Below are 71122 nucleotides of genomic sequence, written 5' to 3' on the forward strand. Positions count from 1 at the left end.
GTCATCACAGGTGGGGGTCATCACAGTTGGGGGTCATCACAGGTGGGGTCATCACAGTTGGGGGTCATCGCAGGTGAGGGTCATCACAGGTGGGGTCATCACAGGTGAGGGTCATCACAGGTGGGGGTCATCACAGTTGGGGGTCATCACAGGTGGGGGTCATCACAGTTGGGGGTCATCACAGGTGGGGTCATCACAGTTGGGGGTCATCGCAGGTGAGGGTCATCACAGGTGGGGTCATCACAGGTGGGGGTCATCACAGTTGGGGGTCATCACAGTTGGGGGTCATCACAGGTGGGGGTCATCACAGGTGGGGTCATCACAGGTGGGGGTCATCACAGGTGGGGTCATCACAGGTGGGGTCATCACAGGTGGGGTCATCACAGATGGGGGTCATCACAGGTGGGGTCATCACAGGTGGGGTCATCACAGGTGGGGTCATCACAGATGGGGGTCATCACAGATGGGGGTCATCACAGGTGGGGTCATCACAGATGGGGGTCATCACAGATGGGGGTCATCACAGATGGGGGTCATCACAGGTGGGGTCATCACAGGTAGGGTCATCACAGGTGGGGTCATCACAGGTGGGGTCATCGCAGGTGGGGGTCATCACAGGTGGGGGTCATCACAGGTGGGGTCATTACAGGTGGGGTCATCACAGATGGGGGTCATCACAGATGGGGGTCATCACAGATGGGGGTCATCACAGGTGGGGTCATCACAGGTGGGGTCATCACAGGTGGGGGTCATCACAGATGGGGGTCATCACAGGTGGGGTCATTACAGGTGGGGTCATCACAGGTGGGGGTCATCACAGATGGGGGTCATCACAGGTGGGGTCATCACAGGTGGGGTCATCACAGGTGGGGTCATCACAGGTGGGGTCATCACAGGTGGGGTCATCACAGGTGGGGTCATCACAGTTGGGGGTCATCACAGGTGGGGTCTTCACAGGTGGGGTCATCACAGGTGGGGGTCATCACAGGTGGGGTCATCACAGGTGGGGTCATCACAGGTGGGGTCATCACAGGTGGGGTCATCGCAGGTGGGGTCATCACAGGTGGGGTCATCACAGGTGGGGTCATCACAGGTGGGGGTCATCACAGGTGGGGTCATCACAGGTGGGGTCATCGCAGGTGGGGTCATCACAGGTGGGGTCATCGCAGGTGGGGTCATCACAGGTGGGGGTCATCACAGGTGGGGTCATTACAGGTGGGGTCATCACAGGTGGGGTCATCGCAGTTGGGGTCATCACAGGTGGGGTCATCACAGGTGGGGTCATCACAGGTGGGGTCATCACAGGTGGGGTCATCACAGGTAGGGGTCTTCACAGGTGGGGTCTTCACAGGTGGGGTCATCACAGGTGGGGTCATCACAGGTGGGGTCATCACAGGTGGGGGTCTTCACAGGTGGGGTCTTCACAGGTGGGGTCATCACAGGTGGGGTCATCACAGGTGGGGTCATTACAGGTGGGGTCATCACAGGTGGGGTCATCACAGGTGGGGTCATCACAGGTGGGGTCATCACAGGTAGGGGTCTTCACAGGTGGGGTCATCACAGGTGGGGGTCAGTTTGGGGTCATCACCATTGGGGGTCATCACAGGTGGGGCCAGCAGCAGCAGGAGGAGGAATCCGATGAGCTATGAAGCTCTTTTTTTCCCCAAACGTGCCCTAGAAGCCAAACCCCGTGGATCATCGCCGCCGAGATGCCCCGCGACACCGCAACGCAAACCCCACGGCAGGCGTCTGCGTGGCCTGTGCTCAAGAATGGTGAAGAGGCCGTGTAGAGGTCGGTCAGGAGGTCACATGGCGAAGAGGCAGGAGGGAGGAGGAGGAGAGGGGGGCTGCTCAAGGCACGGATCCGCCCGGAGCACGCGAGCCGCTCCAATGCCGGGAGCCGGTCAGCCCCTCTGCAGCGGCGCGGACGGCGTCACTCTGAACTTGTTGACGAGGCGTGACGTCACGGTGTTTGTGACGCGCGTGGCACGTGCGGTGCCACGTGACGCCGGTAGCGTTTGTGACGTGCACGCGTGACACTGTACTCGACGCGACTTTGTAGCGAGAAACGGATCCCAGTGGTTTTGCTGCTGCTGGCAGCAATGAACGTCTCCCTGTTTCTCTCCCACCTCTCACCACCCCTCACCACCCCTCACCACCCCTCACCACCCCTCCCCCTGGGGCTGCTTGTTCCCACCTCTCGCCTTGTCGTCTCGATCTCTCGTTTCTCCATCATTCACTCTCCCTCTGCTTTGTCGATCTCCTCTTTCTGCTTTGCTCTCTTTCGCTCTCTTCAACCCATCAGCTTCACGCCCCATTCACTCTCTCCCAGCCCTCTCCTCTCAGTCTCCCTCCCTCCTCTTCGTTCCAGTCCCTCCCTCCCTCCCCTCCATCTCCCTCCCTCCCCTCCCTCCTCACCGTCTCCCTAACCTGCCTCTCTCACTCACCTCCCTCCTCTGCGTCCGAATAATTCAATAGTTTACAGCGCCCAATCATTCCACTGGGATGACGCAGACAGCCTGCCGCACATCACTCCTCACACACACACACCGACACAACCACCACGACCGCTGCTTGTTATTTATTAAGAATAGTCCTCGACATACGAACACAATTAGTTAATGGGGCCCGTTCATAAGTCGAACGGTTGTTCGTAGGTCGGGACGCAGTAATGTACTCTACGTCTAAATGCCTACACGCACATAAACACCCCCCCCCCCCGGCACGAGGCTGACTCGTTTACCATTCCGCGGAGGATCGCTCAGCTGAACAAAATAGTGGCGAGGTTCAATTAAGTCCACGTAAATAAACAATTCATGGAAGCTGGTTCCCAAGTGCGCACGTCAATAACGACCTGTACTCCCAATACCACACTGCTCAATCAAGTCACTTTATTCTCTCTGTAAAGTAGTAACTCGGCAGGAGACGACTTCACGGGTAGCACACTCTTTATTTTCACCAACTTGTAGTTACACGGATGACTAACACCCTACTCCGTTACACGGGTGACCAACACCCACTTAGCTACACGGGTGACGAACACCCACTCAGCTACACGGGTGACTAACACCCACTCAGCTACACGGGTGACTAACACCCACTCAGCTACACGGGTGACCAACACCCACTCAGCTATACGGTGACCAACACCCACTCAGCTACACGGGTGACCAACACCCTCCTTAGCTACTCGGGTGACTAACACCCACTCAGCTATACTGACACGGGCTCTTACGCCCCGTAGCCTTCCGGGACACACCCAGCCGGGGGTGCCCGTCTCGGCTCTGGGTACCACCGTCCCGACCCACACGGGCGTCGGACTACGGGTCCCCCAGTCTCGGCTCCGAGCCACACAGGGCCCCGGTCCTCACAAGGACGGCGGGACTAGGGGTCTCGGGCCACTACCTCCTCCACCCCGTCTTCGGTCTTCAACTGGTTAACACTGACCACGAGTGCTCTCGCGCGTCTCCCTTTATACCCCTCCTGCGGACGTCGCTGAGAGCACCCACTTATCTGACCAATCACTGCGCACTCGCTACGATCCTCTTTTCCCAGCTTGTGTGAGCGCGCCTTACCACCGGCGCGCGCGTCCATGCCACGCCCACATCGCGTGCCCAACCCCGCGCCCCGTGATCCATCACTGTCGGCGCACGTCAATACCACCACTACATCTCCACACTTACCCAATGTATCCCTCTTCCCCCGCATAAGTGTATACGAGTACCATTGCGAACGTCTTTTATTTTTTACTGTTAAATTTCTCACGTAGTATTCTTCTTTTGTGCTTTTATTACTTTGTTTTTTATCGACGTAGTATTTTCTATTGCGCTACTTATTGCCTTCGTCGACTATGTGTGTGTCTTTGTAACTGCTGCACAGTTTTGGGAGGAGATCTTGCGAGCAAGCATCATCACCGGACCGTGTTACACTCCGTTGTGCCCTGTGCAGATGGAAATGTTTTTATTTTATTCGGCAGCAGCGGGCGGCAACCATCGACCCCCTCACTGGGCAGGAGGACTCATGCCCTCCCCCCCCAGAGGTGACTCTTAGCAAATGGACTCATCGTGGACTTCTCACTTGAAACTTTGAACTTGTGAATACTTGAGCATGCGGGGCGTTCAATCTTGACGTTGCCGTGAGAGTGCAAACGTAGGGGGGGGGGGGGCAAGATGCAGGAACGCAACACGCCTGCTTACACAGCCAACATCAAGGGCGCCCATTTGAGGTTGAATCGACATAGGCGAGGCCCAGGACCGGTTCAGATAATCGTCACCGGGGTTGGTGGTCGTGAGCGGGAATCGAACTCGGGTCGCCGGGTTCGTAGTGCGGTGCGCTAACGGTTACGCTACCGCTCCCTATAGCACCGATACACCACCACCTGCGTTTATCCGATAAAAGGGTTAAACTGTGGTGATTGTGTCGATAGACATTTTTACAATGCGGTTACCGGTAATGCAAAACCCAAATTTCAACAGCGCTGTTGGCATATTAACGCTGGGTGCTGCGGTGGCTAGGAGATGTCAACTACCTCGCCTGGTACACAGGAGGTCGTGGGTTCGATCCCGATCCCGACCCTGACGCCTGCTGCTGTATATTTGGAGCTTGCGTCTCTCTTTCTCTCCTCGTGGTCGCGTGGATTTTTCTCAGGTCCTCCGCTTTTTCCCTCCACATTTATAATCGACGTCGCGCGTTTAGAGTACCTTGGCTACTGCTATAACTATCCACGTGGCGATGATGATGATGATGAGCCCGCTTCGTTGAGCTGTCACTTGTGGCCAGGTCGCTTCTGACAAAGAGCTGTATAGCTCAGTGGGGCCTTACCTGGTGGAATAAAAATGAGGGGTTTTTTTTCGTTTAGAATGAAGATTTTTTTGGGTTGGGCCACGTCACATTCTGGCCAATTTGTGTCACAAAACCCTCCACCACCCTACGCAGGGCGACTGCCCGGAAAGTCACCAATTAGAATTGTGTTTCTTTTAAGGCCGCAAAGATAAATACCCCCCCCCCAACCCGCGTATCCTAAACAGATTGTTGGTGCAAGTGCTGATAGCAGCACCTATGTAGCGGGCACCGTGACGACAGAGACGGTTGAAGTAGAGGCAACACGTATTTATTACAGCTTCACACTCGAATTGGTAACGGCCTCTTCACCTGTTACTCTCAAGGGAGGTATTCCCAATCTGACTCGCCTACTCCCCACCTATACCACGACCCTCCTCGCAAGGAGGCTACCTGACCTGGCCCAGCCAAGGCACAGGTCTCGACCACCAGCCACACGAATCCAGCCCTCACAAGGACATCGGCTCCGAGGCTCTGGGTCGCACCACTGGCTTGCTCTGCCCGGTGCTTAGAAGGGCAGCGGGTCAGAGGAGTCCCAGGATCTAGCGAGCTGGACTTCGGTCTTCAGCTGGTTCTTCGTCTTCGGCTTGTTCGAACTCCCCTCTCTCTCTCAGGGTCTCGCCTTTTATACAATTCCCCACCGAGGGGCGGGGTTCTGTGGGATCACACACCCCCCACAGCCCCCTCCCCCGGGAGGGGCCCCGGCTCGGGATATCACAACCGCCCCGCACCGGTAAGTAATGGGAGTTAGCGGAGCTGGTGTGCGCGCGTTTCAATACCACATCTTTAAATGCCGACGCAGCACACGAGGGGGTGGATGGCCAGCACCACGCCGCCTCTCTCTCCCCAGCGGCGATGTTTAGACACCGCACCAGGCACTCGTTTGACGCCGAGTAGACCTCGGCGTGGCCCCGACTGGCTCAGGTAATTATCGTGATTGGTGGCAGTGAGCGGGAAATCGCAACATGCAAACATGTTTTGCGTGCCTGGATATTTTTTTGCAATTTGCACGTCCTGCTGCGTTCGTTTCTGACCCTTATGCAATATCAAGGGACCTTTGATACTGGCAAAAATGTATCCCATGATAGAGCTACTCACCCCGAGCTAGACATGATCTCATACGTTCATTGTCCTTGTGCTGTTCGCCTTTGGGCGATCTCTGGTCTGACACCGGTGAGACGAGGCCACCAAGAAGGCTGCTGTGGTGGAGGGCAATCAGTCAAGGTGGAGGGCAATCGGTCAAGTAAAATATCTAAACGCGCGACGTCGATTCTAAATGTGGAGGGAAAAAGCGGAGGACCCGGAGAAAAATCCACGCGACCACGAGGAGAGAGACATGCAAACTCCAAATATACAGCAGCAGGCGTCAGGGTCGGGATCGAATCCACGACCTCCTGTATACCAGGTGAGGTAGTTGACATCTCCTAGCCACCGCAGCACCCAGCTTTAATATGCCAACAGCGCTGTTGAAATTTTGGTTTTGCATTACCGGTAACCGCATTGTAAAAATGTCTAGCGACACAATCACCACAGTTTAACCCTTTTATCGGATAAACGCAGGTGCTATGGGGAGCGGTAGCGTAACGATTAGCGCACCGCACTATGAACCCGGCGACCCGAGTTCGATTCCCGCTCACGGCCACCAACCCCGGTGACGATTATCTGACCAATGCATATATAATTATGAAAGCATGTTTGTTTGCATGTAGACCACAAGTACTGTGTGGTTATTGCAGACTGGATTCCTTGCAAAAGGTTTCTATTTGGTGTTTGCACACCTTAACACCTCATATTCTTATTTTTCATACATTATGTAATAGTTTGTTGAAATCCCGTGCCAAAGTAATTCTCTGGACAATCGCACGGCATCGTTGTATGGACTGTACATGATTTATTTATCAGTTGGAAAATTAAAATCTCCGTGGGCGAGAAAATTAAACTTTGGGTGGGAGAGAAGCGAGGGTTGTACCATCGGACACTCCACCCCCACAACTCCCAATTGGTGATAGGGCAGTTGTGGAGAAAGTGGAGAGTTTCCCATACCTGGGCAGTGTGCTCATGACAGCAGAGGTCTCACTCCGAATCAGTCGAGTGGCATGATCTTTTCATCGGTTGCATAACGCTGTGTGCAAGCTACCTGGTCTGTCGCTCCGCACGAAGCTTCAGATCTTCTCGGCCACGGTCATTCCCTCCCTTCTCTACGCTTGCGAAACGTGGACCCCCCTCAAGGAACATCTTCGCCGGTTACAAATATTTAGGCTGGCCTGCCTACAATCCATCCTGGATTTAACCAGGCTGGATTGTGTGAGCTCATAAATCCTTGAAAGATCTGGACAAAGTCCCATCGGAGAGCTCCTCTGGCAGGCAAGGCTGCGTTGGCTGGGACATGTAGCCTGCATGCCCAGCCACCGCATGCCTAAACAGCTTTTGTTCGGCCGGATCGAGGGGGCTAAACGGGCGCGGCACGGGCTAGAGAAGAGATGGAGTGATGTGGTGCAGGAGGACGTGGAGCTGAGTGGACTTGCCGATGACTGGTACCAGCGGTGTCAAGATCGGCCTCTGTGGAGGAGGCACGTGAAGGACGCTACTGGGCAGTTGGAGGCAGTCGCCCTCCAACAACAACGGAGGGCGGAGGAGCGACGCTCACAACAACGAGCGGAGCACCGGGTGGCTAAAGCACAGCAAGTTGGTACAGTAGGGGGCACAGGTGGTGCATCAGCCAGTCATCTCAGTCAGTCGACCCGTGGCACCTGGGTCTGCCCCGTGACCTCCTGCCAGCGGGCATTCGACACTTCACGTGGCCTCAACATGCACATAGCCTGGCACAAGTGTCGTGGTGATGTCGCCACCACTTAGTGGCGAATGGCGGTTGTTGTTGTGTGTGGTCTGTGTGAGTGGTCTGTGCGAGTGGTCTGTGTGTGAGTGGTCTGTGTGTGTGTATGGTCTGTGAGTGTGTGGTCTGTGTGTGTGTATGGTCTGTGTGTGTGGTCTGTGTGTGAGTGGTCTGTGTGTGTGTATGGTCTGTGAGTGTGTATGGTCTAGTGAGTGTGTGGTCTGTGTGTGTGTATGGTCTGTGTGTGTGGTCTGTGTGTGAGTGGTCTGTGTGTGTGTATGGTCTGTGTGTATGGTCTGTGAGTGTGTGGTCTGTGTGTGTGTATGGTCTGTGAGTGTGTATGGTCTGTGAGTGTGTGGTCTGTGTGTGTGTATTGGTCTGTGTGTGTGGTCTGTGTGCGAGTGGTCTGTGTGTGTGTATGGTCTGTGTGTGAGTGGTCTGTGTGTGTGTGGTCTGTGTGTGTGTATGGTCTGTGAGTGTGTGGTCTGTGTGTGTGTATGGTCTGTGTGTGTGGTCTGTGTGTGAGTGGTCTGTGTGTGTGTATGGTCTGTGTGAGTGTATGGTCTGTGTGTGTATGGTCTGTGTGAGTGGTCTGTGAGTGTGTGGTCTGTGTGAGTGTGGTCTGTGTGAGTGGTCTGTGTGTGTGTATGGTCTGTGTGTGAGTGGTCTGTGTGTGTGTGTATGGTCTGTGTGTGAGTGGTCTGTGTGTATATGGTCTGTGTGTGAGTGGTCTGTGTGAGTGGTCTGTGTGTAAGTGGTCTGTGTGTAAGTGGTCTGTGTGTGTGTGTATGGTCTGTGTGTGAGTGGTCTGTGTGTGTGTGTATGATCTGTGTGTGTGTATGGTCTGTGTGTGAGTGGTCTGTGTGAGTGATCTGTGTGTAAGTGGTCTGTGTGTAAGTGGTCTGTGTGTGTGTATGGTCTGTGTGTGAGTGGTCTGTGTGTGTGTGTGTATGGTCTGTGTGTGAGTGGTCTGTGTGTGTGTGTATGGTCTGTGTGTGTATGGTCTGTGTGTGTGTATGGTCTGTGTGTGAGTGGTCTGTGTGAGTGGTCTGTGTGTAAGTGGTCTGTGTGTAAGTGGTCTGTGTGTGTATGGTCTGTGTGAGTGGTCTGTGTGTGTGTATGGTCTGTGTGAGTGGTCTGTGTGTGTAAGTGGTCTGTGTGTAAGTGGTCTGTGTGTGTAAGTGGTCTGTGTGTAAGTGGTCTGTGTGTAAGTGCTCCGTGCGAGTGGTCTGTGTGTAAGTGGTCTGTGTGTGAGTGGTGTGTGTGTAAGTGGTGTGTGTGTGTGAGTGATGTGTGTGTGTGTGGTCTGTGTGTGTGTATGGTCTGTGTGTGATTGCTCTGTGTGTGTGTGCTGCGCGTGATGTCACCGCGCAGGTCGAATCAGCCACTGCTGCCCCGCTCTCTCTCTCTCTCTCTGACGTCGATTCGGTCTGCACCCGGCGTGCTGCTCGGCACGACGTCCGACGTTTCGCTCCAGCGCCGGGGGGTTTCTTTCAAGAACCCAATTCTAGTTTGAATCAACGGTTCCTGATGAAGCTCCCGGCACGTGACGCAAAACGTCGGACGTCCTGCCCGACCGTACGAACACGAAGCGGAAAAGTGCATATTTAAAATTATCTTCTCTTTAATTGATTTACGGCTGCCCTTTTGGCGCAGGCTGCCATGGCAAGAGTGGCAGCTGTCTCCGTCTGGCGAGGCCATCGGCGGAGGTGTTGTTCGACGGTTACCACACGATACAACCACGAACGCACACCGATGTCGCGGACGTACTAGCACCCGCCACAGGAATTTGGGATTTCCACCACTTTCTCTGGAGGGTGAGGTCACATGCTAACTTGAAAGGAGAAACCACTTTGATCAAGAGTCACAGAGGTGTCAAGTGTAACACAACTATAAATAATATTTGGTCCTTTAATATATTTGTTGCCGAAGGCCTAGCCGGCACGTCACCAGGTGTGTACGTACGTTGAACTTCTTCATGCTGATCGGAATCAAGCGGTTCTAAAGACATGGCTGTTACAATCTTGATGATTTCAAAGTGCAAAGCTCCCAGTGGTTTCCTAATATCGGATTGAAGAGCGTTCCAGACGGCCGCAGAACCGCATCTGAGAGCGCACGCAATGCGGTGCGCGTTGATGGGTTGGCGGGATACAGGGCGGCGTTGTTTGACCGTACTTCGCCACCCTGGTCAGCAGTACGGGTTGGTGAAGGGCGGGTGAAGGGCGGGTGAAGGGCAGGTGAAGGGCGGGTGAAGGGCGGGTGAAGGGTTGGTGAAGGGTGGGTGAAGGGCGGGTGGAGGGCGGGTGAAGGGCGGGTGAAGGGCAGGTGAAGGGTGGGTGAAGTACGCCAGGACCGAGGTTCACATATCACTCGCCGCCGATGTCAGCCGCGTCCGGAAATCAAATTCGGGTCGCCACGTTCCAAGTGCAGTGTTTCTCACCGCTGCACCCTTTGATTGGAAAGGGACTGGAGGCGGGCGGTGCAGGGCGGGGCAGGGCGGTTGCGTGCAGCAGCAGTGGCCATGCAAATCAACCAGGGAGGGGGGGGGGGCCTTGGGCGACGACGAGAGGCCACCGTGCCACGCGTTTTGTCAGCTCCCGAGTTGCAGCTCCACGTGACTCAAAATCTCCTGCAGCTGAGTGTCCAGGTCGCCGTCCGGTGCGTCGTTCCGGATGTTCCAGTCCCACTGCACTCCGGAATCCAGGCCGCACTCCGACTCCATGTCGTCGATCCCTGCACGGACAAAAGGCAGCTTGTGTCCTTAGCATCGATTGCAATTCAATTGAATCCATCAGATTCAGTCGAAATTGAAAACTCATTTCCAAATTGAAAACTCGTTTCTTCAGAACCGCTTCTTGCGTTGCGTTTGTTTGCCTTCCCCCGCACCACCGATTAGGACGGTTGGCTACGTACGGTGTGAAAGAAGTTCAACAAACATACGTACATCACACCTGTTTAAGAAGTCGGGGGTCAGGTGACACGGTTATTCTGACTTCCTGCATTTTATTCTAACTGCCTGGATTTGCATGTACAGGGCATTGCTTAGAATCCGCAGCAATTCAGAGCGGCTGATATCACATTTCATCTCGATCGTGTCAATGCCCTGCTGCAATCTTGCCAAGGGAACCCCCGGCGGCAGCTGTCCCTTTGTGACTCAAGGTGTTCGCTGGAGCGGACCGCAAATGGGAATTTCAACACGTAGGCTTTCGCTATCCAACACACCGGTGTGCTGTACGAGCAACGAATTGGCACGTTCTGTTTACGTGACAAACCTTACTAGTTGGCTGTGTTGGGTGATGGTGGGTTTAACGACCCACTTATATATTTACGCGATCTAACCCCCAAAAAAAAACCAGTTTTATAAACGGGCATTTGTCTGCAAGTAAGGGGCGATGTGGCTTCGTGTTCATCAATAATATTTTACTTTCATTTCGTAATTCATTCTTGGGCGAGGCCACGCAACGATGTGGCCACATTTGTTCACGTCAAGACCCCTAAACGCGGCAACACAAATTCTACCGCCGCACCGCGTAAAATAAAAACGCGCGCCGGATATTTTGATCGCTTCAGCTCCCTGGCCGGCGCGGCTTGGAGAAGGAGGATCCCCCTCGCAAGCCGCATTCAGCAGCGGCTCGACAAGCGACGATTCACTTCCAACAGCGCCAAGCATCTCTCTGGGGCAAGGCCTCGCAAGTCAAGAGGAACGACCCGGGGAGTCCGATATTCGGCCACATCACTACGCGGCCTTCATGCGCGAATCAATTGCGAACCGTGATATTGCCCGCGAACATCGACTCCTCGCTCAGACTGTTTGACTCGGCTGGTGATCCAGTGTGGGCCGCAGCATTCGTGGGGAGCAGGAGCGCTTGGCACGCTGCGGCTCTGAACCCGGTGGCCCGAGTTCGATTGCCGCTCACGACTACCAACACCAATGACTCCAGGGACTCCCCTAGGTCGATGCAAACTGAAATGAGTACCTGGTGCTGTGTGTAAACATAACCGCCACTGGGGAGACAAAGGCGGGCGGGCCTAGTGCTGGCTACCCACTGCATCGTGTGCCGTGCCGGCGTTCATAGGTGCTACTCGCTAGCGGCTCTTGTTCCAAAAGACTGTTAAAGGCTATACGAGGGATCTTTGTCTTTGTTGTCGCTGCATTAAAAGTAAAGAATTAACTCGAACACGGACGGCGTAGCGCCAACCAATCTTTATGTTCAAGTCGTCGTTTTGTCAATCCTGCTACCCCCCCGCGGCAGTGGTCAGAGGGGATTGTTTGGCCATACTTCACCGGTCACTGCACATTGGTGAAGCGTGGGGAGGAGGTCACACACCTGGGGAGCATACAAGTACTGTACAGTAAAACGATGGCTGTTGCTATACCACCCTCTCGCTGCCCAGAGCTCGATAGCCTCAAGCACCTGTTATGCACGACGGGTCACTCATTCAAGCAATTCTATCCGGCCTCAACCCCCCGCGAGGCTTGCGAGATCTGACGGGACCAGGTCACAGGTGCGCGGAGTCCCGGGTCAGAAATCGCTCGCCGCCGATGTTTAGCCACGGTCAGGAATGGGACTCGGCTCGCCGGATCCATAGCGTGCCGTGTGCCAACCACCACTCCCCGCCCGCGGCTTGATAACGATCGCTTGGTCGTGGATTTTTCCAGGCAGGTGGCCCGGCGACCCGAGTTCGATCCCCGACCGCGGCCGACATCGGCGGCTGCGAGTCCGTGAGATCGATTCCTGGACCAGAGGGAAGACCCAGCCAATCATCCCTCGCAATATTCGCCGCCCCCCCCCCCCAGCCGCAGGAATGTGGAATTTCCACCGCATGCCCAGGGGCTGTGCCTGAGAGGTCACAGTCAAATGCCTTAACTCTCATTCGAGTGGGAAGCGGATATTTTTCTTTTGAGTAATTATTGACTCCACGATGGTGAAAGCGGGGGCGAGTTTAATCGCGCGTGCGTAGGTCGGTGAGCTCCAGCACGAGGTTAATCTACTTTGTTGTTTCCACCGTGGCGCTTGGCAGAAGAAGTTGGCACAGTAGGGGGCACAGCTGGTGGTGCATCTGCCGGTCGTCTCAGTCAACCCATGGCACTTGCTGGGTCTGTCCCGTGACCTCCTCCTGCCAGAGAGCCTTTGACGCTTCACGTTGCGGCCTCAAAGATGCACCTGGCCTGGCACAGGCGCCGTGGCGACGTCACCGTGACTTAGTGGCGAATGGTGGACGTTGGTGGGCAAGCTGCGATGGTGCAGCGGTTAGCGCGCTGCGCATACGAATCCAGAGAAACAAAGTTCGATTCACGTTCATGAGCAACATCAGCTACTCCCGAACAGCACTCGGCCTCCGACAGTCCGTGAAGGTTATACAGGAACCTGTTATCTTTGCTGCTAGGCAACGGTGCTCCGGAGAAGGTTTTAAAGTTAAGCGAGGATCACGCTGACATTTTTTTTTCATCGTCTTGCACGCGCTCTTTATCTTTGACAATAAGAACGCGGATTTGTTGATATTTTTTGCGGTGGCGGCGTTGCTGTTTAGGGTATTTTTATGGGAACCAAGATAGCTTTGCCTGATACCCCCACCCCACCCCACACGTGCCAAACAGACCTTTGTCTTTCCGGTTATAAATACAGTTTGACGTTCCCGTCGCAAATGCCTTCTTTTCTTATTATTTGTTTTCTTTCCTTTTTCTTTATTTCTTATTTTTGTTCTCTTATATTTTTTCTTTTTTTCTTCTATACTCTTTGGGTCTTTCCGTAAAGTCACGTAGGTACAAAATAAATTAAATCACGACGTTTCGGGCGCAACACAAGTGCCCGTCATCAGGTGGAAACAACCACAGCAATAAACAATTGCTGAAGTGGGCAAAAGGAGAACTCAGCCAAAATGAATCCTTTGCCAACATTTTTTTCTTTTATTAATATTCTTTTTCTTTAGTCTTTCCTTATTTTTTCTGTCTTTTTAATCTTTCTTCTTTTAGTTTTCCTTTTTCTTTATTTTTTATTTTTGTTTTCTTCCATTTTCTTTATTTCTTCTTTTAGTTTTCTTTACATTTTTTTCTTTTTCTTTTCCTTTCCCCCCCCCACTCACTCAGCCAAAATGAATCCTTTGCCAACATTTTTTGTTCGAATCGTACGACGATTAGATTTGAGATTGCATCGATTTCAGCAGCAGCAGCAGCGGGGAAGCTTGGCCTGGGGAGCCGCTCGACTCGGTTATTTCGTGGGCGACCGGCGACGGCTCGGATGTTGCACCGTACAGATATTCGTTACGAGATACACTTTAAAAAAATGTATGCGGCTTGTTTTATATGGGAGAGTCTCCAGACACATTTTCAGGAGAGGTCCCTGCCAAACTTGTTTTCGCAGGAGGGGAGAGGTGAGAGGGAGGGGGAAGCGATGCTGCTGCTGCTGTGTGACCCCCTGACAGAGGAATTTTTCAGGGAATTCTTCAGCACTGGGGATGTTTTGGGTGAGATCACTTTCATTGTATGGAGGTGGGTGGGTGGGAGGGGGGTTCAGCCATGAGAGGACACCGGGGGAAATCGGGAGGAAATGCACGCAGAACATGGGCAGAGAGTGGAGAGCGGAGAGCGCGTACAGAACCCACGCAAGACAAAGGCTCCCCCCTCCCCCCCTCTCCCCCTCTCCCCCCCCAGGCCAGGAATCGAACCCTGGACCCTTCTTGTGCCGCGCGGCACAAATTGTTTACCTCCGTGCTGCCACAAACCCCGCTGACCGTTAAAAGTGATTCTTTGCCAATGCCGCGACTTACCGAGCGATTGCCCGCGGTTGGAGCATGCAACCACTTCATTTGTAATGGTTAATATCCAGTAGACATCTGATTGGTGATGACACCTATTTAAGAAGGCGGGTCAGGTGACACGGATAGTTTGACGTCCTGGATTTTCCTCGGGGCTTCCTGCATCTTGTACTAACGATGCCCTGGTGGCGTTGTAAACAAAAGCTCGTGAATATAATTGAGCTGAATATGGTTGTGAGAACTGCCCTTCAAACTTTCCCGTGAGCGAGTGGGTGCGTCAGCGAGTGGGAGTAACTGGGCGAGTGAGTGGGTGAGTGGATTAGTGAGTTTGTGTGTGAGTGTCTGGGTCAGTCAGTAGGTGTGTGAGTGAGTGGGTGCATCAGTGAGTGGGAGTGTGAGTGAGTGGGTGAGTGGATTAGTGAGTTTGTGTGTGAGTGTCTGGGTCAATCAGTAGGTGTGTGAGTGAGTGTGTGGTATTACAGTGGTTAGCACGCTGTTCCACTAACCTGAGTTCAATTCCCACGCACAACCAATAAAGTGGAGAATATCTGAGCCAGTTCTGGACCTCCCCCCTAAACATGGCCACCCACTCCCTCGTTGCTGTGCCAGCACTCCATAGGTGATACTCGCTAACAGCACTTGCCCCAACAGTCTGGTAAGGCTATACGGGGATCTTTGTCTTTGTGTGAGTGTGTGGGTTGGTTGGTGAGTAAGCGAGTGGGTGGGTGAGTTAGCGAGCAGAAACATAAAAAACCTGCCGCGTCGTTCAAGGCCTGTGCCCGTGACGTGGGCGACTTGGGGCCGATTCCCGTGTGGCCCCCAAGCTGTGAACTCACTGCCACCTCGGGTCCCCAAGCCGCGACTCTCGGCTCATTCTAACCCCCCCCACCCGCCTTAACACCGATGTCTTTTCATTTGCTCACTATGGTTTAGCTTCACCTTTGGGGTGTTTATACCATGTGGCAAGGTGTTCCTATCACAAGCCTGCACGCTTAGAGTAGGAGTTTACTGGGTTTCATTTCCTTGTTATAATTGTATTTTTTTTTGCATCAACAGCACTTTGCGATCTCCGGATGAAAGGTGCTTTAGGAGTAAATGACTATTCATCTGTTTGGCTGTGTCGGGTGGTGGAGGGTTTTATGATACAGATTTGGCCAAAGCATTACGTGGCCTAACCTAAGCATTACGGAGTGCCATGGTGGCGAGATGTTAACTACCTCGCCTGGTATACAGGAGGTCGTGGGCTCGATCCCGACCCCGACGCCTGCTGCTGCTGCTGTATATTTGTAATTTGCGTGTCTCTCTCCCTGTGCTCGCGCAGATTTTCTCCGGCTCCTCCAGTTTTCCCTCCACATTTAGAATCAACATCACGCTTTTTAGAGTATTTGGTTGCAATACATTTGCACACGACGAGCCACTTCGCTGAGCTAACATCCGTGGCCAGGTCGCTTCTGAAAAACAGCTACATAGCTCAGTGGGCCTCCTTACTTGGTAAAAAAAAAAAATAGCTTAGTTTATAAAACAATTATGCTTTTAAAACTAAATGTATTTACATATTACGATAGTTAGACGTCAATTATCTCCGGGGGCGGCAGTTGAACCAATCGTGCGAGTCTCTATCGGGGCTCTCCGCGTGGGCGACACGCGTCACGGCAAGCGGCGGCAGCGGCCCGCCGGTGGCGAAGAACAACGGAGCGGCAGCCGAGCAGCGGCGGACCGAGCGTGGGAAACACTCGCAAACCCCGGCCTGCTCCTCCACAGCGGCGCACACACAGGTGGCGGGGGAACAGAAGTGAGCAGCAGGATGCGACGGTGGTGGTGGTGATGTCATTGTAAGTGCTGTTAGCGAGTAGCACCTATGAAGGCCAACAGGGCACATGAGGGGGTGGGTGGCCAGCACCACGCCAGGTCGCCTTTGTCTCCACAGTGGCGATGTTTTTGTTCACATCGCCACTAGGTACTAAATTGAGGCTGAGTCGACTTAGGGGAGACCCATGACCGGTTCAGATAATCGTCACTGGTGTCGGGTGGCCGTGAGCAGGAATCGAACTCGGGTCGCCGGGTTCGCAGCGCAGCGTGGCGCTAACCGCTGCACTGTCGCTATACGGTGGCATCTTTGTCTAAGGTGGGGGGGTAATGGTGATGCAGGCGATGGTGTCACCGCGGACGCGCCTGCCGTGAACACCCATCCTCGCTTCCGCCTCGTGCCGTCGGAGGCCGAGACCCGCACGGTGCGCGTCACCGCGCCGTGGTGGCGAGCGAACCAATCCACGTCCGATCGGCGTCGCGCGTCGCTGATTAACTGCAGGGCCGGGGGGAGGGGGAAGGGTGGAGCAGGGGAAAAGAAGGGTACAATGTGCATGTCAATAAAACACAGGCAAAGATAAAGCCCCGTGCAGCCCTTGTACGTATGCATGTTGAACGTCTGTCGCACCGTACGTAGCCAAACGTGCTAAGCGGAGGTGCGCGGGAAGGACAACCAACGAAACACAACAAGCAGCTCTAAGGAGATGAGTGTTCACGTCGGGGCAAGTGGTGTTAGCAAGCGCCGAGGGCGTGGTGTGGCCAGAGCCAGGCATCCCGGTACAAACACGGCCACGAAGACAAAGATCCCCCCCCCCCATAGCTTTCACGGACTGTTCAGGCAAGTGCTGTTAGCGAGCAGCACCTATGAAGGCCGGCACAACACACGAGGGGGTGGGTGGCCAGCACCACGCCCGGCCGCCTTTGTCCCCACACTGCTGACGTTTGCACACCGCACCGGGTACTCGTTTCAGGCTGAGTTCGACCTCCGGGGGAGGCCCCGGACCGGTTCAGAAAACCGTCACTGCTGCTGTTGGCTGCGAGCGGGAATCGAACTCGGGTCATCGGGTTCGTGACGCAGTGCGCTAACCGTTGCTCCACCTCTTTCCACACACACGCACACACGCACACACACGCACACGCACACACACGCACACACACACGCGCACACACACACACGCACACACACGCACACGCGCACACACACACACGCACACACACGCGCGCACACACAAGCGCATGGCATACACATGTATGGACGCGGACGGAGATGTTCAGTGGAGACTTTTCAGCAAGAGATGTTAGTGAGCACCTATAAAGAGGCATGAGGTGGTGTGGGGTGCGGTGGGGTGCAGTCAGCACCACGTCTGGCTACCCTTTGTGTGCCAACGTTTGTACAACCATATCAGGTACTCATTTAAGGCTGAGTCCACCTTGGGGAGGCCCAGTGGGGGAAGGGGGGGGGTGCAGCGCACTCACCACTCAGCCACCGATGATCTAACCCCTGTGCCGCTCTCTCTGTTCCACTGATGGACAATGAGAACTGACCCCGAGAGCGACTGTGGTTGCTAACCTCAAACCACAGTCCACGCACATAGAGACACACAGACTCACAGACTCACATAGACACCAATAGGCTCACATCGAGACACAGACTCACATAGACACCCATAGGCTCACGTCGAGACCCAGACTCACATAGGCTCACATCCAGACCCAGACTCACATAGACACCCATAGGCTCACGTAGATACACAGACTCACATAGGCTCACGTCCAGACCCAGACTCCCATAGACACCCATAGGCTCACGGAGAGATCCAGACTCACATAGACACCCATAGGCTCCCGAAGAAATACACAGACTCACACAGACACCCACAGTGGAAGAGACAGTGGCCCAGTGGTGAGACCGTCGGTGGCTAAGTGGTGAATGCACCGCACTGTGAACTTCATTCTCAGCGGCGTACATCTACACGCACCTCCGATTAGCACGGCTACGTGCGGTGCTCAAGTTCAACATACACACGCACATGCCAAGCGTGTTCGGCACCAACCCAACTTTCCACCGGAATCATCGGTGGCCGGATCCTGACTCACGGAACGGTGGGGGAATGGGGGGGGGGGGCAACCGATTCTGAAAATGCGCACCGGGGTTTACTGCCGACCCCGTCGTTCGACAACCCCAAGAGGGGGCCCCCCCCATCGCTGGTCGCGGCAGCAGCTACCTCCTCCTGCAGCAGACTTCCCAGCAGCAGCTGAGCGCGCACACGTCATCACGTGACCCAGTTCCCAGTCCGTCCTAACGCTGGCGCAGGAAGGACCTCGCTTCGATAAATCAGCCATCAACTCTCACGCCAACCGCGCTTCCTTTCTGCGTAAATCCCCTCTCCCCCCCCCACCGACCACGTGCATGCACGTGCGTCTGTTAGCGCCACGTGCGTCTGTTAGCGCCGCGTGCGTCTGTTAGCGCCGTCTGCGTCTGTTAGCGCCACGAGCGTCAAAGCTCGACGTTTAAGGCTTATGCCGATGCACAAAGTCAGAGGAGTGGATCAGGGGCAGGTGGTGGTGGAGGAGGGGGGAGACGATGTGAAATGTAACATTCAAACGGTACAGAACAGGTGGAGAGAATGTAGAGACTCCACTCACTCACTGCAGAATAGGAGAAGATCATACAAACTCCACTCACTCTCACTCTGCAGAACAGGGGTGGATCATACAAACTCCACTCACTCTGTAGAACAGGAGGAGATCATACAAACTCCACTCACTCTGTAGAACAGGGGGAGATCATACAAACTCCACTCACTCTGTAGAACAAGGGGAGATCATACAAACTCCACTCACTCTCACTCTGCAGAACAGGGGTGGATCATACAAACTCCACTCACTCTGTAGAACAGGAGGAGATCATACAAACTCCACTCACTCTGTAGAACAGGGGGAGATCATACAAACTCCACTCACTCTGTAGAACAAGGGGAGATCATACAAACTCCACTCACTCTGTAGAACAGGGGGAGATCATACAAACTCCACTCACTCACTCTGTAGAACAGGGGTGGAATATACAAACTCCACTCACTCTCACTCTGTAGACCAGGGGGAGATCATACAAACTCCACTCACTCTGTAGAACAGGGGGAGATCATACAAACTCCACTCACTCTGTAGAACAGGGGGAGATCATACAAACTCCACTCACTCTGTAGAACAAGGGGAGATCATACAAACTCCACTCACTCTGTAGAACAGGGGGGGATCATACAAACTCCACTCACTCTCACTCTGTAGAACAAGAAGAGATCATACAAACTCCACTCACTCTGTAGAACAGGGGGAGATCATACAAACTCCACTCACTCACTCTGTAGAACAGGGATGGAATATACAAACTCCACTCACTCTGTAGAACAGGGGGAGATCATACAAACTCCACTCACTCTCACTCTGCAGAACAGGGATGGAATATACAAACTCCACTCACTCTGTAGAACAGGGGGAGATCATACAAACTCCACTCACTCTGTAGAACAGGGGGAGATCATACAAACTCCACTCGCTCTCACTCTGCAGAACAGGGGGAGATCATACAAACTCCACTCACTCTGTAGAACAGGGGGAGATCATACAAACTCCACTCACTCTCACTCTGCAGAACAGGGGGAGATCATACAAACTCCACTCACTCACTCTGTACAACAGGGGGAGATCATCCAAACTCCACTCACTCACTCTGTAGAACAGGAGGAGATCATACAAACTCCACTCACTCTCACTCTGCAGAACAGGGGGAGATCATACAAACTCCACTCACTCACTCTGTACAACAGGGGGAGATCATCCAAACTCCACTCACTCACTCTGTAGAACAGGAGGAGATCATACAAACTCCACTCACTCACTCTGTAGAACAGGAGGAGATCATACAAACTCCACTCACTCACTGCAGAACAGGGGGAGATCATACAAACTACACTCACTCTCACTCTGCAGAACAGGGGGAGATCATACAAACTCCACTCACTCACTCACTCTGTAGAACAGGCGGAGATCATACAAACTCCACTCACTCTGCAGAACAGGGGGAGATCATACAAACTCCACTCACTCTGCAGAACAGGGGGAGATCATACAAACTCCACTCACTCTCACTCTGCAGAACAGGGGGAGATCATACAAACTCCACTCACTCTACAGAACAGGGGGAGATCATACAAACTCCACTCACTCTGCAGAACAGGGGGAGATCATACAAACTCTACCCACTCTGTAGCACAGGGGGAGATCATACAAACTCCACTCACTCTACAGAACAGGGGGAGATCATACAAACTCCACTCACTCTGCAGAACAGGGGGAGATCATACAAACTCCACTCACTCTCACTCTGTATAATAGGGGGAGATCATACCAACTCCACTCACATTCACTCTGTAAAACAGGGGGAGATCATACAAACTCCACTCACTCTGCAGAACAGGGGGAGATCATACAAAGTCCACTCATAAAGAGTCGGGAATCGGACCCAGGCATTTCTTGGTGCGAGGCACGCCTCTTACTGCCACTTCTGCCAACATCCTGCCGCCCAGAACGTTTTCGAGTCCCGCCTCTGCCAAGGGGGCCAACCGCCACGACATCACAACACCGGAGACGACGAGACGGGAGCCAAAACAATGTTGGGAAATTGGGGACAAAACCAGAAACTCCAAGCACGAGCATCACCGCCACTACCCCCCACGGCCACGACTTTGCATCGTGGCCGTGGTGGGGGGGGGGGGGGGGGAGATATTACGGTAATCGCGTGAGGGGCCAGGAAATCTCGGCGTGTTTTTGTTTTGTTAACATTCTCAACGTGCTGGGCGGGGGTCGTGGTGGTGGAGGAATCTTGTTTCTTGTTGAACGAGAAAGCCCGAAGCTGTCCTGCAACTCGGGGAGTGGCAAAAGCGCCGGAGCCGTTGCAGGGAAAACGATTTCTCTCTAGCGGCGTGAGAACCAAAAGAACGACCCCTCGTTAGTCATCATCGTTGTTGTTGTAGTCGTTGCCAAACGCAATAACGGTTTTTTTGTTGTTGGGTTAGATCGCGTAAATATGAATGTGCCGTTAACCCGCCAGCCATCAACGCCTCCGATAAGCACGTTTGGCTATAACGGTGCGAAAGAAGTTCCACATACATACGTACTTTAGCAAGGTTGGCTAAGTTCCACATACATACGTACTTTAGCAAGGTTGGCTAAGTTCAACATACATACGTACTTTAGCAAGGTTGGCTAAGTTCCACATACATACGTACGCTAGCACGGTTGGCCACGTACGGTGAAAAACAAGTTCAACATACACACATGCCACCCGACAAAGCCAATTAGTAAGGTTTGTCACGTGAACACAACGCGCCAAATTGGTTACTCCTTCAGCACTAACCGGCTGCGTTGGAGAGTAAACCCACAACATTTACCGTATGAGTATTGTGACGTTTAGCTGCCCATGACAACCGGCTTCATCGGGCACAACCTTTAGGATTGATAACATTGGTCGCGGAAGCCTACTACGTGTTCAACTCACTATTATCGTTGCCGTTGTTATTGCTGTTGCTATATTACTGCTTGTCTACGCAGGGTACGCCCAGCCGAGTTTCGTGCATCTTCTAGTGGCAGGGTCTTGCCGAGGTTTTGCGGTGGGAGGCGATGATTGCTCCTGCTGCTTGTGCGTTAACACTTTACAGAGCGCCTCCGATGAAGAGCGCCTCCGATGAAGAGGCGGCGCTTAACATTACGAAAACAAAAACGGGACAAACAGAGAAGTGATTCAGATGGCAGGGGAGCGCAAGGAATGAGGAACAGGTGACCAAGATCGAGGGTGCCTAGGAGGGGGGGGGGGGGGGAGGGAAGGGGAGGACGCGGGAATGGGCAATGGAGATAAGGTGAGCTTTGATTTGCGGCGTAATATTCAACATTTGGCGAAGATTTAGAGCGAGATGCGGGCACACGAGGGCCCACTCTTTGACACCGCAGGATATTTGGCGTCCACATACCGTGTCAACCCATACGGTTTAACCCGTATTCTTGTACAACTTGTACAGGGAAATTGCGTTTTTCAGGTCCGTACGGCGTACAGCCGTTTCAAGACGGGGAAAAAAATGTCTATATGTTTGTGTTTCTCCCTTGTGATGGGACTTTGTAGGATGAACGTTGAGATTTATAAGGGCACGGGGTGACCAATAAGGTCTGAATTTGTCTGTAATAAGGAGACACTGCTAAGGGGTTGACAGGTTTGCGTCCACTGTGAATCGGATGGCGCGCAATAAATTTTCACGGTGAATATTCAGCAAAACCGCGGTGTTAGCCGGAGCGGCTGAACTGGGTGGGACGCGTGTGTGCAGGACAGGGGGCGGGGGGAGGGGCGATTGCCGTGACGGGTGTTGGAGCGGTCTCCAACGAGCCCGGACGCCAAGGGGAAGAGAAGGCCTAAGGCCAGATGGGCGGGATGAGACCGTCAGGGCAGAGCTTGGGAGGTGGCTGCGTGGCGACCGTGCATCAGCTGCGGGAACCGGCGGAAAGATGTGGCTGAAAGCCGTCGGTAGCGAGGAGGTGCCGTGTTGGCAATGGCCATGGCGGTAGTGGTGTTCGCGGTGGTCGTGGCGGCGGTGTTGGTGGCGGTGTTGGCGGTGGTGTTGGTGGCGGTGGTCGTGGCGGCGGTGTTGGCAATGGCCATGGTGTTGATGGCGGTGTTGGTGACGGTGTTGGTGGCGGTGTTGGTGACGGTGTTGGTGGCGGTGTTGGTGGCGGTGTTGTGGTGTTCGCGGTGGTGGCGGTGGTCGTCGCGGCGGTGTTTGCGGCGGCACCGGCGGGCCGGGTTCCTCACCCACACGGGGCACCGCGCCCCGTCGCTTTGCGTCGCCAGTCGACAGAAGAAGCCGGGGTCGGCGGACCGACGAGCCTCGCCCCAGCGGATCATGTCCCCCCGGTAGCGCTCCTTGTAGTCGCTCGCGTCCAGCAGCTTGTCCAGCTCCAGCTGGTGCTCCTGCCGCAAACAGCGCCGCCCGTCCTTCCATCGGCTCCGTCCACCCACGCTCATCGGGGTTTCTCCCGCGCACGGCAGGGTAATGCGGCCCGTTCGGTTAGATTCGTAAAATAAATAAATAACAAAATAACGAATCGTGACACGGGGTGGGATAACGCGGCGTTAGCACAGACTGGGAACTGGGTCGCGTGGTGCAGACAATCGTTGAGGTATAAATCGATGCGGTCATTTGACACCGAGATGAAGCCGGTTGTAATTACTGGCGAAACATCGTACTCAGAATGTAAATGTTGAGAGTGACGAATTGGCCACGTTCTGTTTACGTGACAAACCTTGCTAAATCGGGTGGTGGCGGGTTTAACGACACATTTATAAATTTACGCGATTTAATCCCAAAAACCTCTATTATGAACTCCGAGTAGCTTCTCACAGCCGATGTCATGATTCACAATTGGTTTTTGGGTTAGGCCACGTAACGATCTGGACCAAATGTATGTCGCAAAGACCCCCACTCCCCCCCGCCACTGACCCGCCACAGCCAAATAAAGTTGTCGCTTGGTGCAGAAACGCGCCGAATGTTAACGTTTCAGCTCGCTCAACGGCGACTTGAAGAGCAATGCTCACAACCACATTGAGCAGCAGGTCGACACTCGGGACAAGATAGACGAAGTCGGAACAACCGTGTCAGCTGACGCGGCTTCTTAAGTAGACAACCATCAATGCGGTCAGCGCCGGCTTTACTGGTGGAAGGGCGACCACCAGAGAGAGCTCTCGACAGCCACTCTAGTGGGTATTTGGCCTACTCTTCCACGCTGGCTGGTATGTCTTGGCAGCGGTCAGAGGGGCCCACACTTCACCGCCACCGCAAGCGACCTGCTGATCGACTTTGGTGCTAAACTCAATTCTCCTGCTCGCTAGACAGAGGGGCGGTGGAGTGGGGCGATGTGGAGAAGCAAGAAGATGGCTCCTATTGTTTCAACTGCCACACGGGGAGACGGAATCGAACCGGAGACCTCTGGATCGCAAGCTCAGTACTTGCGAGCACTACAACCGCTGTGGCAGTTAAACTAAAAACTACACTGTTTTTATTTTACTCAGTAAGGTCCAAGGAACTATAGCTCTTTTTCAGAAGCGACCTGGTCACCAGCGGTAGCTCAACGAAGTGACTTAACATGTCGAAATTTAGAGCTGCCAAATGCTCTAAACGCGTGATGTAGATTCGACATGTGGAGGGGAAATGCAGTGCCAGGAGAAACATCCACATGACTACGGGGAGAACACGCAAACTCCAAATTTACAGAAAGTGTCAGGGTGGGGATCGAAACCCACGACCTCCTGTACACCAGGCGAGGTAGTTAACATCTCCTAGCCACCGTTCTACGGTATCCCTTGAAAACAGTAGCGCAAAAATATACTTCACAGGCCTTTTGTCAATCCGCTGCAGGATGAAGGCGTTGGTGCCATGGGAGAGAACTCACTTTGGCTGCGGCTTCTCTCGACATTCGCCCCCCCCCCTCCTTTCCCCCCCCCACTTGATCGAGCAATGAGAGCCAGCGCCCTCGAGTGAACTCACCTTGGCGAACTGGCTCTTCAGCGGTCCAGACAGTCGCAGGATCGCACACACGTCTTCTCCCAGCCTGCAACGAGAACAAGAAACGCAACGCGGCGCTTACGGTTTGGTGAACAGCCGAGACAAAGATTCCCCAGCAGGGCCAGATAACTACAAAACCTTGCTTTATCTTGGCAAGTAAGGCGCCACTGAGCTGTATAGCTCTTTTTCAGACGCGACCTGGCTATCACAAATGATAGCTCAACAAAGTGGCTTATCATTTAGAGCGTCCAAATACTCTAAACGCGGGATGTCGATTCTAAATGTGGAGGGAAAAACTGGAGGACTCGGAAACAAATACATGGAGAGAGAGAGAGAAACCAACTCTAAATATACAGGCAGCAGGCATCAGGGTGAGGATCGAACCCACGACCTCCTGCATACCAGGCGAGGTAGTTAACATCTCCTAGCCACCGTGATGATGATGAGAGAGACGCAAACTCCAAATATACAGCAGGCGACAGGGTTGGGATCGGACCCACGACCTCCTGCATACCAGGCGAGGTAGTCAACATCTAGCCACCGTGATGATGATGATAAGAGAGACGCAAACTACAAATATACAGCAGCAGGCGTCAGGGTGAGGATCGAACCCACGCCCTCCTGCATACCAGGCGAGGGAGTCAACATCTCCTAGCCACCGCGCCACATCAAGGATGGCACAGCGGCGACACTCGCGACTCGTTTCGAATTCTGACTCGGGAGCCTTTCCGTGTGGAGCTCGTGCGTTCTCTCAATTGGACGTCCTCTGGTTTTGATCGTGTGGGCAATGTCGACGGGCCCTCATGCTAACTACAGCCGTGCACCCTCCACCACCCGACATGGCGAGATTAAATCGAGACGTCGCGTCGCGGGCGAACGCGCCCATGGATTTTGTTTTTCAGCAAAAAACCGGTTACGTAGGAAAAGCCCACGCTCAAGTTTGCCAACATGGGACCTTACTTGCCAGTAAAGTATAAGAAAAGGTTTTTACCTTGTATTTGTTTGAATGTGTGGTTAATGCAGACATGATTCCTTGTAAAATGTTTCTGTTTGGGGTTTGAACATCTTGACACTTGTTTTGCCAGGAAGGGGTAAAACCAGTTCTTATAAATGTTTGGCAATTAACAAAATTTCCCTGCTGGCTTTGTCTGGCGGTGGATGGTTATGGGCTTGATTGACGTGACACCTACGTGCTCAAACCCAGAATAACTCGGCACATGCGCCCGCGTGAGCGTGCGAGCATGTGTACGGTGCTGGCCACTCAACTCCTCGTGTGCTGCAGCGGTCTTCATAGGTGCTCGCTAACAGCTTTTGCCCCAACAGTCTGTTCAGGCTAGACGGGGGATCTTTGTATTTGTGGCCTTAAAATAAGAAAAGAATATATCACCGGCAACTTTTCAGGCAATAGCCTTCTTCATAAGCACGTACCTTTACCTGGCATGTGTTATTTGTGTGTCGCCTTAAAGGGGAAAAAAAATAGGTGACGTTTTGGGCAAAGGCCCTTCTTCATGGTATATAGAGAGGCTGCCAGTAGACAGAGAGACAGAGTGGATAGGTAAGGGCTGCAGAGTGCCACTTGTTTGCACTGTGGGGCGTGATGAGAATGCAATTATTTTTTTCTGTGAACGGAGAATCAAAGTTTAACACGTTGCAGGCTTTCGCGACCAATATTATTCACAAATGTTTTTGGATTAGATTGCATACGTATAAATGCGTCCTAACCCTCCACCACCCGACACAGCCAATGGTAAGGGATTTGTCACGTAAACAAAACGCCAAATAGTTACTAGTATAGTGTATTGTATAGAGTAGTGTGTAGTCGTGTATAGTGTAGTTACTACTTCAGCACACCAGTGTATTGGAGAGTAAATCCACAACATTTACAATTTGAGTAGTACGAAGTTTCCCTGGTAATCACATCCAGCATCATCGGGCGATTTGCCAGAATCGCAGGAAGAGAGGCACTGGCAGGAACAAGACGACAAGGCAAACGCAACCTCTTCGTTTAAGGCCACGCGGTGTTGTCATTGACGAATGTATTGAGTTTTGTTGTTGTTGTTGCTGCTGCTGTTGTTGTCGATTGCGCACCACTGACAAGGCAGCAGGAGCAGCACCATCATCATCATCACCAGATACATAGTTTAACCTGAAGGACACGGATTACAGATTTTAGAATGTTAAAATGGTCAAATGTGTGGCTCACATTTCACCTTCTTATGAAATGCGGCAGGCCGCAAGATTTTTTCCATCGGCATTTTTCTCAATAAAGTTGCGTTGGCTCAAATGTCTTTCCAATCGTTACCATCGGACGCATTTTTTTGCAACGGCAATCACTTACACACAAACTACCGTGGCCTCCCACGCCACCTGCACAGTTGTTTTCTATTCTACAGTCGGTTTCGGGGGAACGATTTGCATTTTGGAAAACCAGGGTTACTTTTACGCTTCCGAGCGGATGTCTGCCAAGGAGATGGCGAGATTAGTTCGCGTGCAGATGTTGTTGCATCAAAGGATCGCGAGAGGTGGCGGCAACTACGGGAGGCCTTCATGCAGCAGTGGATTGACCCATTTCTGTCCAGTGCTCGCCGAGCTGCATTGGCTTCCGGTTGCCGAACGAACACGTTATGATGAGGTCGCACTCGTTACACACAAAGTGCTCGCCACAAATGAACCACGGTACCTTGATGATCCCGTCAAGGAGCATAAACCAGCAGGTGAACTCCGATGATCTTCGCAGCAGCTTTTGGCTAGCCATCAAACAAGGACTGTTACCGGCCGTCTGGAACGCTCTTCTTTTTCATATTAGGAAGCCACTGGAGCAACGCACTTTTAAATAATCTCGATTGAAAGCTCATTTCTTTAGAACTGCTTTTTGCGTTTCATTTGTCCTTTCCCCCCGCACCTCCGATTAGCACGGTTGGCTACATACGGTGCGAAAGAAGTTCAACATACACACATGCAATCCGGCCAATGATTTTAATCACCCTAATTTTTTACCTCTGCTACGATCCACCGCCACTCACGTACACGGGCAGCCCTCCTGTCAATGCACTGCAGGATTAGGGCCTCCCCATGCTGGGTCGTGCGAGCTATTCGACCACACTTCACCACGCTGGCAAAGACGTTGGGAGCACAGAAGCACGACATCAATGGATTTTGCCACGATGCCCTCTGCTTGCCCACAACAGTAGGCCGATGTCAAACTCAAACTGTAATGCACTTTGATTGCCCATTCAAGCACTGTGCAGGCTCTACTCGGCTTAGGTTGCGAGTTTTCATGAGATTGGGTGCATTCCGGATGATTTGCTTGTAGACAAATATATACTGCATAAGACACCCAATCAATTTGGGCAATTCCACCGATTCCAATCCACAAAATAAATCGTAACAGTGATATACGTACGTGTGTCTGTTTAACTTCTTTCGCACCATACGTAACCAACCGTGCTCATGGGAGGTGTGGGGAAGGACAAACAACTAAACACAAAACGCAGCTCAAAGCACAATGTGTTGGTCTTGGGCATTATTCTCCATACTTCACCACAACGGTTAGTGGGAGTTATTGAAGGTGGGGGGGGGGGATGGCAGGGGGAGCCCAGAACCAGAGCTCATCATGTGGTTACGCACCAAGTGACGTTAGCCGTGGGCAGGAACTAAGAACCCAGATCACCGGGTTGATAGTGCAGTGCATACCAATCAAAACTAGATTGTGAGATATCATTGTCTGAGACACATGTGGTTCACGTGTAATGCATATTTTCTATCGGCCGTTTCCCAGAGTGCTTTTCTATCGATTTCATGAGATACATTTTTATATGTGTAGTTTAATAACTCTGGCTGCTGACGGAAAAGTGGTACTGACAGCAGAGGGCAGGACACACGTCAGCAGAGAGAGTATATATGGGGGTGACAAGAACTCAAGAGACGCTCAGGAAGGGGTCCATTTGGAAGCCAGGGAACTTGCAAGTGGGTTCCAGGAAGGGGGCACGGCGAGAGTGGAGCGAGGCCACGCCGGGAGGGTAGAAGGGGGCCCACCCCGGGGCTGTTGCTGAAAGTGGATCCCCTCGTCATCCCCGTCACTAGCGTCTCAGCCATCCTAGACGCCGCTAGCTCGACAGCCTGCCAACTGGACTAGCTAGTGCCGTCGAATGAGACAGATGTGACTAGTGTGTAAGCACTTCGGGCGTTTGTAGTTCCCTGACGTGTGAAAATAAAGGTGCCTTAACGATCCCCGTCTCCGAAGTGTGTCACTACATATTTATATATTTCTAATTATTTAATAATACATATTTATATATTTCTAATGGTTTCATCAGATATATTTGGAGATATTTCTAATGATTACATTATATATTTCGAATTATTCCATCATATATATTTATATATTTCTAATTATTTCATCAGATATATTTATATATTTCTGATGATTTCATCAGATATATTTTTAGATATTTCTAATGATTACATTATATATTTCTGATGATTTCATCAGAAATATTTAGATATTTCTAATGATTTCATCAGATATATTTTTAGATATTTCTAATGATTACATTATATATTTCTAATTATTCCATCAGATATATTTTTAAATATTTCTAATGATCACATTATATATTTCTAATTATTTCATCAGATATATTTTTGGTGGCTGCGTTCATCCATTTACAACCCACGCCCTCCTCTCTCCCTCCAACCACAACTTCCACGTGGTGGTTTTTCAGATTCCACGGCACGGATGTCACTCGTCACTGATGTTGGCCGTGGTTTGGGTTGCACCAGGCTCCCAGCTCAGTGCACTAAGGACCAGCGTAATATATAAATGTAAAATTGATACGCGTCAACTTTTAATTACATACGCAACAATTACAATACAATAAAAAATTAGCAATCATTATAATTCACAATCATTTAAAATTGTGCCGAACGAATGATGCTGAAATTATAAAAACTACTACGAACTATTTTTTATTTTACTCGGTAAGGCCCACTGAGATATGTAGCTCTTTATCAGAAGCAACCTGGCCACAAATGAAGTGGCTGATCACGTGGACATTTTGTATCATCCAAACACTCGAAACGCATGTTAATTGTAAATGTGGAGGAAAAAAACGGAGGACTTGCAGAAAAATCCACGCTACCACGAGGAGAACATGCAAGCTCCATATATAGAGTCAGGGTCGGGATCGAACCCACGACCTCCTGTATACCAGGCGAGGTAGTTAACATCTCACAACCGACAGCGCCCTGTCAAATTATGACATTGCTTAGTGTTAGCGAGTTTGCAAATTTGGTGCAGGCGTTCGTGGTTGGAATCCAGCAGCCACCCTGGTTACGCCAGCTGGGCGGTGGTGGCTATGCATGCCTCTAATCCACCACTGTGCGGGCGACGAGGGTTGGTGGATTGCACAAATGTTTTGCTGAGGAGCCAGAAGAAGGCAGTACAGCAAGCGGACGTGTCTCCATCTGTTTTAATCTGTAGAGGAATGGAGTGTTGCTCCTTCCCTTCGCGCGCGTGTATTTTCTCTCGGGTGCTCCGGTTTTCTCCCATGTGTAGTCACTCATTAATTGGCGGAAAGCATCTTCGTATGTAGAGGATGGCAGGTAGTGAAGTCTCACACCGTCTGTCCGGCTGCTGCTGACTTCCCGCCGGTCTGTGCTGTCCTCCTTGCGCCCTTTTTAGTCATCCCTCTCTCTAGGAGAACGAGCGAATACCTTGGGTCAGAAAGTTCCTACTTTGTAGGGGGAGTCAACAGCGGCTGTTATGTGCAGTTTGCCCCCCCCCCCCCCCCCCACCATGGGAACGTGGAATTTCCACTGCCGGTCTTAAATAGGCCAGCTTTAATTAACCAGATAAATTAATGCATTCATTAATTACCAGAGCAACGTAGCCCGCTGGATGATGGTCTCCTGACGCTGCCATGGCCGTGAGGGTGGCCGAGCAGTCATCTGGCCATACTTCACCACGCCGGTGAAGCGTGGGGAGCAGCACAAACGTGGGGAGAGTATAAATACCATACCTTAGTAATAGGTTTTTACCCTTTCAACTGGTACAAAAACTGACACCTTTATACAAGGGATCATGTTTGCAATAACCACAACACAAGTGCCGGCCGACCTTATCACAGACCACACCAGAGCTTATTGGTCACCCCGTGCCCTTATACATCTCAACGTTCATCCTGCAAAGTCCCCTCACAAGGGAGAATCGGCTGTATGCCGTATGGACCTAAAAGCTCAATTTCCCTGTCCAATAATAAGGGCAAACCGTCTGGGTTGACAGGCATGCCTCTGTATGAAGATGTTTTCAGACAATTCATGAGTGACTGCATGTGGAAGGAAACCGGAGCACCCCGGACAAAATCCACGCGCGCAAACCGGCGCGGGGCAACGCTCGATTCCCGTACAGATGAAAACAGACGGGGACAAGTCCGCTTGCTTGTACTGCCTTCTGCTGGCGAGTCAGGGTATGGCTCCTCGACACAACATTTGTGCCATCCCGTGGCCCGCACAGCGGTGGATGAGAGGCGTGCATGGCCACCACCGCCCCGCTGGTGTCACCAGGGCGGCCGCTGGAACACAACCGTGAGCCTCTGCACCAAGTGGCGAACTCGCTAACGCCAAGGCAACGTCGTATGGACCTTAGAACTCGATTCCCCTGTACAAGTTTAAGTTCATTTCAAGTTCATTTATTAGGTATAGCCCTGTGAGCCATTCGGCTCTTGAATCGGGTGCAACCGCAACAAACAAAAACATGAACAAAAAACATCTTAAAGTGAATATGTGACTAAGTGCAAACAGAAAATCCAAGAAAAGTCAGCAAAATATTGCAGAAAAAAATCACCGTACACCAACGCTGTGTGGGTTGACGCGGTATGAAGCACCGTTACACACAGGGGCACGGGAAAGCGATGGTTGTTGCTGCCCTGCCCCTCTGCCGCCCATAGCTCTCTGGCCTATAGCAACAAAGCAATGTCATCCAGCCTCCAATCTCCTGCTTGGCTCGTGAGGAATCCGACGAGATTCGGGGTCGGAGGCACGCGTGGGGCTACCCGCGATGTTTGCATCTCCAACCGGGGGGGCTTGCGGGTTGCCTCCTGCAGGTTCACTTGACCATACTTGCCCGCGTTGTGTCGTAACCCTCCACCACCCGACACGGTCAGTTAGCAAGGGAAGTGTCACGTAAACAACGCGCCAATCACAGTAGTTACTACTCGTGCCCACCGGTGTGTTGGAGAGTAAATACACAACATTTACAATCTGAGTAGCACGAACAGTGAAGCCATCCGCCTGCTTCAGCTCTTAAATGGGGCAGCAGCAGCAGCAGGGTGACGTCACTGAACCCATCAGGAGCAGAGATCAGAGGCGGCGATTGTAATTAAATCATAGATTAGTAATCAGTTAATTAGCACGTGTTTCCTCTATGAGGAATTGTGTAAGGTGTACTCTTAGTTTTTTTCGGTAAAGTCACGTAGGTAAAAGTAAATAATACAAATATTATTTTATTATATTATTAATATTATTTATTTTTACCTACGTGACTTTACCGAAAAAACCTAAGCGTATGAATCCTTGCAGTCACGAAAGCTTCAAATCTAGATTGTGTAAGGTGCATTAACTTAATAAATGCGCTTCCAGGTGGAGGGGGGGTTACGACGCGTTCGCACCGAGGCGATCTCACCCAACAACAACAACCACAACCACCACCACCACAACCACCACCACCACCACCTCTATTACGAATGTTGTAACATTGGTGGCGAAAGGCCCTGGCTGCTGCTGGTGGTCAACGCAACACGAATGGTTTTAAACCATCTTTTTTACACGTTATGTTTCGTAGGCCGCGATCCATCCAACTGCTGGACGAGGCGGTGTATGTGGGGGGTGGAGAGCAAGCCACCACCAACAACAACCAACAACAAACACAGAACAACAACAACAACAACACAAGTCCGTCCACACGAAGCGATGTTGTTGAATGTTTGCTCGAGTCGTGGCCGGAGTCATCGCGAACCTTTCGCGCAGCAAGTCCGTCACGAAGTCCTTGCCCGACTTCCTCTTCCCGCTGAAGACGAGGACGCAGCGAGGCGGCGGCGATGATGATGATGATAAAGAAGATGATGATGATGAAGATGAACCGCCGTCCGATGCGGCCATGGCGGCTGCCGGGCGGGTCGCCAAGGCAGCGGGCGATGTCACGCAGCGGAGGATTTACCTCCAGAAATGGATGTTTCGTTAAACGCGGTGCCAAGTCAGAGGTTTTACCTCCCCCATCCAAAATTAAAAGTTAAACTATCGTTATGCTAACTATTAAACAGTTTTTTTTATTATTTTACCAGGTAAGGCCCCACTGAGCTGTGACGTAGATTTTTTATTACACGCTTTTATTTAACTTACTCTGTTGTTGTTGTATCTTCAAATCTTGTAACTCAATTTTAACCCACTTCCCAATGCGGTATAGACTGTAAACTTGGTATACTTATGTCATACTGATGACAATACTATATTCTATCATTAAAAATTAATATTTTTAAACAATATTTTTAACATGTTATGTTTCGGCTTGGCTCTAATTGTCCACGCTCAACTGACGTTGGCTGTAAATCACCACGGCCCCTTACGCTGTGGAGTCGTGGAGTTTTGCCATTACTCGTACGGTACATTTATTAAAGCGTCTTTTTAAATCCTTTATATTAAGTTCACTTGCTTGCACGCTTACGACCGTGCAAATCTTTCGGTCGTTTTTTAACCCACTTCCCGTGATCCAATCGAGCTCACATTTTGCACACAGACTCGTTGTGCGTGACAATTTATTTTCGTGAAAAATGTTTTCCAAAATTTTATACTTTTTAGGATTTTTTTTTTCATATTTTATTTAAAATACCAATGTGATAAAAATGAAACTCTTACTCAAGAAAAACAGAATGAATAATAAAATAAAACCGATGCCACGCATATAAAGGATTTATAGTGAAAAACTTTGTTTTTACGGGTTAATTTTAAGAAATGACTTTTAAATATTACTTATTTTTCAGTGGGATCATCATCATCACAAACCTGTCAACCCCTTATGGGTGTAGACCTGATTGCAGACCAACTCAGACCGTGTTGGTCACCTCATGCCCTCTTCACGTGGCCTCAAGGTGCACGTGGCCTGGCACAAGCGTCGTGGTGACGTCACCGCCACTTAGTGGCGAATGGTGGTTTTGTTATAAATCTCGACGTTCATCTTACAAAGTCCCATCACGAGGGAGAAACACAAACAAAAACACGTTTTGCCCGTATTTGACCTGAAAACTCAATTTCCCTGTACAAGAATACGGGAAACCCGTGTGGGGTGACACGGTGTGGTGTCAGCCATCACGTGGACATTTATAGCAGGAGCTAAATAACTCTAAACGCGCGATGTTGATTCTAATTTAGAGGGGAAAACCCCGGAGGACTTCACGGCTGATATGTTGAGCTTTCTTATACTTTGCACTGTTATCGTGTTTCTGTACTGTTGCTGTAGTGCTCTGACTTCGTGCCCCTACTGGACATGTGATTAAAAGAGCTTTATCGCCTATCGGATTATTCCTCCAGTGTAAATAAATATCGTGATTCTGGATATTACGATATTCTCGGGATTATAAGACCCAGTGCCCGGTGTCAATCAGCAATGATGGTCACATTTGACCAACTATTTGGATCGGTTCTTTCTCAACGACACATTTCGGCCGCACATTCATTCACGTTGAGTTGGTGGTCTGGGCAAGGCTGAGCGCTGTTGTGCGTGCGACGTTGAACTGCGCACCTTTGCGTTTTTGTTAAATATTTGCACGCACACACATCCTACCGGATTATAAGACGCTTACAATAACACACAAGACGCTAGGTGCGTCTTATAATCACCCACAAATAAGAGATCCAAACAGGGAGGCCACGCTACAAGCGGTACCTTTAAATGTGAGACCCGTGACGAAGAGCTTCATAGCTCATCGGATTGCTCCTGGAGTCTAAACAAACACATTCCTGCGGAGGGAGCTGGTAGGAACGTCGGGTTGCTCGGTCAATGGCCTGCAGGGTCAACGGCGGCGTGGTGTATTCCGCAAATATGCCCGACTGTGAGGGCAGGCACAAGCCGGCGTGAGTAGGTTAAACGTTGAGTTTTATAAGGGCACCACGGGGTGACCAGCCCCTCCCCACCCAGCCCCTCCCACCCCCCACCCAGCCCCACCCTCCCCACACAGCCCCTCCCCAACCTCCGCACCCAGCCCCTCCCCACCCAGCCCCACCCCTCCCACCCAGCCCCTCCCCTCCCTCCCCACCCAGCCCCTCCCTCCCCACCCAGCCCCTCCCTCCCCACCCAGCCCCACCCTCCCCACACAGCCCCTCCCCACCCTCCCCACCCAGCCCCTCCCACCCCCCACCCAGTCCCCCCCTCCCCACACAGCCCCTCCCCAACCTCCGCACCCAGCCCCTCCCCACCCAGCCCCACCCCTCCCACCCAGCCCCTCCCCTCCCTCCCCACCCAGCCCCTCCCTCCCCACCCAGCCCCTCCCTCCCCACCCAGCCCCTCCCTGCACGACGGACGGACGGACACAATAATCCCATGTGGGCTGGTGTAACCAGGAGGTTCCTACCAGTATCATGATTCTGGGTGGCGAAATCGATTCCAGTTGTCGATTCCTTCTCGAATGGGTAGCGCACTTCCAAGTCGGGCTGAACGACTAATCGATTTCAAATCGAAATCGCAATTTGAAGCAAAGCGATTAGCAAATCGCAAAGGCTGCGATTATTTGAGATTTGAAAAAGTCCTATTACTTTCTGATTGGAATTGTTTTATTTTTTATTATTATAACTTTATTTATTTAACTTAACAATTGTTCTACCTTTTATTGTTCTATCTCAATTAAAACATTTTAATAAATACATGTTGGAAGCAATACATTTTAAGTTCTCATTCTTGCATTAGAATATATCTAGAGCAGTTCATATTTTGATGGTATCGTGTGGCAATGCTCCATCACATGTTTTAAATCTATTACACAGCTTGACTTAAAAAGTTTTAATCTCAAATCAAATCGCAATATCTGTCAGAAAAATAAATTAGATATTGTCCCCAAATTGTTCAGGCCAACTTTTAGGCAGCAGGTTATATCGATTAATGAATCGATCACCCTGCAATGATCGACTAAGGTATCACCAGTTTTTTTTATTGTTGAATGATAACTTTAGTACTATTTATAATATTATACTTATTTTTTACTTACATGGGGGTTTTAATGGAATTCAAATGAATTAACTGATAAAATGTAAAATAATAAATTTGCAATCGATAAGTTAACCGAATCGTTACTGACGATATTAAAGGCGCCAAGGTGAGTCCATTAATGTGTGTGTGGGGAGTAGGGGTTAAAGCGTTCTGTATATAGATTAAAACGTCTTACGTGGCTTAATAAAAACATCGATAAAAGTTTAATATATAAAAAGAGATTAATGATTATTTTAAACTGGTAAATAACGTAATAAATAGCTGCTTTAATTAGTAATAATTTCCGCGCGCCCCCTCACCCTGTGCTCAATTGGTTTCTCCCGTGAGCGTCATGTTTGTGATTCCACGTTCAGTTTGAATCCTCGGCGGCTCGGAGTGGCACAGAGTGAGTTGTACTCCACTTCACCCGCGCTCTTACATCTAAAATCAAAATGTATCGACCGAGATGAATCGGTTCTCCTCGTTTTACCACGGAAATGAGTAAAATCGATCTAAACTAAAGTCTGACGGCAACTCGGGCCTACGTCAGGCTTTAGCCGGTTCCTTCCCTTCAGTCGAGTGAACTCGTGATGATGTATTTCACGTTCGCGTGGACATTAACACTCCATGCTATCCGTGCTATATTCACCACAAACACACAAACAAACACACAAACACACACACAAACACCCGCTTGTGTTCCCCTCAACATTGGTTGTGCAGTGGATGAACAACCCATCAACCCGCCGCCATCGGAATGTGGAATTTCCATCTGCCTCAAGGAGCGACTCGTGCTCGATTTTAGCGGGGAAATCACCGGCGGGCTTGGTGAGGGGGTTATCGATTTAGCTGATAAATGTAATGATTATCGACTCTTAGGTCTTCAACCCGCAGTGGCTGTGGACGTGGAAATGTTCACAACTGGACGACCTCGCCGCCGGGTCGCTGCTTTAAATATTAAACTCTGAGTTTTAGCTGGTAAAGTAACATAGTTTAGTTGTATAGATTTGGTGATTTGCTTACCTTTCCTAGACTTTGCACTCCTTGTTTTTGTTTTGTATTGTAACGTTCTGAGCCTGTGTGACAAAGAGCTTTATAGCTCATCGGATTCCTCCTGCAGTCTAAATACATATTTTTGGTTCTCTTCACTGCCCTCGAAATGATTAAATTGTCACCTATTTCATTTTATAAACAATGTCAAGCGCCTCGAGTGAAGGTGCTTGTATGTGAATATACAATTAGATTGTTCAGCGTGCGTTGGTGAGAATCTGGCGGGACCCCAGGACTTTGTTCAAATATCACTTCGCCATCGCCGTGTGGGGAGATTCATAACGAACGTAAAAATAAATAAAAAAAATAGAAATAAAATGATAAATCACGACGTTTCGGAGGCAACACAAGTCTCCGTCAACAGGTGGGACCGTCACAGCTAAATTGACTTTACCGACAAAACATAAGAGTATGAATCTTTGCAGCCACGAAAGCTTCAAATCTAGAATTCATAACGAAGTTGCGTTTCTAATATTCACGTCCATCTTGGACAAAACATGTTACGTTTACAAGGCAAAACATACGACCGCTTGTGTTACCTCGGTGTGTTTGTGTATTGACAATGATCGTATCAACGTGGAATTGCCATCTTCCCTCAGGCTGTTGAATTTATGTAACGTGCCACTTTAACAAGCGGTCTATAGACCGCCTGAGTATGGGAATAAATAATTGTCTCCACGTGTTGTGCAAGTTGTTTGGCCGTAGTCCAGCCAGGTGAGTGCGCGTTGGTGAATGGGGATGGGGGGTGAGTGGGAGACCTGTTCACACTTTTATTTCGGAACGTGGTGGACAATTCGAATTCTGGCAATCCTCGGTTTACGCGATTTTGTGGCACGACATTTCGCGTTTTCTTCTTGGTTCTTTCGGTAAAGTCGCGTAGAAGGGAAATAATAAAAATAAAACATCAAATAATTATCACGACGTTTCGGCCACAACGCAAGCAGCCGTCCTCAGGTGAAGAACAGGTCTGTCGGGAAGACAGCGTCATTTTATTATGTTTTATTTTTATTATTTTATTATTTCCCTTCTACGTGACTTTACGAAAGAACCAAGAAGATGAATCCCTGCAGTCACGAAAGCTTTAAATCGATATTTAACGCGCGCTTTGTATTTAGAAATTGATACGCCAGAGGCAAATTTCGTAATAACGCGACCCAATGGCCTTGCCAGCAGCCAGTTCGCTACGATCACTAATACTAATAATTTATATTTTATTACACGCTTTAATTTAACTCACAATGTCGTATCCTCAAATCTTGTAACTTCATTTTAACCCACTTCCCAATGTGGTATCGACTGCAAACTTGGTATACTTATGTCATACTGATGACAATATTATATTCTATCATTTTTAAAAATATATTTAAAAATAATCTTTTTAATATGTTATGTTTCGGCTTGGGTCTAATTGCTCACGCCGAACTGACGTTGGTTGTAAATCACCACGGTCCCTTACGTTATGGCACGCTTCGGGGCCATTTCCTAGAGTCGTGGAGTTCTGCCATTACGAGAACGGTACATTTCATTAAAGCGTGTTGGAAAAAAAAGTATTTTTAAATATTACTTATATCAACTCGTGTGCTGGACTGGACAGCATCTAGATTTGAAGCTTTCGTGACTGCAAGGATTCATATTCTTAGTTCTTTCGGTAAAGTCACGTAGGTAAAAAATGAAATTAAAAATAATAAAAATAAAACAATAAAAATCACGACGTTTCGGCCACAATGCAAGCAACCGTCCTCAGGTGAAGATGGTACTGTTTCATTCAGACGCTGTCTCCCCGACAGACCTGGTCTTCACCTGCGTTGTGGCCGAAACGTCGTGATTTTTATTGTTTTATTTTTATTAATTTTAATCTCATTTTTTACCTACGTGACTTTACCGAAAGAACTAAGAGTATGGACAGCATCTCTCAGTGTGTACCCCAGCACTCCCCTTTGTCTCGCGTTGTGATCGTACGTTGTCATGTTTACTTGTGTTCATCGCTTTTGTATTCCTTACTGTATTTCTTTATTTTATGGGAAGTATATAGAGTTACCATGATTTTCTTTTTAATTTAAAGTACGGGGTCCTTAAAAAAGTGTTAACACTTGTGAGAATGTGCAACAATATCACAAGAAATGTGCCTGTGGGGGCCGTTGGCCCCCGGGGTCCCTCCCGCCTGCATCCCCTATTCCGTTTACGTTACCCCACCTCCCTATTACCCGCTGCGGTTTCGCCGGCATTCGAACGCGACGCCCCTACTGTTACAGCCTCGCGCCGCGCTCCCACGCTGCGAGCATACGTGCGCACATCATCGTCAATCAAACGCCGTGCTCGCAGTATAGCCCTGTGCGGCACGTTACCAATGCGCATCCGTATCCGACATGTAACGAACGTATGCACACACACACACGCCGCTCCGTACACTCCAACTCCACACCAACTACGCAAGTTATGATCGCGCACCTGTATCACACACGGAGTGAACACACGCGACACCCACTCTTGCGCCGCTCTGCGCAGCGCTCGCCGTCTGCTGGCCGCTTGCGTTATGATCGCGCACCTGGGGTACGCCTATTACGCACGCCGCGAGCTTACGCACACACAGTACCACACGCGTTCCCACACGCAACCCGCGCGCTCAGCTCCGCGCAGCGCTCACTCACGTGGCGAACCACTGTGCACACAGCGCACCCACACGCTCACACTGCACGACAAGATCACGCGAGACCACGCTTCGCTATTAATGATTTATTATATGCCACCTGCGAATTGATGTTGAATCAGTGAGTCGACGAGGCTGGCCTATTCCACTAAACCTGTACCTATTCCCTATTTATCGGCTATGATTCTAATTTCACCTTCTTACTCACTGTTAAGTGTCCACGGCGGTCCGCTGATCCTTGTGTTAACCGCGTGCCTCGGTGCGTCGCACGGACGTCCGGGTCGCTGGCTCGAGCTGCGTCTGGTCGCCTGGCGCTGGAGTAAGAGAGCGATTTCCCCTCTGCGCTCCTCTATTTATCCTCCCTACCTCCAAAGGGGATGCTGCGCTGAACAATGGGCTCGTGCACCCCAAGCCCGCGCACGGCAGTCCCCAGGCGCTGTTGATATGCTAATCAGTGTGCTGCGTGCAAGGCGTAAATCCTAATTAATCCCTTACCCTCCCTAACAATGGGGCCTGCGCGCTCAAGCGCAATTATCCCAACCCTCCATGACTATGCGCAACAGCCCCTGTGACCCCGCTATTCATGCTGTCTCGTGCCTCCCCTGCTTGCCCCGTCGACTCGTGGGGGTGTGTGTGGGGGGAAATGCGCCTCTACCGCGGTGCCCGAATGCCCTACGCCGCGACCATACCATATTAAGGCCGGCCGCAGCGCCGCGGTGCCACGTAGCACGGGGAGGTCATCCAATTCCCTGATCGCCGGAAACCGTGAGAATTAATCCCGATAAGGGTCTCTCGGATAAAAACCGGTCGATCAGGTGACCTTCCCTTCCAGCTCTATGGGGGGGGGGGAATGCGTGCGGGTGTGTGCTTATGTGGGGCGGGTGATGGGGGGCAGTGCGGTGGGGGAAGCCGGGCGGCTCCCTGGTTCGGCAGAGCGGCCCCGTCGTTGTGGCACCACATGCCTCCGGGCTCTGGAGACTACCTGGAGAAGATTCCAGCCACGTGTTGACGATGATGGCGAACAACGGGAGACTCTTTGACTTTTTAAAGCTATTAACAAACATTTGTTATCATGTGACAGTGTTTTAACCGTTCTTTTTTCAATAAAAGCGATAGTCCCATATAAGTGTTAACATTTTTTTGAGGCACCCGTATTATATTGTGTGTACGTGTATTGTATTGATATAGGCTAGGATAATATCGGCGACTATGTCTGCGAGTGTGAGTGAAATCCCCTAACCCCCTCCTTTACCATTATTACTTATGGGAACATTGCTTTTGACATACGCGATTTTGAGATACGCGTGCTTTTCCAGGAACGCATCTATCGCGTATGCCAAGGAGTGCCTGTGGAGAGCGGTTAGTGTAGCGGTTAGCGTGCTGCAGTGACGATTATTTGAACTGGTCCTGGGCCTCCCCTAGGTCGACTGAACCTCAAATGAGTACCTGGTGTGATGCGGAAACATTGCCACGAGGGAGACAAAGGTGGCTGGGCGTGGTGTTGGCCACCCACCCCCTTATTTGCTGTGCCGGCCTTCATAGGTGCTCCCTAACAGCACTTGCCCCGACAGTCTATTACAGGCTATACGGGGGGTCTTTGTCTTTGTAATGCAACAAATTCTGAATTAAACTCAAGGAACAGGAACGTATGTATGTTGAGCGTCTTTCGCACCGTACGTAGCCAACCGTGCTAATCAGAGGTGTGAGGGAAGGACAACAAACTTCACACAAAATATGTTTTAAAGACGTTTGTTTTAAACATAGAAAACACATTGATTAGAGAACGTACAAAAATAAGAGACATTGTCAATAGAGGTAAGTGGGATTGTGCAGGACATTGTCGTTCTAAGGGACGGTCAAAGATAATGTCAGAATGTAAGTGTGCATGTATGTTGAACTTCTTTTGCACTGCACGAAGCCAACCGTACTAATCGCACAGTGGCAGCCAAAGGAGAAAACGCGCCTGAGACCATCCACTGCTGAGATGGAGCATTGAAATCGGCTCATTAATTGATTACGTTTTTTGGAGCCAGCTGGCCAGGGTTGGGCAAAACGTGGATCAACTTTTCACCCAGGCAACTGGAGAGCACGGACTTAGCTTGTGTGTAAGAGCAAGATCGTTGCGTCGTGAGATCCGTGAGAGATGGCGATGGCTTGGGGAGGCCGTCATCCAGCAGTGGTCCAATCGTGGCTGTCGATTTTTTTTTAGCAGGACGCCATGTCGTGCCCACGCGCAGCCTCCATGCAGCCCGTAGGAACTCCCCGCGGCGGCAGAGGGAACCAAAGTGGCGGCCGCAGCAAAGGTCTACAGAACATCAAGGTGAGCGAGGAGGTGAAGATCGCAGTGAACGTCGCGATGGAGCGCTTCCGCTACAGCGACGATAAAGGTGAGCCGGTCACCCACCGCAACCACTCAACGCCACAACCACCACCCAACCGCACAACTCACAACCACAGTGAACATCGCACAACGACACGGTCACGTGAATACAGTGGTACCTCGTTATTTACATTCTGGATATCTTCGATTTTGGCTATCCGTGAGTCACATCTGGAACTGTACACGACTCGTTGAGAGAGAGAGAAAGAAAGTGATGAGAGAGAATGGGATACGATAAAGTGATGAGATTATTTCCATGTATTTAACAGCTTATTTATGAATTTTAGGTAATTTATTATCTAATATTTTTATCCGCGAAATTCTATATTCACGAGCATCTCCGGAAAGTATCACTCGCGAATAACGAGGGAATACTATACACGACCACCCGACTGCATGACTAATCAACCGCACAACCACAGAGCCACACAAACTGTACAATCACACAACTGCCCAACCACTCACCCACACAACTGCCCAACCACACAGCTACACATCCATACAACCGCTCACCAATTCAGCCACACAGCCACACACTGTCCTTGCTTTGCATGCTGTTAGTGCCGTCATGATCCACAATTTATAATCTACCCGCAAAATATCCAATTGAGTCTAGATTTTAAGCATTGTAACATCGCTCCATACTGCGATACTACAGCGGACTCTGGAATACACAGAGCATGCAAGATTGCCTTGCGCTGTGGGAATTGCGCGGATACTAAATGTACTGAGGTGCGTGTACGTTCGTGAAAGTCTGTCCTCCTGACGTGCGATTCGCCTGCAGAGCTGGAGTTCCCTTCCTCGCTGACTAAAACGGAGCGCGCCTTCGTCCACCGCCTCTGCCAGTCGATGGGACTCATCTCCAGGAGTCGGAAGTCAGTGAGGCTCAGCTATCGGGTTTAATTAGTTGGGGTGTAACTGCAAAGTATTAATGAATTTTGATTCATAAGCTTGTGATTCATGCACTAACCTATGTACCCGCTCACCGACCCACCCACCCGCTTACCAACAATACAAGACAAAGATCCCCCATATAGTCTTAACAGACTGTTGGAGCAAGTGCTGTTCGCGAGTACCTATGAAAGCCAGCACCAAGCCTGATCGCCTTTGTCTCCCGAGTGGCGATGTTTACATACCGCATTCGGTACTCATTTGAGGCTGAGTCGACCTAGGAGAGGCGTATGATCGGTTCAGATAATTGTCACTGGTGTTGGCCGTCAGTGGGAATCGAACTTCAGTCAACGGGTTCATAGCGCAGCATGCTGACCGCTACAGTACCGCTCCCCATATCTACCTATACACCTGTCTGCCCACATGCATGTCCACCTACATGCCTACCTATCTGCATGCCTCATCATGCATTCGCGAACCCACTCATCTACTTGCCTACCTATACACCTACCCCTGTGTCTGCATGCACACCTATCCATCTAGCCACTCGCCCACCCACCCACCTATCTAACCCGCCCGCCCGCCCACTGGTAATTCACGCTGCGCCCACGTACTCGCTGCGTTCGGTAGCAAGGGGCCGATGCGGTGCCTGACCGTGCGCAAGAAGGAGAGTGCGGAGGCGGCGGGCGCCGAGATGTCATTTGTGCTGTCGCACCCGGCGCGCCACGCCGCCCATGCGCTGCTGCAGCGCTTCCCCGTCACCAGCAAGGAGCGCACCGAGCTGCTGCCCCGCACGGACCGAGCGCCGTCTGGTGTCGGCTCCGACCCAGGTTTGTTCCCGCTTTGGAGTTGGCAGTGACGTTTTTTTTGTAGTGCTCTATTAGTGCCCTTTATCAACTTAAACTAATCTATTTAGGCATTTTTTTAGCTAACACTATTTTTCATTTCACCAGGTAAGGCCCACTGAGCTGTATAGCTCTTTATCAGAAGCGACCTGGCCACAAATGAAGTGGCTTATCATGTGGACATTCATAGCAGCCAAATACACTAAACGCACGTTGATTCTTAATGTGGAGGGAAACACCAGCGGACCCGCAGAAAACTTTGCGCGAGCACGGGGTTGAGAGACACGCAAACTCCAAATATCCAGCAGATGTCTGGGTTGGGATCGAACCCACGACCTCCTGTATACCGGGCGAGGGAGTTAACATCTCGCCACCATTTGCACCCGTGATGCTGATCTAATTTGTCATGTCGCTCGCAGGGGTGAGGCACGAGATGAGCAGGCTGAGCGGGCGGCTCAACAACGGGATCCCTCAGGTCCCGCCGCCGCGGGGGCGCTCGGAGCTGGAGGCGTTCCGCCAGACCCTCCCCGTGGCCGAGTTCCAGGAGCAGCTGCTGGGCACCATCGCTAAGTCCAACATCCTGCTGGTGCTGGGCGAGACGGGCTCTGGCAAAACCACGCAGGTGCTTGCACAGTCCTACAACTTGGTGCTCCTTTATTTAGAGGAGGGAAAGAATTGGGCTCATTGGCCCACCTGATGTGAGGACCACGAGCGGGAACATGGATTTTTACTCGAATTGCGATCTTAAGAACTGCCTCTGATCACCGCTTAACTCGGCGTGTACCGCCACCCGTGTCCCCCCCCACCCCCCCCCCCCCCCCCCCCCCCGGCAGATCCCTCAGTACATCCTGGACGAGAGCACCCGCCTGGGGTGGCCGTGCCGCGTGCTCTGCACGCAGCCGCGCCGAATCTCTGCTGTCGCCGTGGCCGAGAGGGTGGCGGCGGAGCGAGGGGAGGGCATCGGCCAGACCGTCGGCTACCAAATCCGGTTGGAGAGCAGGTGTGTAGCGCTCCGGGCACTTGCGTGTTGGCGCAACGGCACTGCTCCGGCGTGCCATCGCCAGCTCGTGTTGTTCTTCTGTTGAGTGTGTGTTTTCTGTTGTTTTTGTTGTTGTGTTTTCCCTCTGTACCATGGGCTATTGTATTTTTCTCGTCATTTCATTCCAACTGTGCGAGTCGCACCTCCGATTAGCATGGTTGTCTATGTACGGTGTGAAAGAAGTTCAACATACACGCATACATACATTTGTACTTTTATCACTGTGTTTTGTTGTGTTTCTCCCTGACCTGTGCCGTGTCCTTTCGTTGAGTTGTCGTGTCATTTTTCGGTTGTGTTCAATTGCGTTTCTCCTTCCTGTTTGAGCTCTACAGTGACACAACTCTACGAAAGCCTACTCGCTACAATATATATAGCACATTTTTTGGTTAGGCGACAAAAACATCTGACAAAATACCTGTCATAAAATCCTTCCTCTGCACGATGTCGCCAAATAACAATTTGCCATGGGTATGGGTAGGGTACAGAACAATTGTCACAACCAAATTTAGCATATCGCTTATAGGCATTGTATATGATTGCTGAATTTCTGTTGATAGAATTGTTCTTCAACTCAACTGTGGGTGAGCTGAAACAATCTTGTTTGGCGCATAGTTAAACACTTTCCACCATGTGATAATTTAAATGCTTTGGCTATGTCGGCTGGTGGGAGTTACTTACGACACATTCGACCACGTAGCAAGGTTGGTTACGTACGGTGCGAAAGAAGTTCAACTTGCATACGTACGTTAAATTACGAATCACAATATTGGCTATGACAACCTAGATGTTAGGTTAACAGGAAAACACAATTGATCTATTTGAGATCCCTTTTACCTTGCGATGTAAAGCTTTCGTGACTGCAGGGATTCATCTTCTTGGTTCTTTCGGTAAAGTCACGTAGAATGGAAATAATATTCTACGTGACTTTACCGAAAGAACCAAGAAGATGAATCCCTTTTACCGTTGCGTTCTGCATGTGGCGTTGTGCAGGGTCTCGCCAAAGACACTTCTCACGTTCTGCACCAACGGCGTGCTGCTGAGGACCCTCATGTCCGGAGACAGCGCCATGTCGACCGTCACGCACATCATCGTGGTGCGTGCCAAGCTACCGTCGCCCTCCACACCGGTGCTCAAAAGTTGATTGGGTCAAACCCAAGATGTGGCCAGTTCCGGTTTCTGAGTTTTTGTTCAGTTTAGTTTTTTAATCATTGGATTGACAACGGGCTGTACATGGTGAAATTAAACTATATGAAGCTGGTGCTGATGCTGCTGATGGTTAAAGGTGATGATGGTGGTGATGCTGATGTTGCTGCTGCTAAGGGTGGTGGTTATTGATGGTGATGGTTCTGCTGGTGGTGGTGATGGTTAAGGGTGGGGATGATGGTAGTGATAATGGTGGTGGTGGTTACGGGTGGTGATGGTGGTGGTAGTGCTGGTGTTGGTTCTGGTAGTGGTGCTGGTGGTGGTTCTTGAAGGGTGGTGCTGGCCACCCACCACCTTGTGTACCGTGCCGGCCTTCATAGGAGCTACTCGCTAACAGCATTTGCCCCAAAAGGTCTGTTAAGGCTATACGGGGGATCTTTGTCTTGTTAGGTAGTCATGATACATTTTTTAACTGGTGGTGGTGGTGAAATTGATAATGGTGATGATGGCGGTGGTAGTGGTGGTTAAATAGATGACGATGATGGCAGCAGCATTGGTGGTGATGTATCCACTAGGACGAGGTCCATGAACGCGACCGCTTCTGCGACTTCCTGCTCATCAAGCTGCGCGATATTCTGGAGCGGCAGTGCAACCTGCGCGTCGTGCTGATGAGCGCCTCCCTCAACGTCTCGCTCTTCTCCAAGTACTTTGGCGGCTGCCCCATCATCCGCTGTGAGAGATCGCTAAATCCATCCGTCAGTTTCACTAACACGTAGCAGGCTTTCGCGACAAATATTATCCATGATAGAGGTTTTTGGGTTAGACCGCGTCAATATAAATGTGCTGTTAAACCCGACACAGCCAATTTGTAAGATTTGTCACGTTAACAAAATATGACAATTCATTACTAGTACAGCGCACCGTTGTGTTGGAGGGTAAACCCACAACATTTACCACTAGAGTACGACATTTTCTGGTTGTAATTACCGAATGGTAAATGTTGTAGGTTTACTCTCCAACACACCGGTGTGCTGAATTAGTAACTCGTTGGCATGTTTTGTTTACTTGACAAACCTTACTAATTGGCTGTGTTGGGTGGTGGCGGGTTTAACGAACATTTATATTTACGCGATCTAACCCAAAAACATCTTCATATGTAGTGTATCAAGTACCGTATTTAATATTTAACACTGAAGTCAGGTTTGTCATTTAAACATGGCATTTTTTTTTCGATTTAAAGCTTTCGTGACTGCAGGGATTCATATTCTTTGTTCCTTCGAAATTTTTTGTTCGTGACAAACCTTACTAATTGGCTGTGTTGGGTGATGGCGGTTTTAACGACACATTTATATTCACTCGATCTCACCCAAAAACCTCTATTCTGGAAATTCATCCGTGCGGCGGCAACAGCGGTGGCGGCAACGCCGCCCCCGCGGGTACCCGTGACGGCGATGTTGAACGTGGCGGTGTGGAACATGGCGGCGTTGAACGTGGCGGTGTTGAACGTGGCGGTGTGCACGGCGTGTTGCCTCTGGTCCGTGAGCCAGTGCCCGGGAGGCTGTTTGAGGTGAAGCGGCTCTTTCTGGAGGACATCCTGCGCACCACGGGTTACAAGTCCAAGGAGATGGAGAGATACCAGAAGGAGAAAGATAAACGTACGCACAGCCGGCAAAACCACCCCCCTCATTGCTTGAGAGAGCCTCCCATTGTGCTGACGCGGCGTTCTACAACTGTATCGGAATTCATCTTGATTTGAAGCTTTCGGGACTGCAGGAATTCATACTCTTTAGTTATTTCGGTAAAGTCACGTGGGTAGAAAGTTTCGATCGCCACACAAGCAATCGTCTTCTGTCTCTTCTCTCTCACCTGAAGTCGGTTGCTTGTGTGGCGATCGAAACGTCGCGATCTATTATTTTTTCTGCCTACGTGAATTTACCGAAAGAACTAAAGAGTATGTATCGGAATTACCTCCTATAATCACCCAGAAATGTCTGTCCGTCCGTCCCGCGCGTGACGTCACTCCACATGAGGGCCGCCCCCCCCCGCGTGACGTCCCTCCACATGAGGCCCACCCCCCTCATTAATATTCATGAGTGGGTGGATTTTTACACTAACGCAGAGGAAGGTCGAGCCGAATTAAATAATTTATTACGCAAAGTCGCTTCAAATATGACGACGTTTCTTTACAGAAAGTGACGGTAAGAAATAAATCTACGCAGCACAGTGCTACATCCGTGCGTGACGTCACTGCAAAAGAGCCCCCCCCTCATTAATATTCATGTCCGCGTGGAAATTTACACTAACGCACAAGAAGGTCGCGCACTCCACATGCCGCACCCCTCCCCTCATTAATAATCATGAGCGGGTGACGTCACTCCACATGCCGCACCCCTCCCCTCATTAATAATCATGAGCGGGTGACGTCACACATGCTGCACCCCTCCCCTCATTAATAATCATGAGGGGGTGACGTCACTCCACATGCCGCACCCCTCCCCTCATTAATGATCATGAGCGGGTGACGTCACACATGCTGCACCCCTTCCATTAATAATCATGAGCGGGTGACGTCACTCCACATGTTGCACCCCTCCACAATAACCATGAGCGGGTGACGTCACTCCACATGCCGCACCCCTCTCCCCAATAACCATTAGCGGGTGACGTCACTCCACATGGGGCAACCCCCCCCTCATTAATAATCATGAGCTGAACAATTTTTCTATTGAATATTTCAGATTTACTACAATATACACCTGTCCTTGGACAGGCAAAGAAGATAGTCAGGAGAATGTTCATATTGGAGGAATCCGATGAGCTATAAAGCTCTTTCTCCCTCCCTCCCTCCACTCCTCGTCTCAACCAGCCACTGTCAACTGCAGTCTTTTGTCGCTCTTCTTCTTCACGATTGTGCAATCGCGTCGCCACCGTAGTCGTGTTGTTATTATTATTAACATTGTGAATGTTCTCGCTATTGTTGTTGTTTGTTGTTGTTTTATAAAGTAGCGCCCGTGTTGTTACTGCTAATGTCTGGCGGGGCCACGTAATGGCAAAAAATAGCTACGTAGGTTTTCGCAGTCAATAATTCCTAATAAAGTGCTGGGTTAGGCCATGTAACGATCTGGTCAAATCTGTGCAGTTAAGACCCTCCACCACCCTGACGCAGCCAAACTAATTAGACCGTCACGTGGTCTACAGGTGTTTAACGATGTGCTCATTGTTATTGTTTCAGTTGTCCCACCGGTGAGTTGAACAATTCCCATCGCCAGATTTAACGATTAGATACGCGAAGTTTCGCTTGAAACTACACCAAGCATTATCAGGTCAATACCCAGGAAGTCCGAATAATCGCGTCACCTGACCAGGCTTCTTCTTAGCTGCCATGACTTGTGAAGGCATGTGCACTGTGTATGTGTCTCTGCTTGCATCTGTGTTTGTGTGTGACCCTCATCGCCAATATCAGTGGCGGTTATCCAAACCAGTCCTGTCCTGCACCTGCCGTAGGTCCAGTATGGCACGGTGGGCGCCACTGTGGCTAGGAGATGTTAACTACCTCGCCTGGTATTCAGGAGGCCGTGGGTTCAATGCCAACCCAGACATCTGCTGTATATTTGGAGTTTGCGTGTCTCTCTCTCATCATCATTGTGGCTAGGAGATGTTAACTATCTCGCCTGGTATACAGGAGGCCGTGGGTTCAATCCCAACCAAGACATCTGCTGTATATTTGGAGTTAGCGTGTCTCTCTCCCCGTGGAGTTTGCATATTCTCTCTGTGCTCGTGTGGATTTTTCTCCGGGTCCTCTGGTTTTACCCTCTACATTTATAATCAACATGCATTTAGAGGATTTAGCTGCTGCTATAAATTTCCACTTGATGACGAGCCACTTTCTTGAGCTATCATTTGTGTGGCCAGGTCACTTCTGAAAAATAGCTACATAGCTCAGTGGGCCTTACCTGGTAAAAAAAAGTAGTTTTTCTTTGTTAAATCGGTCGACTCAGCCTTAAATGAGTACCTGGTGCAGCGAATAGACAAAAGGCGACACCACCTCCTCTTGCGCCGTGCCAGCCTTCACATGCGCTCGCGAACAGCACTTGCCCCAACAGTCTGTTGAGGCTATACCGGGGGGGGGGGATCTTTGTGTTTGCGTGTGCGCAGTGGAGAGCCAGCAGAACAAGCTGAGCGAATGGTACGAGGCGAAGGAGACGGGATCGAGCGTGCCAGTACGCAGTGCCAGCGCCGCATGCCTCCCGGATCACACCAAGATGCTCAACGACGAAGGGGAGAGCGCCTTCGTACAGGAGGTATGTCGTGTGGAACGCTGGGGTGGGGGCAGGGGATGTTAACTACCTCGCCTGGTATACAGGAGGTCATGGGTTGGATCCTGACCCTGATGTCTGCTGTTTATTTGGAGTTTGCGGTGTCTCTCTCTCCGTGGTCTTGTGAATTTTTCTCCGGGTCCTCTAGTTTTTCCCTCCACATTTAGAATAAACGTCACGCATTTTAGAGTATTTGGCTGCTATAAATTTTCACATGATGATGAGCCCCCACTTCGTTGCGCTATCATTCATTGGCCAGGTCGCTTCGTAAAATAAAAAATAGTTTAGTTTAGGGGAAGGAACCCTCCCCTCTCTTGGGTTTTGGTTTTTTGTGTTCCCAAATTTCCTATCAGTAATTTGAGCCCATTCTTAAGTAACGTTTTTTTTGTCATTGCTTTGTTATCATTTTATTATTGCATGGCTGAGAAATGCCGTTGCGTGAAGGACACTCCCATCAATGATAAATAATAAAATAATAATACATTGTTAAACTCATGGACAGGCAGGGTGGCGCAGTGGTTTGTATGTTCTCCCCCTGTCCTTCATGGGTTTCCTCTGGTTTCGGGTTCCCTAGCTTTTATGTGTGTATCTAAGTTTCCGTGAGCGTCCATGTTACGCGTCTTTGTGCGTTTCGTGTGCCGCACTGTGAATCCGGTAACCCTAGTTTGGTTCCCACTCACAGGGCATCGCCTAAGTCAACTCGGCATGAAATGAGTATCTGGCGCGGTGTGTAAACATCGACGCTGGGGCGACAGAAGCGGCCCGGCGTGGATTCTGGCCGCCGTGCCAAGCCTTCATCAGTGCTCGCTCACAGCCCTTGCCCCAACAGCCCGAGGCTATATGGGGGATCATTGTATTTGTGTGTTTGTGTGGCGAGTGTTGGCGCAGTGGTTAGTGCACTGCGCAAAGAACCCGGCAACCCGAGTTGAATTCCTATTACCTGGTGCGGTGTGTAAACATCGCCGCTCGGGAGACAAAGGCGGCCGGGCGTGGTGCTGGCCACCCACCCCCTCAGCACTTGCCCCAACAGTCTGTTTCGGCTATACGACGGGGATCTTTGTGTTTGCGCGGACAGGCGGAGCGCGATGGCTCCAACCTGGAGCCGTGGCTCCTCAAGGAGATGGACGCGTGCATCAGCAACCTGTGGATGAATAGGGACGAGGACGCCTTCACGCAGCTGCTGCACCTGCTGCTCAGCGAGCGCGTCAGTGGTGCGTGCCGGGCCAGCGTGACATTGGAACAGGGTGGCTGGGAAATACCCTCCCCCCTTCCTCCCCTCCCCACTTCTTCCCCTGTTAAACCGGTAGCCCTTTTCTGAATCGGTTAACACCTCGGTGGCGAGATGTTAACTACCTCGCCTGGTATACAGGAGGTCGTGGGTTCGATCCCGACCCTGACGCCTGCTGTATATTTGGAGTTTGCGGTGTCTCTTTTTCTCTCCCCGTGGTCGCGTGGTTTTTCTCCGGGTCCTCCGGCTTTTCCCTCCACATTTGGAATCAACGTGTGTTTAGGGTATTTGGCTGCTATAAATTTTCCACATGATGATAAGTCACTTTACTGAGATAATTCGTGACCAGGTCGCTTCTGAAAAAGTGCTAAACAGCTCAGTAGGCCTTGCCTGATCAAATAAAATAGTAAAAAATATATATTGTTCCCTGTTCCGAGAGTCAGGAATCGGAAAACCGTTTTTTTTATCAGTGGAACGGTTTGCGATGGATGCCTTGACTGGCCCACGTGCATGGCGGCCCTAGTCATGGTTTGGCCTCGTTTCTTATTTAAAAGGATGAGGTGCTGCCCCTCTATTGCTGGCCTGCTCGCTCGTGCCACCGTTGCTGAAAGAGCCTACACTAAAGGGGGGCTGTGATTTACTAAACTTGCTTCATCGTTTCAACTGCCAAATCGGTGACCTCTAGATTGGACGGCCAGTACTGCCAACCATTACAACTCGGAAGCTCCCTACGTGTTAGCGTAAGAATTCGAATATTCTAATCAATGCGTTGCTACACACCTGCCGCTGAAGCTGCTTCTGCTGCCGCTGCTGCTACCGCCACTGCTGCCGCCGCCGCTACTGCTGATGGTGATCGTCTCTCTACCGGGCAGTTGACTACAGGCACAGCGAGACGACTGCCACGCCGCTGATGGTGGCCGCAGGACATGGCTTCATTGGCATCGTGGAGCAGCTGCTCCGGATGGGGGCCAACGTCAACGTGAAGGCCTCCAACGGCATGTGAGGGCACCTGCACCCCCCTCCCCATCCCCCCTCGCTCACAATCGGGCGGTGACACGGCCCTGGCGGAAGCACGTTGGCTGCTCGTCGCTATGGAGGTGGGGGGGGTGGGGGTTTCGCGTTTCAAATCGGGACGGCTTCCCCGGTTACTGCCGGTACGTCGATCGTAAACGCTGCGGCGCGCCGTCCGCTTCGCGTTCCTCATTAAATGATCGCGTGACGCTGTTCTTCAAGTGAGTAGGCAACATTGTACCGCTGCGACGGTCCAAAATTTGTAAGGAAAAAAATTAGCCACTGTTTACTTTTAATTGGGTTAAATCAAATTGCAACTTCACTCCCTAATGGCAGACTTACACTCCCCTGTGAACTATTGCGTACTTCCACCTCTTCTGAGAAGTTTAACCAGCTTGGAAGAGTAGGCCAAATTCCCTCTGGGGGGGGGGGGCTCTCTTCTGTGAGCAGTCGCGTAAGCGAGCGATTGCAGGGCTGAACCTTTCAACGTCACCTTGCGTCTGCGATGTTTGGCCATTCGTTTAAGGAGCGTGTTGCTTGATAAGGGATTACATTGCATTTACCATGAAAGATATTTAAAGTTGCGAGGGGATAGCATTGAAAAATTCCATAAAGACCATTTCATGAACCCGCTTGCTGTACTACCGCTGACCCCGCGGGAACCGGCGTGTTGTTGATTTAGCCGGACTCTCGTCCGTGCACGTGTGTTCTACCGAGTGAGTCACAAACGTGAAAAGTCAAGTACACGAACAAAACAAAACAGAAAAATCCCCTCCGTGAGAACACGTGGCGTTGGGATTCCTGGCATCGCTGAACTATATTTGGCCTTTTGAAAAATCGAAACGGAAAACTGCGTGGCTGAAAGTGTTCACGTCGGTGTCGTGCTAAATTTACATTTCTGCTGCAACGTTGAATTTACAAGCGAAGCGGGCGGGAGGGAGCCACACCGAACAATTTAAAAAGTGTCACCGGTTGTTATTGTGCAGCGCAACGGCCACACAATACTCTTTTGTTTCAAGGGGGTGGGTGGGGGTCATGTTTGAAACGTTGCCAACTTTTGGCACGTTGTGCAAATTCTTTAACTGATGGCATCCTCGCGCCGTCTGTGTGCGAGGGCCAAAAGTGTCTCCTCCTTCCTGGAATTTTTCCAAACTTGCTCCTCACTCCTCCGCTCACTCCTGTCCTGGGCCATCACCTCCAACATCCACTCCGCAGTCCTGGTCCCACCACTTAAAACCACCTTCGGCCTCCTCCCTCGTGCTTCCATGTTCATCGCCTTTATTCTTCCTGTGTGGTTGTCCTCCCTTCTTACGCCACAATCTTCTGAGTCGACTTTCTTTCGGCTTGTCTGGAGATGCGCTCCACTCTTAGTGGTGATCAGAATGAGCCGTTTATGATCGGGCAACCTTCCTTTGTGCCGGGCCGCGTTAGTGTTTTGCCAGTTGGAGGCGACGGTTGCCGTGCGTGATCACAGTCGTGTAATTTCCGGTGTTACGTTTGAATTTAGCAAATTTGGAATGACATCGGAAAGTCCACTGTGAGTCAAGCAGATAGTGCATAGTATTTTACGGTTAACACACATGGCAGTAGTAACCAGGGTGGTCTGCCCTGATGCGAATTGACAAACCTTCAGCAAGTGGCCAGAGGCCGACCGCTCGGCCGCGTCTCCGCCGTTTTCCCCGTCGCCGGATATCCGGTCTGGTGATCCCTGACGCCCATCTCGTCCTCATTTACATTGTGAACAACATCTGCCTCTCTCCCTGGTGTTTGTTTTTTGGGTCCGACAGTCACGTGCGTACGTCAGTGCTGGTGCCGCCCCCCCCCCCCCCCCCTCTGAAAGATGTGCCGCCCCGTGCTCATGTTCGGGTGCGGCGCAAGCGCTCGTTGCCGCCGTCGAGACGAGCCCCCAATGCCCTTACCATGGTTTTTTTCCCCGCAGGAACGCTTTCGACTGGGCGAAGAATTTTAATCACTTGGAAGTGGTGGAGCTGATGGAATCGTTTGTGTACGTATCAGCATATACCGCCTTATTCGGGCACTGATTTAATGTAATTCATCGTAGCTGGCAGCGCAGTGGTGACACTTGCGCCCCACAGCAAAAAGGTGCCTGGATTCGATACCCGACTCGGGATTCTGTTTCTGTGGGGTTGAGTTTGTATGTTCTCTCCACAGTTTTTCATGGGTTTTCCTCCAGCTTTTCTGGTTTCCTCCCAAAGCTAAAAGCAACAAAAACATTCGATGTAATTGTATTGGTCACACATTCCAGTGCTGAAAATGTATCCTGCACATTGCTCAAATGGGATCACACATTTCCCCTTATTTTGAAACATAACTTGGCAGCATCCTCATGAAAAAATGCCTTGAGACTCAGTGAGGCTTTCCTGCGTACTTAACAACCATAATAGTAGTCACAAAACAGATTATCGTCATCAGCCATTTTCAATCCCCTGGAAGAATGCCTCCCCAATAAGTCACGTCTCACACAATCTCACGATTCAACAATCTACCCGGAGAAAAATTCCCGTGACCACGGGGAGAACACGCAGACTCCAGATATACAGGCGTCAGGGTCGGGATCTGCCTGGCACTTGCACAAGGGCTAATTTCGCCACACTGACGCCATATCGGATGTTCCGTCCGGCACTGAACATCATTGTTATAATTTTTTGTCGTTAAAAAGGCATACGCGAGTTTGAGACGTGATTTGACTTTTTTTAATGAGTGGGCTTGGGTAGGATGCGCGAAGGGACGATGGCCGGTGGTTGGGACTCTAAAGTAACAGCGAAGATGGGAACACGACCGGCCAAGATACACTTCCACCGTGGAGATGAAATCAGTCGTGTGCAGGTGCCTGGATAGATTCTTGCATCGCAGGAGCGTGAGGTGATGGTTGACAGCTTGGGGAGTCCCTGATCCAGCTGTAGATTGAGCATGGCTTATAATGGTTATTACTAATATGTGGCCAACATTCTTAAATCTCTCACTGCCCCTGTCCACCCAGCAGTGTGAGGCGCCACGGTGGCTAGGAGATGTTAACTACCTCGCCTGATATACAGGAGGTCGTGGATTCAATCCCGGCCCTGACGCCTGCTGCCGTATATTTGGAGTCTGCATGCTCTCCCCGTGGTCACCTGGATTTTTATCAGAGTCCTTCGGTTTTTCCCTCCACATTTAGAAACATGCATTTAGAGTTTAATAATAGGTCTTCCTCATTTATTCTGGCAACAAACAGGTGTTACGATGTTAAAACACCAAACTGAAACCTCTTGCAAGGAATCATGTCTGCATTAACCACAGATACTTGCGGTGGAAATACAAATAAAAAACATGCTCTAACAGTATATGCATTGTCTTTGAAACTGATTGGTCCACACCAGAGACAGCTTTTTTTAGAGCCTCGTCTCAAACAGTGTTAGACCAGAGGGTGCCAAACGCGAATGCTGTGTGAGACGAGGCTCTAAAGAAAGCTGTCTCTGGTGTGGACCAATCAGTTTCAAAGACAATGCACATACTGTCAGAACATGTTTTTTTTTGTATTTTCACCGCAAGTATATGTGGTTAATGCAGACATGATTCCTTGCAAGAGGTTTCAGTTGGTGTTTTAACATCTTAACACCTGTTTTGTTGCTAAAAAAAGGGGAAAACCTATTCTTATATTTTGACACTGGCAAAGGAGGTCCCATGATGCATTTGGAGTATTTTGCTGCTGTACATTTCCATCTGATAAGCTGCTTCGTTGACCTATCATTTGTGGCCAGGTCACTTCTGAAAGAGAGCAATGTAGCTCAGTGGGCCTTACCTGCTAAAGTAAAATAGTTTTAGTTGAGTTCTCACCCTGTTTGTCTCCCTGGGCTCGCAGGGCCTTACCTGCTAAAGTAAAATAGTCTGAGTTGAGTTCACCCCCTGTTTGTCTCCCCGGGCTCGCAGGGCCTTACCTGCTAAAGTAAAATAGTCTTAGTTGAGTTCTCACCCTGTTTGTCTTCCCCGGCTCGCAGAGCCTCGGTGGGCGAGGGGGGGCCTGACGAGAGCACGCTGGCCAACGCCAGCACGGAGCTGAGCCCCGAGGAGCGCGAGCTGCTCAGCGTCTACCACCACACCTTCGACGACGACAAGGTGGACCTCGATCTCATCCTGCACCTCCTCAACCAGATCTGCCAGGGCTCCAGCGATGGTGGGTGCCGTCCACCGCGACGTCGTCGATGGTGGTGGTGGTGGTGGTGGTGATGATGATCGTTATTATTATTATGATGTCAATGATTTGTTGTTGATACAGCTGCCCTCCTTTACGCCGCGGCTTCTCGGAGTGATTTGCACCCGATTTGCGCCTTTCAATGGTCATGTCCTAACAACACATTTGGAAGGGCACCCACAGTGGCAGCTGTCCCTGCGCGCCACAAGGTGACTCGGCACCTGGCCTGTACGCGGGGCATGAGTCTGCCAGTAAGGGGCAATGATCGCTGCTTTGTATAGTCCCAGATAAGTAATTTGCAGGTTTTTTTTATTTTACAAATAATTATTATAACACCGGTCCGCAGGGGCCTGCACTTGCGAATGACGTCACAGGATCTTGGATTCAAACTGCAAACCTCGGCTGCTGTATAGCTTGAGAAAGCAGTGCTGTGGTTTTCGAGGCAGCAACGGATCCAAGGGATGGGGGGGGGGGCGATGGTGGTGATTTCCCCCCACCCCCATTCACATACCAATTTAAATAATTGGTATGTTATAGATGTTTGATAGAAAATGCGTTGAATGTTGTTTATATTAATGTCTAGGGCCCACCAATCAACCTCCTTTATACCTCGCCTGGTTAATGCAGGAGGTTGTGGGTTCCATCCCGATCCTGACGCCTGTATATTTGGGGTTTGCGTGTTTTCCCCGTGGTTACGACGTCGCGCGTACATGACATCATCGTGGGGAGGGGGGAGGAAAGGGAGGCGCTTGCCTTCTTTGAGCCCCGGTTTCTTCTCCTCCAAATATTGCCCAGCACTTTGATCAATTCATGTTCACGTGCTAATGAGAAGAGCTGTTGCCTGAAACGTTGCCTATTTTATGTTTGATCGCCATATACTGAATAATATTTTCAAGAGTTATCATGCCTTCAAATGACAGACAGACAGACGGAGAGAACTAGTGCATCAACGCTTTAAACCTCAGCTGATAGAGCTTTAAACAATACCGTTGAGTGCTTTCTTGATGTTTGTTGTTGGTGCCGCTGTTGTTGTTCAGGAGCTGTGCTGATTTTTCTGCCGGGCTACGATGAGATCATCACCCTGCGGGACCTCATTCTCTGCGATGACAAAAGATTTGCGGAGCAGAGCCACAAGTGAGTATGCTTTACCCATCTTCCCGACTCTGATGGGTGACCTGCTGCTGCTGCTGCGGGTGTACGCGTGTACCCGTTTGCGAAGGGGTAGGGCTCGTGTCCTTCAGCTTGGTGGCGTTGTTTTTTGTCCCTGTTAGCCGCCGTTTGCACACATAGCCATTGGCACTCGTACCGTGCGTACGGCGGGTCGGTGACCGGTAGCCGGTTGACGACGATCCTCGTTGTTGTTTTCTGACTTTGAGCGCCTTGTGAAGGTTGCCATCTTGCACCCAGACACATATTTTCTCTAACTCTCTCGCTCTGTGCTACGGTGATCATGACCCTTCTATTTAGCTCTGCCTGTGATATTTACTCAAGAACTATGCTTGAAATACTCCTAGTTGCATCCAATTGGTCAAATTGCTCATGTACTTTTTTTATTGAGGCAAAGGACGGGCCCATTATATCACATTGTGACGCACGTACACACCGTCAACATAAACTAAACCGGTTATGAAAAGCAGAGGATAGAAAGATGGGGAGCAGACCCGCTGCCCCAAACCAGACTGGTCCCCACCGAAAGGAGTAAATTGCTCACTTAATTCGCTGCCTTCCCCGGCTTCTTGCATAGCAAATTGCACGTCATACGAAGTAAGATGGAGTGGGTAGGAGGGCGTGATGTTACCTCCCTGACCTCGTATGCAGGAGGTCGTGGGCTCGATGCCGACCCTGACGCCTGCTGTGTGTTTGGAGTTTGTGTGTCTCTCTCCCCGTGGTTGCGTGGATTTTTCTCCGGGTCCTCAAGTTTTTTCCCTCCACATTTAAAATCAACGTGCGTTTATAGTATTTGGCTGCAATATGTTTCCACGCGATAAGCCACTTTGTTGAGCTATCATTTGTGGCCAGATTGCTTTTAAAAAAAAGCTGCATACCTCAGTGGTCCTTACCTTGTAAGATACAAATAGTTTAGTTTAGACGTCGCCTAGCAGTAGCGCGTTCACCGCTTGTTTGCAGAGGTTCACGTTTCGAATCCAGAGGCCGCCGGGGCGGAGCTAAAGAGTTCCGTCGCTTGTTGTGGCAGGTTCCACGTGTTCACCCTCCACTCCAACATGCAGACGTGTGACCAGAGGAGAGTTCTCAAGAGCGTGCCGCCAGGAACCCGCAAAATTGTACGTATTTTATTATATTCTCTCCTCTAGCCTTGGTCGTTCCTATATTGGTTCACCAGGGTGGCAGCAGCAGCAGCACAGCGGTAACGTGCGTGCCTCGCAGCAAGAAGAGCCTGGGTTCGACTCCCGACTCCCCCTGTTGTGCATTGGGTATCCTCCGGGTTGTTGGAGGCTTTTCTCCCATAGCAAAACAAAACAACCTGCACACCATGTTACCGGTATTGGGCAAGCATCCAAATGCTTGCAAAAATGTATCTTGCAAATGATTCAATTGGGATTACACACAGCAGCGGCAACATAGTGCCCCTACTGCAGAAACGCTCATGAACAATAGTCGAGAAACCCAGTGAGGCTTTCCTGGGTAAAGTAGCGCAATAATACATTGAGCTCGAATGTTCAAAGTCTGTTCAAGTTTGTTGAACTGATTTGTTTTATTTGCGTGTGTGCAGTTGGGGTGTTGCATTAACTCACACACTATTTAGTTTGGGAATAAAGAACGCGAAGCGACATCGCCGCTTACTTGCAGACAAATTCCCGTTTGCGGTACGCTCCAGCGTACACCTTGAGCCACAAATGGACAGCTGCCACCGGGGGTTCCCTTGGCTACATTTCAGCAGGGCATTGGAATGATTGAGATGAAATGTGATGTCAGCCACTCTGAGTTGCTGAGGTTTCTAAGCAATGCCCTGTACATGCAAATCCAGGATGTCTTAACGAAATGCAGGAAGTCAGAATAACCGTGTCACCTGACTCCCGACTTCTTTAACAGGTGTCATGTATGTTGAAATTCTTTCACGCCGTACGTAGCCAACCGCACTATTGGAGGTGCGGGGAAGGACAAAAAACTAAACACAACAAGCGATTATAAAAAAAATTAGAATTCAATCTAGATTTAAAACAACAGATACTGTGTAAAACAACAGTTTAGTTCAACATTTAGTTTTTTCATGACAGCAAGTCCTCGACTTACAAACACCCACACTTACGAACACCAGACTTACGAACACCCGTACTTTAGAACACCCTACTTATGAACACCCGCACTTACGAATCAGCTTCCATGAAATATACATTTTTCTAACACCGACTTGAAACGTGAACTCGCGCTTGCAAACTGAACCACGGGACTATTTCGTTCAGCGGTGCGATCCTGTCTAGATTTAGAAGATTGTTTTCACGGTGATGAACGTGTGTGTGTGTAGAGGTGGTTACAGCTCGCTCTGTCTCTTTTCATTTTGTTTTAACCCCGAACCCTTCCGCAAGATCCTGTCGACGAATATAGCGGAGAGCAGCATCACGGTGAACGATGTGGTGTTCGTGATCGACTCGGGGAAAGTGAAGGAGGTGCTGACCCACATGTGCAGAGAGCGCGTGCACGCACACGCACACGCACACACACGCACACGCACACACACACACATGCACGCACACGCACGCGCACACACGCGCACATCAGCGATGAAACGCTGTTCCACGAGATATGAGGGATCTCGAATCTGTGGACATTTTAAAAATGCCCCTCAATACTTATTTATACGCTTCCGCTTATTAAATGTTTTGTTCATTTAGTTAATGATTTTCTAAATATATTTATAATATTTTTTTTATGCTGAGTGTCTGCTGCTGCTGTGTCCTGTACAGCACTTTGAGATCCTTAATTAAAAGCGCTATATAAATGTAATTATTATTATCGTCGGCCATGGTCTATCCACTGATGTGGAATAACATGGCGCCCTTAAATGTCTTATTCTTCCCTTGTTTGCTGTCAGACGTCTGCATCAAAGTCGCCCGTCGGCTCGATCGTCGCCACTTCACTCGCATTAATCATCGGTCTCGTTTCACTTGGGGGGGGGGTCACGCTGCCCGGTGCTAGCGAGCTCATTCGCCGCTAGTAGCAGAGGTTCATGGTTCGAATCCGGCAGGCCACCCTGGTTATCATCGCCGCGGTGTGTAACGACCCGATACATTCCACGCGACGTCTGCTTCGGTGGAATGTTGAAGACCCCGTGACGTCATTCCCAATGAGTAGGCCATTGTGTGCCGGCTTGACCGGCAAAATTTTTTATATCACCCTCCCCGCGCAGATTATTACTCAATTGGGTTCATAATAAGGTTTGTTGGGTTAGATTGCGTAAATACGAATAATATTGTTCGTGAAAGCGTACATGTTAAACTACTCAAATTAGTATTTTCAGGTAGCAATATCGTCCCCCCCACACCCCGATTGCGAAATATTTAGCAGGACCCTCCTGAGAAAGAGTTTTTGAGACTGTGTGACGATTCCCTGAGTAATAAATGATGTCTATATTTTAGGAGAGAAAGCGGAGGTGGTAATGTTTGGCTGCTCATGGTGACTGTGCGGCCCGTCCTGTCCGCAGAAATCGTACGACGCGCTCACCTCGGTCACCATGCTCAAGACGGTCTGGATTTCCCAGGCCAGCAGCCTCCAGAGGAGGGGCAGGTATGGGTGTACACAGGTGTACATCAACACGGCACCTCCGATTAGCATGGTTGGCTGCGTACGCTGCGAAAGAAGGTCAACGTACATACGTACATAAATGCATCGTCTTGGACGTCATCTCATCTGGTACAAGGTGACTCATCACCGAGTGCGCTGTCAGTAGCTCCCGAGTGGGGCGACGGTTGCCACAGCAACACCACTGTTTGCATAGTTCCGGCTGTAAGCGCATCGGGGCAAAAGAGATGATGGGAGAGTGAATTCCAAAGCGGAAAAGTGCGAGGGAAGAAGCGAAGTGGGTGAGTGTTGTTAGTGGGTGAGTAGGTGAGTGAGTGTGTTGTAGTGTAGGGGTTAGCGTGCTGCGCTACGAACCTGACGACCCTGGTTCGATTCCCGCTCATGGTCAACAGCAGTGACAATTATCTAAACCGTTCCTGCTCCTCCCCTAGGTCGACTCAGCCTCAAATGAGTATGTGATGCGGTGTGTAAACATCGCCACTGGGGGAGGCAAAGGCGGCCGGGCGTGGTGTTGACCACCCACCTCCGCCTGTGCCACAATGCCGGTCTTCATAGGTGCTCGCTAACAGCACTTACTCCTGCCGTCTGTTAAAGGCTATACGGGGGATCTTTGTGTTTCTGTCATTAGCACACGTGCGCCACAAATCGAGCAACCCGGGTTTGTTTTCATCGCCGTGTATTGCGACTCAATTGGGAATCTTTGTGTTGTTGTTGTGACCTGCACTTGAGAGTGGTTGAACACAGCGTGGACGAGATGGAAGTATCGCTCCCGTAGACCGCATCACAGCACGATTTGTGGAAACAATGAGTGTGTGGGCTAAAAATGTGGAATTTTTGTCTTGATGTTTTGTCGGGCAGGGCTGGGAGGTGTCGCCCCGGCATCTGCTTCCACCTGTTCAGCAAGGTGCGCTTCCAGAACATGCTCGAGTTCCAGACCCCCGAGCTGCTTCGAGAGCCGCTGCAGGTACGAATGACGCAGGCCACAGGCAGCCAGAAGGCGGGGGGGTGGACGCCGTCGCGTGACGTAGAGGGCCTTCAGGCTGACGTTGGCCCCCATCCTAAACAGCTTTTTCGACAGTCCTCACGAAGCCACGGCCGGTGGACACGGTCAGCGGCGTGACGCTCGTCTCGCTGTGCCTGTCTGCAGCATCCCAGGGATAAACGTTCATCATCGCCATCTTCATCATCGCCATCATCGCCATCTTCATCATCGCCATCATCACCATCTTCGTGATCATCAGCAGCATCGCCATCTTCATCGTCGCCATCATCGCCATCATCATCAGCAGCATCATAGCCTCTGACCAAGAGTGCCCGGAATGCGCCAAATATTGTCAGATCGCGGAAACTAACGCAAACAGTATGATGCGTGTAACGTGGGTGAAGGAAACGGTTTGCATTGTGTACAGTGGGGATAATTAATAATTAATACTTTTTTGGGTTCAGGTCGCCACGTGAGCAAAATAGCAATGCGTGTCGTACACCCTCCTCCATCCGACACAGCCAGTAAGGTTTGTCACGTAAACAAAACGTGCCAATTAGTTTACTACTTCAGCCGACCGGTGTGTTGGAGAGTAAATCCACAACATTCACAATTTGAGTAGTACGACGTTTCGCTGATAATTACGTCCAGCATCATCGGGCGATTTGCCAGAATAGATTTGCCACAATATGCTATTCCAGCAGCGATGCTGCGCCGAGGCAGCCGTGCAAACCGCTTGAATGACGCTAATATAAAACGAAAGTGTTATTATTATAATGCTTTTAAATAATAAAATAGAGGATAAACGGGAGGGTGGTGCCGTCATGGTGATATTTGTTTTGCGGATCACTTGCACCACCTCTGCCCCTGCTGCTGCCCCTGCTGCCCCTGCTGCTGCTGCTGCTGCCCCTGCTGCTGTTGCTGCTGCTGTTGCTGCTGCTGCTGCTGTAGGAGCTGTGCCTGCACACCAAGCTGCTGGCGCCCACCTGCATGCCGATCGCCGAGTTCCTGGCCAAGGCTCCGGATCCCCCGCCCAATCTCATCGTCCGCAACGCCCTGCAGATCCTCAAGGTGCGGTGGGGAGGGGCGGCCTTCGCAACGCCTCGCCCAGACGACGGCGCTTGTGTTGCCTCTCTGTTTGTAACATCGCCTTCCAGGAGTTGCTGGTTCGCGATTGATTTCTTTGTTGTCTGGGTTTAGGCCGCGTCGTGGTCTGGCCACGTTTGTGACGTTAAAAACCCTCCACCGCCTGACACGGTCAAACGAAATAATTGTCCCCCGTGTGTGTGCAAATTCACGTGGCCTGACCCAAACACCAATTGAGTCGCAATATACGACGTCGAAAACAAACCCGGGTTGCTGGGTTTGTAACGCAAGTGTGCTAACGACACAGAGACAAAGATCCCCCATATAGCCTTATCGTACATTTTGGGGCAAGTGCTGTTAGCAAGCATACATGAAGGCCGGCACTGCACACATGGGGGGGTGGGTTGCCAGCTCCACACCTGGCCATCTTTGGCTCCCGAGTGGCAATGTTTACACACTGCACCTGGTGCTCACTTTAGCCCATTTCGAGGAGGCTCAGGATCGGTTCAGATAATCGTCAGCGGTGTTGGCCGCGAGCGGGAATCAAACTCGGGCCGCCGGTTTCACGATAACCACTGCGCTACCACTAATGACGACAACAACAACCGCCGTTCGCCACCGAGTGGCGGTGACATCACCACCGTGCTTGTGCCAGGCTAAGTGCTCTTTAAGGCCACGTGGCAGGAAGTCACGGGACAGACCCAAGTGCCATGGCTAACGACACGCAGGCATTAACTCAGACACGCGCATTGTTCGTGCACGCACGCGCGCAGGCGATCGACGCGATGGACAACTGGGAGGACTTGACGGAGCTGGGTCATCACCTGTCAGACCTGCCCGTGGAGCCTCACCTGGGCAAGATGGTGCTGTACGGCGTCGTGCTCAAGTGCCTCGACCCCGTGCTCACCATCGCCTGCTCGCTCGCCTACCGCGACCCCTTCACGCTGCCCAGCCAGCCGGCGCACAAACGCGCCGCCGCCTTCTCGCGCAAGAAGCTCGCCGCTTCCACGTTCAGCGATCACATGGCCCTGCTCCGGGCATTCCAGGTGGGGTGGCGCAGGTAGCAGTTGTCGCGTGGGTGGCAGGGAGGGAGGGGTTGGTTGGGCACTGTTAGACTGGTAGTAACAATAATAGTGATTTGCATTTTATTGAGTGCCCTCTGTTAAACTGTGGCATTTCTTAGAGCGCTTTCCACGTGATAAGCGACATCCAGGATGAAGGGTTTTTTGTCAGTTATATTGCGTAAATATTAATGTGTTGTTAAATCGCCACCACCCAACACAGGAAATTAGTCAGGTTTGTCACATAAACAAAACGTGCAAATGAGTTATGTCTTCAGCACACCGGTGTGTTGGAGAGTATACCCACAACATTTACAATTCAAGTACTAACAAACCTTACTAATTGGCTGTGTCGAGTGGTGGTGGGTTTAACGACACATTTATATTTACGTGATCTAACCCAAATAAACCCCTTTTTTCTGGATATAATTTGTCACGAAAGCCTACTGCGTATTAAATTGATAGACGACTTACATCACACCTCATCCTGAACGCACTACAAAGGGGGGGGGGGGGCACCCCCTGTGTGGCAGCACAAGGTGGCTCGGCACCGTGCCGGCAAGCGGGATTAGTCTGCCAATAGTGGGCATCGATTTTGCTCCTGTACGTGTGATCCCAGTTGTGGTGTAATGTTTTGAAAGTGGCACATTTTGGAGCATGACGCAGTCAGCTTGACGCAGGGATACAATGGCCTACCCATTTTTTATGACGTCCGGGGATCTGTAACGTTCACTGAAAGGCAGGTGGCGTGTATTTTACAATTAATACACACCGCAGTAAAAAAAAAATATTTTACCAAGTGAGGCCCACTGAGCTACATAGCTCTTTTTCAGAAGCGACCTGGCCACAAATGATAGCCCAATAAAGTGGCCTATCATGTGGAAATGTATTGCAGCCAAATACTCGAAATACATGTTTCTAAATGTGGAGAGAAAAAACGGAGAAAACTCCACACGACCAAGGGGAGAACATGCAAACTCCAAATATACAGCAGCAGGCGTCAGGGTCAGGATCTAACCCACGACATCCTGTATACCAGGCGAGGTCGTTAACATCTCACAAGCAAAAACCGCGGGCGGCCTGCCAGATTTGAGCCGTGAACCTCTGCTACAAGCGCCAGGCGCGCTCCCGCTGGGCCACGTCACCGCCTCTTTGCTAAATAACAAAGAGACTGTTTGTGGGGAAAAACAAACTTGCCCCGTCACTGAAAAGTGTATTTCCGGTGCGCTGTCTCTGTGTCTCCGTCCTGCCAGGCGTGGCAGAAGGCGTGCGCCGACGGCTGGGAGCGCTCGTTCTGCGAGCGAAGCTTCCTGAGCCAGGGCACCATGGAGATGATCTTCGGCATGAGGTCGCAGCTGTTGGGTCAGCTGCGTGCGTCCGGTAAGACGAGCTGCATAGTCGACGCGACCGAGTGGCTCGGAAAGTTTCAGAGCGCCCAGCCGGCGCCGCTGTGATCCTGGGGTTCCAATCCAGGTTTCGGCTTCCTGTCTGTGATTAAACTGGCTTCTCAAGTGTAGCGAGTTCTTGGTCTTTGCCCGGCTACTAATGACTAACATAGAGACCGATAGACTCGCATAGATCCACAGACTCACATAGAGACCCATAGACTCGCATAGGGGCTCAGACTCACATGGAGGCCCATAGATTTACGGAGACCCGTAGACATTAGATTGAGATCCATAGTCTCACACAGACTTTGTTGTAATGATACCGGGTGCTCAAGTGTACCAAGTTGATGGTCTCAGCCTGGTCTCCAAATGACTGCACAAAAAAATCCCATAAAATTTGCTTCTGCACTTTATTTGGCTAAAATTTCAGCTCTGAGAATTTAACATTTCAGTTTGACCGTCTTGCAACGAATATTACTCTCATACGACAGAGCGGGTGTGAACCGGAGGTCACTTGAAATGGAGCTCTGTAGTAGCTCTGTGATATCCGCCTCCGTTGGTCGTTCTCCGTCACGACAGGTTGAGAGACTTCTGAATGGATTACGCATCTCATATCGATTTAAAGCTTTCGTGACTGCAGGGATTCATCTTCTTGTTTCTTTCGGTAAAGTCACGTAGAAGGGAAGTAATAAAATAATAAAAATAAAACATAATAAAACAATTCTCACGACGTTTCGGCTACAACGCAAGCAGCCGTCTTCAGGTGAAGAATGAGACACTACCAAACTAGGAGCTTATATATAAGCTGCATTAGGGGTTGAAGAGCGCCTTAACAAAAAGAATGTGCATGTGAAGAGGGATTTAGCATATTCATGGAAAATGCGTAGGCGTTGGGCGGGGGGGTGTCAAAGTCATATTATGCCCATGCATTATGCAGGATCAGCAGCAACCAAGGGGGGTGCAGGGATTAGCAGTAACAAAGGGAAGGAATGTTAATGATATGTAGCTGCAGTTACTCAACAACCACGTAGAAAACTAAAGTATAAACTACATAAAAAACTAAAGTATAAACTGCATCGCACCATCAGTATACTTACTATACTCTATAATAAGCTGAGTTACTAACAGCAAGTAATACATTACCATTCTACCTCGTAAAAATTCTATAATATGCTTCCATCTAGACCTTATTCTCTTACATCACACGAGCATATACCGTACTATATACTGCCATAGATAAACCCAACATTAAATTATATACTGTATTGCTGTAAACCAACCTATATCTTATACATTTAATATACACTATGTATTATTCTACACACCCTAATGTGTGTCGAAATGGTTTATTACGTCCTTCCAATGATTGCTGAGCCAGAATCCATCTTCTCGGTTAAAATTGTCTCTGTGTTTGTATATGTGGCTCGCCTCATGAACGAATCTCTCATGATAGCCAGATGGCTTGCAGAGAACCTCTGTCTTGGAGAAGTCAATATCATGTGAGCCCACTGAGTTGTAACAGTGATCTGCCACGGCTGAGGTGTTTGTCCTACCGTGTTTCAGGTCAGCTTTATGTTCACGTCCCATTGTCTCTACTATCAACTCCCCCACTTACAAACTGGCTCGTTTTTTGTCCGAAATCCTACGGCCTTTCACTGGAAAAACCACCTCTGCAGTACTAAACTCTACTGACCTGGTATCGACAATCAAGGGGATTGCCCTGTCCCCAGACGACCTGCTTGTCAGTTTTGATGTGGTTTCCTTGTTCACCAAGGTACCTGTGCCTGACACCATCGCAATCATTGAAGACTTGGTTCATCAAGGACTGAATGCTGGGGTACCCCCCCTGGTGAGACACTGCTTAACCAATACATACTTCACCTGGAATGGAACCTTCTACAAGCAAATTGAGGGCACCCCAATGGGCTCCCCCCTATCTCCGGTTGTAGCCAACATCTTCATGGAGAAATTTGAGACGGACGCTATCCAGACTGCCACTCTACGCCCGACCTTATGGAAGAGGTACGTAGACGACACTTTTGTCATCTGGCCACATGGCCGGCCTGCTCTAGACCAATTTCTCGACCACATCAATTCCATACACCCAGCCATCAGATTCACCATGGAAGTCGAAAATGATGGCAAGCTACCCTTTTTGGATGTCCTAATCAAAAGGAGACCTGATGGTTCAATGAGCCACTCTGTCTACAGGAAAGCCACCCACACGGATGCTTATCTAAAACCGGATTCCCACCACCATCCATCCCAGAAGAATTCCCTCATCAAGACTCTATATCATAGAGCCCAATGCATCTCCGACCATGAACACATTTCCAGTGAACTCAAACACGTACGCCAAGCTCTTAAGGCAAATGGTTACTCCGACTATACAATCCGCAAAGCCATCACTCCAACCATCAAGAAGGAATCCTGTTGAGGAGCCTTTCAAGACCATCACCTTACCCTACATTGCTGGGGTCACAAAAAAGATCTCCAAAATCCTGATTAAACACAAGATCCAGGTCCGATTCAACACAGTACATAAAAATCCGTGATCTGGTACCGTCTGTAAAAGATGTGGTTCCAGACATACAGTACCCTGGGCGTCTACAAACTAAGTTGCCTCTGTGGTAGCAGTTACATTGGGGAAACCAAACGACATGTCTCGACCGCATCCGTGAACATAAAGCTGACCTGAAACACGGTAGGACAAACACCTCAGCCGTGCAGATCACTGTACAACTCAGTGGGCTCACATGATATTGACTTCTCCAAGACAGAGGTTCTCTGCAAGCCATCTGGCTATCATGAGAGATTCGTTCATGAGGCGATCCACATATACAAACACAGAGACAATTTTAACCGAGAAGATGGATTCTGGCTCAGCAATCATTGTAAGGGACGTAATAAACCATTTCGACACACAGTAGGGTGTGTAGAATAATACATAGTGTTATATTAAATGTATAGAGATAGGTTGGTTTACAGCAATACAGTATATAATTTAATGTTGGTTTATCTATGGCAGTATATAGTACGGTTATATGCTCGTGTGATGTAAGAGAATAAGGTCTAGATGGAAGCATATTATAGAATTTTTACGAGGTAGAATGGTAATGTATTACTTGCTGTTAGTAACTCAGCTTATTATAGAGTATAGTAAGTATACTGATGGTGCGATGCAGTTTATACTTTAGTTTTTTATGTAGTTTATACTTTAGTTTTACGTGGTTGTTGAGTAACTGCAGCTACATATCATTAACATTCCTTCCTTTGTTACTGCTAATCCCTGCACACCCCCTTGGTTGCTGCTGATCCTGCATAATGCATGGGCATAATATGACTTTGACACCCCCCCGCCCAACGCCTACGCATTTTCCATGAATATGCTAAATTCCTCTTCACATGCACATTCTTTTGGTTAAGGCGCGTCTTCAACCCCCAATGCAAGCTTATATATAGCTCCTAGTTTGGTAGTGTCTCATTCTTCACCTGAAGACGGCTGCTTGCGTTGTAGCCGAACGTCGTGAGAATTGTTTTATTATGTTTTATTTTTATTATTTTATTACTTCCCTTCTACGTGACTTTACCGAAGAAACAAGAAATGCATCTCATATCACGATACTTATAGCAACAGATAGGATGATAGTGAGGATGGGTTTGGAAAAAAAACTCCGACTATATTTGTAGTCCGTTTCTTTCTTATTTGTTGAAAATGTGCACTAACTCTCCTGGCAGGGGTGGCAGCAGGCACAGGTGGCAACACTTGTGCATCACAGCAAACAGGGTCTGGGTTCGATTCTTGGGTTTTGGCCGACTTTCTGTGTGCAGTTTATATGTTTTGTAACGGTTTCCTCTGGTTTCCTCTGATTTCCTCCCATAGTAAGTAAATAAGATATCACATAAAAATGGAACTGATATTGTCAACATGCCAATGCTGTAAAACAATTACATATAAATTACTCAAATTGGGATCACACAGCACAGCAACATCATCGCACCTCTACTGAAAAAACTTGGCAGGCCCTTCTGTGCCACGGTGCCAAGATTGTACTACCTCGCCTGGTATACAGGAGGTCGTGGGTTTCGATTACGACCCTGACGCCTGCTGCTGTATATTTGGAGTTTGCATGTCTCTCTCCCTGTGGATTTTTCTCCGGGTCCTCCAGTTTTTCTCTCCACATTTAGCATCAATATCACACCTTAGAGTAGTTGGCTACTGCTTATAAATTTCGGGCATGATGGTAGCCACTGTTTGCGCAAATCATTTGTGGCCAGGTGCTTCTGAAGATAGCGATATAGTTCAGTGGGGCCTTAACTGGTAAAATAATTTTTTTACAGTTAAGTTTTAAATAATCTTTCTTGTGTAAGCCAGCGTCACTGACAGTCATACCACTAATAATGATCATAATAATCGCGCGTCAGGTTTCGTGCGGGCGAGAGGCGGGGGCGACATCCGCGACCTCAACACGAACTCGGAGAACTGGCCGGTGGTGAAGGCGGCGCTGGTGGCGGGGCTCTACCCCAACGTGATCCACGTGGACCGCACCAGCCACACGCTCACCACGCAGCTCGAGCGCAGGGTGCGCCTCCACCCTTCCTCCGTGCTCGACCAGCCCGGCTTCAAGAAGGTACCACCGTGTGTGTGCGTGCGTGCGTGCGTGCGTGTGCGGCGTGTGTGTGTGCGTGCATGTGTGTGTGCGCGCCCTGCAGCTCCGTCCGTGGCAGGGGGGAAGACGGGGCGGCGCGGTTGGGGGGATAAGGCTGGAATCTCGCAGCCAGAAGGGTTTGATTCCCGACTCGGGAGACTTTCTGTTGCGTCGAGTTTGTGCTGCCCGAGTTCGATTCCCGCTCACGGCCAACACCAGTGACGATTATCTGAACCGGTCATGGGCCTCCCCAAGGTCGACCCAGCCTCAAATGAGTACCTGGTGCGGTGTAAAACATCGCCACGAGGGAGACAAAGGTGACAAGGTGTGGTCTTGACCACCCACTGCTTAGTGTGCCGTTACGGCCTTTATAGATGCTTGCT

The 71122-nt window shown here is 50.3% G+C and overlaps 2 protein-coding genes across 3 annotated transcripts; one reads left to right on the plus strand and one right to left on the minus strand.

The window, feature by feature from the left end:
* Window positions 1–9276: 9276 nt before the first annotated feature.
* LOC133355222 (phosphomevalonate kinase-like) lies at window positions 9277–33015 on the minus strand. Of its 2 annotated transcripts, XM_061572593.1 has the most exons (6): window positions 32858–32994; window positions 30722–30801; window positions 24826–24889; window positions 23094–23252; window positions 16601–16730; window positions 9277–10405 (listed from the first exon to the last, which is right to left on the minus strand). In XM_061572593.1, the coding sequence occupies exons 2-6, from the start codon at window positions 30790–30792 to the stop codon at window positions 10263–10265; spliced, it is 567 nt and encodes a 188-aa protein (XP_061428577.1). In that variant the 5' UTR covers window positions 30793–30801; window positions 32858–32994; the 3' UTR covers window positions 9277–10262. The 2 variants fall into 2 exon arrangements, with proteins under 2 accessions (XP_061428577.1, XP_061428576.1); XM_061572592.1 differs by lacking the exon at window positions 30722–30801 and having other exon boundaries at window positions 32858–33015.
* Window positions 33016–36411: 3396 nt separating this feature from the next.
* LOC133355036 (3'-5' RNA helicase YTHDC2-like) lies at window positions 36412–70852 on the plus strand. The gene is made up of 24 exons (XM_061572293.1): window positions 36412–36482; window positions 41983–42160; window positions 42938–43028; window positions 43675–43874; window positions 44309–44511; window positions 44723–44889; window positions 45919–46021; window positions 46647–46803; window positions 47619–47726; window positions 50227–50372; window positions 51463–51598; window positions 52488–52614; window positions 54566–54631; window positions 56622–56797; window positions 57853–57949; window positions 59010–59097; window positions 60361–60441; window positions 61476–61558; window positions 62432–62537; window positions 63507–63626; window positions 64415–64687; window positions 65956–66082; window positions 70516–70729; window positions 70804–70852. The coding sequence occupies exons 2-24, from the start codon at window positions 41992–41994 to the stop codon at window positions 70850–70852; spliced, it is 3087 nt and encodes a 1028-aa protein (XP_061428277.1). The 5' UTR covers window positions 36412–36482; window positions 41983–41991.
* Window positions 70853–71122: the final 270 nt, after the last annotated feature.

Source organism: Lethenteron reissneri, chromosome 50 (genome assembly GCF_015708825.2).
Source record: "Lethenteron reissneri isolate LAM-NWPU_2019-01 chromosome 50, ASM1570882v1, whole genome shotgun sequence".
NCBI lineage: Eukaryota > Metazoa > Chordata > Hyperoartia > Petromyzontiformes > Petromyzontidae > Lethenteron > Lethenteron reissneri.

Bases quoted from the DNA above. Each gene is read 5' to 3' on its own strand.
- LOC133355222 (XM_061572592.1), bottom strand. From the start codon at position 33,000: ATGGCCGCATCGGACGGCGGTTCATCTTCATCATCATCATCTTCTTTA. The intron at 24,890-32,857 runs GTTCGCGATGAC...TTCTCGTTGCAG, and splicing joins ACGGACTTGCTGCGCGAAAG to GCTGGGAGAAGACGTGTGTG. The intron at 23,253-24,825 runs GTGAGTTCACTC...TGTTTGCGGCAG, and splicing joins TGAAGAGCCAGTTCGCCAAG to GAGCACCAGCTGGAGCTGGA.
- LOC133355036 (XM_061572293.1), top strand. From the start codon at position 41,992: ATGTCGTGCCCACGCGCAGCCTCCATGCAGCCCGTAGGAACTCCCCGC. The intron at 54,632-56,621 runs GTACGTATCAGC...CCCGGCTCGCAG, and splicing joins GAGCTGATGGAATCGTTTGT to AGCCTCGGTGGGCGAGGGGG. The intron at 61,559-62,431 runs GTATGGGTGTAC...TTTGTCGGGCAG, and splicing joins AGCCTCCAGAGGAGGGGCAG to GGCTGGGAGGTGTCGCCCCG.